Here is a 63,358-nt window from a genome sequence, read left to right as displayed (position 1 = left end):
GTATCATAGTCGAGAAGGCCCTCTCACCAGCTACCATCCTGGCTCAAATTAGACTAGCCTTCCCCAACCTGGAACCCTCAAGACATTTTTGCTTCAATGCCCATCAACTCCAGCCAGCATAGCCAATCAGGGAACCCGGGAGTTGTAGTCCAAAATATCTGAAGGGCTCTAAGGTTGGGAAAGGCTGATTTAGGGTGCAATCCTATGGGGATAGCTGTAAGCCTCTGAACTCTGAAATCTTCACCTCTGTGCTCCTCCTGCTCTGCATTTCAGCTAGACAGGCTTTTTCGCCCGTCTAGCTGAGGCATCGAAGAGGCGGCTGGAGGATTCCCCATAAGTTGACCTCCCCAGTCCCCTCCCCTCCCTGCCCATGGGAATGCCCCCAGTTACCTTCCCTCCGAGGTCACGTTTGCAACCTTGGAGAGGCAGCTGGTACAGATAGGCAGCTAGGAAGGGGAGGGAAGTTCAGACTCCGGGGTGCAAGTCTGGAGCACTGACTCTGATCTCGGATCCAGGAATCCAAACTATCCTATGCCCCCCAGACTCTGTCTAGGGTTCATAGGATTGCTCTTCCCATCACTCTGTGAAGGGCCTCTGAATGTCATCTTAGCGAATGGGTAGAAGAGTATGGAAGCATAGCAAATTGTTCTGTTCATTTTAAAAAACATTTGTAATGATTAAATTCATTTTTATTTATTCCTCATAGTTGGATCCCACTCTTCCTTCATAGAGTTCAGGACGCAGGGTTAATGTTGCCCCTCACCCCAACGGCAACCCCGTGGCATAGACTAGGCAAGTGATTTTGCTCCCAGCCACCTAATGGCCTGCTTGGATCAAGAGGGATTGGCACTCAGGTCTCCATAGTTCTAGTGTAACACTCTGCCCACACTGAAGAAAGCTGGTAGGAGCTGGGGGCAGTGATGCCTCCCTTCCCTCAGTGAGTCCACCTTCTCACCACCATTGTCCCCAGCTGCTATTGCTCCTCGTCCTCTTTCTCATCATGGCTCCCACTTGCTTGCTTGAGAGGCAGAGAAGCAAGGAGGCATGTCATCTCTCTGTTCAGGATTAATTGTTTAAGAACATAAGAACATAAGAAGAGCCCTGCTGGATCAGACCAAGGGTCCATTTTGTCCAGCACTCTGTTCACACAGTGGCCAACCAGCCATCGGCCAGGGATGAACAAGCAGGACATGGCGCAACAGCACCCTCCGACCCATGTTCCCCAGCAACACAGGCTTATTGCCTCAAATACTGGAGATAGCACACAACCATCAGGGCTAGTATCCATGGATAGCCTTTGCCTCCAGGAACTTATCCAACCCCCTTTTAAAGCCATCCAGATTGGTGACCACAACCACATCCTGTGGTAGTGAGTTCCAAAACTTAACTATGCACTATGTTTCAGTTTGGTTATCCTAAATACTCTTTAAGGTCTGTGTCGTGTTTCTTGGGAAACTCCTGCTTTTGATGGGAGACAAATCACGAGGCCTGCTAAGTAATCCACAAAGCTTTTATTAAATAATAAACGTCTCGTCCCACCTGAAGAGAGTCTAGCCTCTTGGAAACTTCCCCCTAGGCAAAACTATGCAAACCAAGCAACACAATTGTCCTATCAAGGAGAACAGGAAGCTTTTTCCCAAAGCACGTTACTTCAGAGAGGCTGTTTCTGGCACAATACGAGCCCGGCCGACTTCCTCACGCTTTCCTTTCGCTCCGTGCGTTTTAGCCTGCGCCAGACCCGAAGATCAGTTAGCCTGTCGGTGGGCTTTCCTTCAGAGAATGTTGGCTTCCCACTGCCTCTGTGTGATTTGCCCTTGACGAGATAAGCTCTGGAGAGAGATCAGGACCAGCTGGTGGAGAAAGCGTGAGACCTCTGTCCCCCACTGGTACAGGCTGGCCTGTGTCTGGGGCCGACTCCTCTACCTCAGAGTCTGATTCTGATTGAATACCTGAAAGACCTTCTTTCAGGGAAGTAGGGCTAGACATGACAGTCTGGTTCAGAATGAGGGCAGGAAAATTCTGAGATAGTAAAACAGATTGTACCGCTTCGCCTTGCAGGTGATGGATCATATTTATGGAAGCTCCTGTACATAAGTGGAACAGGAAGCAGGTTGGGCTAAAGCCGTATTCCCTGAGGTGCTAGGTTTTTAGATTCTTCTTGCATAGGGGTGGTGGGGTTGTTTTTTGGTTGGGGCCCGCCCAAGAATGTTCTTCCTCACCTAGAGTCTGTAGTGTGGAATGGGCCCAGAGAAGGGTTAGGGTTAGATGATACAGATAGGGGCAGGCTCACTTCTGAATGGTTCCAAATGAATTTGTGGTCGGTGTTGGTTTCTGGGGGCCCTTAGCAAAGTGCTCCAGATTGGCCCCTTGCTATGTGGTTGGGCCACCCTAAGGCTGAGCACTTGGCTTTTCTCCTTCTTTTTGAATTGCAAGGAGTAGTAGAGCTTCTCTGGGTGGCAGCCTCCTCACATCCACCATTTTGTTTTCCTCATAATGCCCCCGACGTTGCATTTGTCTGGGGTGTTGCGAGAAATCAAAATGACGGCCGGGGCTCAAACTTCCTGGAAGATGGCGAGAGCTGGCAGGAATCAGTGTGGTGGGTGCTACTGGAGTGTTGCGGTCCCAGTAGCTGACCGGTGATGCTGCGTGCTGTCTATGGGACAATATTAAGAGCCTGGGATCCACAGGACAGTTGGGCGGAGCATCAAAGTATGCCAGTACCCTTGCTCTGTGGTGTCATCTACACATCAGGCATGAACAGTGAATAGATACAGAGGTAAATGCAGTTGCACTTATTGCTACTTCTCAAATAGGATGGGTGACAAGGATGGGTTGCATGACCAAATCCTACGAAAAATCGTAGCGAGCTACATAAAAATGTAACCCACCAATTCATGGGATTCTTGGAGATAATGGGTGTGGTGTAGTACAGTGGACTCCCCCTCCAGCAAAGACTACTCTACTCCCTTCAGTGGATGGGTCAGCTCCCATCCACAATTGCAGAGGGGAATACATTATCTGTAAGTACGTGCTAGGATCCATTCATTCTCAGCGCTCTAGTGCAGGAGCTGTTCTTGGTGAATTACGCCCACTGTTTCTCAATGTACAATCAAGCGAGATGTGAGATACTTGCTACTTTTGAATAGTTTATTTCGACTTTACATGCGGTGTTAAAAACCCAAAGGACGTATTATTTACACATCCACAATACAAGTTTACAAGATATCTATACATGTTAAAGTACTCTATAGATCATATAGAGCAGCTTTCCTTTTTAGGGTTACTTTTTTTTTTTAAGCCGTACCATTAAAAAAGATACAATCTGCATTTACCTTTGCACAAATGGATAAAGCATTTTTTTAAAAAAACAAAAAACAAAAAAATAACCCAAACCCAACAAAAATAATAATATATAAATTAACAGAATAAAGACTATGTTGAATGTTAGAGATTTCAACATAAATACTGAGAGGACTCACATTACCATCTAACAAGGCAGCACAATGTTACAGAAAGTTATTTGGGTTCACATAACATTTATGTTTCGGTTTCACACAAGTATGTAGTATTCATTAATATTTGTAAAGTGAATTCAATTCAGTTTTGTCATTTGATTCTTTTTTTTTTTAATTTTTAAAATCGTTAGTTGCGAGGCTGAAATGTTTTAGGAAGAAAGAAAGGTACTTGGTATTTGGGATAGGATGGCGGGGGATTAAAGGTCAACATACAGAATAGAAAAGGAGAATAATTCTATATATTAAGGAACAGGAATCTCCTTTTTGAGAGTAAGAGAGAGAGGTTCCCCTCCCCTTGACATTTGATCAAAACTACTGTTTGGGGGCAGAAGGTACTTGCTCTATCATGAACATTCCCCTCTGTGGTCTATGGCATTGGTAATGTTCCATGAACAAATGGTGGGGCAACATTTGCAGGCGAAGATCACCATCTGTGATGAACATCAGCTGCAAGCGCATAGCGTAGCAATCCACTAAGAACCATGCGCGGCTTTGGCAGGTGTTCCATTACCTTAGAAACCTCCTATGATTTCACATTATAACTGTTTGATCCTTAAGCGAGTTAGGAGTGGAATGTTTAGCACGGCAAGGTTGATTTAATGCTGCTGTCTCCTTGGCTTATAGGCTGCCTTTTCATTGTTAATTAATTGTTCTTGTGAGGATATTCCCCCACCCACCCCCAGCTCCTTGCTTCTTTCATCTTTTCAGATGCTGTTGAGAGAACTTACAGCTTGTACTCAGGGAATTGTGATGTGCTATTACTGAGAACACTTGACAGGGTTTTAGGAGTGTTTTTTTTTTTTTTAAAAAAAAAATCATTCTCATGAATAAGGCACAAAATGCACAGATCCAGGTAAACTCACACAGATTATTTACAGAATATTGTCATTACCGGCATGACTTCGGAGAAATCGCAAGCTAAACAAGCTGACTGTCAATTTTTTCAGGGAAGGGTCCTACCAAGCCCATTGGTGCTTCTTCCTTTCTGTTGTAAATGGCAAATAGCTGTATTATGGGGTAACATTATTCCATATTTATCCCCACCCTCTCTCTCTCTTATACACACAGAGCTTACAGATCTTCTTAATTTAAAGTTCTCTAAGGTGAAGAGGTCTCCCTGTGATGGCCTGAGCAGTTGCTGGAGATACAGAGACAAAAATGTTCCTTCTTTCCCCCACCGCGATCTCAGCTTTGATGCCAAGATATTTCCCATTATCTGAAGTCAGGTGGGTGGGTGAACAGTGCCAGGAGAGTGGGCAATTGAGCAATCCTTTGCTTTTGTGACATCCTGTTTCACTTGGTGTCTTTCTTGTTTGAGAAAGTCAAATGATCTTTTTGCTACTCCTCTTAACTTCCTCCTTTTATTTTTTTCCATTTTGGGGCGAGGGGGATAAAGCAATTTGAGTGAGGGAGAGGCTCCCCATGATAGAAATTAGGAACCTCCATTCTGGGTGAAGAACTGTGAGAACTTCAACAGTTCACACTGATACTGGGCAGTAAGCTGATCCGGACTGGATGAGAACCCATGGAAATCCATTAATGCTACATTTGGAATTTAGATTTCTGACTCTGCAGCAGCATAATTTCGGTGTACCTTTGTGCTGTTGACATATAGTACCTAATTCCGACAACACACAGCTTCCCACATGAGATCTCACACACACCTCATACAGTCCAGGACTATCTAAATCAGAACCACTGGTTTGTTCAGTCATGCTCAATGTAAACATTTCTATAGCTTTAAAAATGCAATGAGATTGAATTCCTCCTAGTTTTTTATCTCTCTCTCTCTCTCTCTCTCTCTCACACACACACACACACACAAACGCACGCACACACACACACACACCAGTTTGATCAGTGTCATAAACAAAATGTCATCCTTCGCAGGAAAAGAAAAATTGCTACAATTGGACTAGAGACCAAAGTTCATCAAGTTGCTTATTAACCAACATACTTGTTGAGACATTATCGTTTTCTGACATTTGTGCAAGAGGCAAGGTGAATGCATACATATTAAAATGTTCACATTTCATGGGAAGACTACGCATTATGGCAGTCTAAAAATGAACCCCATTTTATTATTATTATTAGTTTCAAGTATTTTTGCTCACAGATCATTTTCCTCCCTCTTTCCGCCCCAAGTACTTTGAACAACTTTTTAGAACAGTCGTGTCAGCCCCCTCCCCTTGTGCTACATGTCTCCTCAGCTCCAAACAAAAGAAACGTAATGGCCAGCACCTTCCTTTGTTTTCATCTGGTTAGCAAGTGGAGTCTTGCTGCAGGCCAGGCGTGCGGCAAAACAAGATGTCGCTGGAGTGAAAACAGCGTCTTTGGCTGCTTGTTCTCTCTTGCTCTCTCTTCGTTTTTTTTTTCTCTTCGTGACAAGCGAGTCTCTGACTTAATGTCCGTCCCGCAACACCGCCCTCACGCTCTTGATCGAATATGCAAGTCTTAGTAGCTGTATTTGTTCAGTTGTCTGACTGAAGGCGTCTGAGGAACGAACGAGGGCTTGGGCGGCACATCCGGTTTTAGGGAAGGTGTCCTCTTTATGCCTGTCCGAGGAAGCGTTCCGTTGCTCGTGTAACTGCTTTGCCGAGACAAGGAAGGCTGTAGGTGAACGCTCACTGGCGTCCCTTGCATGTAGTCCATCTTTGACCCTGCCGCAGAAGGCATATAGCCTCCCCGGTTGATACTGGGCTGCCGGGATAACAGCACACCATTGGGTGAGTTTAAGTTTTTAGGAAGGGCTGATATAGAATGCCGCTGTGAAGAATTTTTGTGATAGCCCCTTTGTCTTTCTAAAGAGGTCATTGGTACCGCGGGTGTGGTAGGAACGTCCACCCGTTTGGTTGGACTGTTTCGCGGAAGGGTGGACGGAGGCGAATACAACGACGCTTCCCTGTTAGGAACTTTGGGCGGAATCTCCACCATATTTCCCATTGGATCCAGCATTAAAGTCTGGTGGGCCACTTGGAGGTCTCCCATAATGGCTTTGGGGTTGTTGGGCGTTTCGTTTAAATGTTTCAGGAAATCGTTCAAGGTGTTCCTGGAATCCACAGACCTCCTGTGGTCTCTTTTGCTTGACGACTTTGTTAGCGGGTGGTCCATATTCTGCATCTTTTTGTCTGCTTTGTGCGCATTCGAATTTGAGAAGGACATGTTGTAGTCGTGGGTGGCATTTGGAAGGACGATAGCACTGGGGATGTGTCCATGACTTAAAGGAGAATGGGGCGGGGGGCTGGATGGAAAAAACTGGGGGCTCTTCAGAGGGGTTTCTTTTCGAGAAGCACTGAGGTTGTTCTGTGCTTTGTCCATCTGGCTTTTCATGGACTGTAAAGTCTTTTGCTGCAGCACCGGTGTGGATTCTGGAGTTGGAAGAGCCGCCAGCTCTGGTGGCTGGCCTCTGTGGTCCACCATCATCATTGACTTTGTGTCGGCCGTTGGTGGCAGCTCTTTTCTGCTTGTTAGCAAATTGGAATACAGCTTGGGGGAATCGATATTCTGTTGATACTCCTTGACTGGGCTGTCAAAGAGACCGTTCAGTTTGGCAAAACTTCCGCTGGAGTCAGTACAGGACTGAGCCGATTCTGCATCTTTGTGGATCTTCCTGGACTTTCTCACAAATATATCCCGGTAACAGTAAACGGCCACTCCTGCAATGAAGGCTCCCAGTAGAAAAGCAGCAAAGACACAAGTAATCAGGACATTCATGTGAACCATTTGGTTGGAATCTCCCGACTGGACTTCCCACCTGACACCTACAACAAACACACATTTTTGATAGATTAGAGCATGTTCTATGTTGTTCTACCACCAAAGTCTGCTTTATTTTAGCCTACCAGTCCTAAGCCTACTATTAACTATCTAGCAACTTGAACTCATTAATGGTTCCTGGTCAACAGCTGGTTGGCCACTGTGTGAACAGAGTGCTGGATTAAGCCAGCAGGAATGTTCTTGTGTTCTTATGTAATGGTTCACACAGCAGGGGCAGCAATCGTGACATGGGTGTGTTCCACAGTGGGTTTTTCCTGATGTCCAGCCGGAATCTGGCTTCCTGTAACTTGAGGCCATTATTCTGTGTCCTGCACTCTGGGAGGATCGAGAAGAGATCCTGGCCCTCCTCTGTGTGATGACCTTACTAAGTTTCACCCCTTCCTCCATGCCTGGTTTATGCTCTGGGTGTTTCAGCCATTACAAGCACCTGCAGCTGGAGAGACTTGATGCAGCTCTTCACCTAGCTCTATACCTCTGGCAGGGGAGAGCTACTGCGGCCTACACCTCCTTGCAGCAGTGCCATGCTTTTCTTTGCTCAAGAAACCAAGGAAATGATAATGTCAGTGCCTCTTTTCTGCCCTTGTTCTCTCCGGTAGCTGCTTTTCTCTTCTCTTCTTCCCCAACTGCAATCAAGAGCAGCCACCATCAGAGGGAACAAGGAACAGTGGCAGCGCAGAGATGTCATCATGTTCTTTTGCAAAGAAATGCAAAAGTGGTTCCAGTTCTCTCCTTGCCAGAAGGGCAGGGCAAGATGACAGCTGGAGGCTCTCCTTCCACAGCTGCCTGTGATGGCTGTCAGAACCAGAGGCTCTTACAGTCATACGGAGGCCTCAGTACGCCTCTCGATAAAAGAGGACAATGTGTAACCTGTACCTCTGTGTTGATTAGTTTGGAGAACTCAGCTATAAGTCCAATAATACTATATTCTGCCAGCCTACTCTCTCTGTCCCCAAATATCATTTTAAGATTCACAAATAGTAGCTTGTATGTTATTAACTTTAACGATTTCTGCTGGAAAATTGAGGTTAGGAGGTGCTACTCTGTCAGACTGCAATTAATAACTCATGGATGGAATTCTCTCTCAATTCCCTGCTCAACTCATAAATCAGAATCAAAAGTGAGATAGGATTATGCAAATATTGTGTAAAACTGTATAATGCGCACACTGCATTGATAGAACTGTGTGGTTCCCCCCCCCTCCACCTCCAAACTGAATGCTTTCTAACTTTGCTATTTTAGGAGTGGTATTCTCTGCAGATTTTTTTATTTTTTATTTTAAAAAAGACCAAGATTATCTTCTTTTTAAGGTCTACGCTTCAATGAGTAATGGACATTTGGAACCGAGCAGAGTTTAAAAAACATATGACAGGTATTAGTGCTTTTATAATATAGAATACATTTAATTTAGACCTAGGAGAAAAAGAAACATAGAATTAATTTTGCAATTCACATGTTAATATCAGAACTTGCAGGTTTTTCTGAAAGTGTTTTTTTTTTATTTTTAAAGCAACCACAGACGTACTGTTAAGATAATGTTAGTTTGGCAGAATGCATCTAATTGTGTTATTTCACACAGGGGGGAAGTTAAGATAAAGAAGAGTGTCATGGTTGGGTTTTTGTGTGTGTTAGAGGCAAGGCCTTTGAAGAGAGTTAATGTTCAGGGTTATTGGTTTTAATGGCATTGTGCAGAAGGGTGGGGAGGAAGGAGAAAAGTGCCAGGAAAGCTTACTACAGGAAATGTTACTGAGCATGACTGAGAGCACATGAGCAAATCCTGACAAAAGTGAACTGGTTTTAAAGGACAATCGAGCAATAAAACATCTGAAGCAAAGTTATGAATGCACTGCCAAAATGGCCGAAAGGAAACCTGATACGTTTCAGTGAACAGTAAAATGCAAAAGCTTTGTGGATAACTTAAGAGTCTTTAAAAAGAAAAAAGAAAAGAAAAAAGGGACACATTCATGCAAATATGTGCCATCTATCAAAATGTATGCAAAAACAAGGCAGTGTGGATAGATGACAGAGGCTAGGGTGACCATATGAAAAGGAGGACAGGGCTCCTGTATCTTTAACAGTTGTATTGAAAAGGGAATTTCAGCAGGTGTCATTTGTATATATATGGAGAACCTGGTGAAATTTCCTCTTCATCACAACAGTTAAAGCTGCAGGTGCCCTGCCTTCTTTTAAATCTGGTCACTCTCGTATAGCTCCTGCAGCTTTAACTGTTGTGATGAAGAGGGAATTACACTAGGTTCTCCATATATACAAATGACACCTGCTGAAATTCCCTTTTCAATTCAACTGTTAAAGATACAGGAGCCCTTGTCCTCCTTTTCATATGGTCACCCTAACAAAGGCTTGGGTTCAAATCCAAGTTCACTGGGTGGCCTTGGGCCAGTCTCTCTCTCTCTTTCTCACTCTCTCAGCCCTATTTTATCTCTTTGCAGATGAAGGGGCTTATGCCATTCTTTATCTTCACAACAATTCTGTAACTGTTAGGCTGAGCAAGCGAGGGGTTTAAAGTCACCCTTATGGACTCCGTGGTTGAGAAGGATTTGAACCAAATCTTGTCCTGTCCAGGCCCAACTGCCAGGAATCCACACTGGCTGTCTTTACTTCTCAACACAACAAGACTTCAACTGGCAACGCTCTGATCAGCATGCAAGACACCTCCCCATGCAGAAGCCGCTGCTGCAATGTGGGAAGAACTACACTGTCGTTTTTCACCGCAGGCACACAGATCAGATATGCCTGATCTGTCTCATACATGCACCTATATGGCCAGCTCTCCCCCCGCCTCCACCACACAGCCCTTCAAGTATTATGATGTATATGTCTCTTCCTAGATGGAGAATAACCCTCTAATAATAATAATAATAATAATAATAATAATAATATGCACACACAAAGTTATTCTTAGTGGAAGAGATTTAGGATATTCAAATTCCAAGTCCGATCAGGTATTGCGTTACAGAAACAACCTAGAGTCCCATGGCATCTTAAAAGACTAATTAACATTTTGCAGCAGATGAAGGATTTATTAATGTGTGGGCACTTACACGGTAATACTTTAGTAACTTGCCTGAGGACGCCATCATTTTTGTTGCAACAGCCTAACATGACTACTCTTCGGCTGTTTGTTGCAAAGCCATGCAGCAGGGGGCCTCCATTTGTGAGCGAACATTTTATCACACTGGCGAATGTATTAATGAGGGGTCACAATTGATCGGCCAAGGGAAAGAGCCGGCTGGTTGCACTTCCACAAAAAAGTACTTGAAAGGCAGTGTGGTGCTGGAAGTCCTCGGGCTGCAACCCTAAACCCGCTTACGTGGGAGTAAGGCCCATTGAGGGCAATCGGACTTACTTCCAAGTAGAGGTACATAAGATTGCACTGTAAGGCATGCACTGACTGTGTAAGCAAAATAACAAACCCAGCCCTATGGATGTTGACTTGGGAGACAGGAAGAGCAACAGCTAGTTGAAACTAGCCCTGTGAGATGCATCTCTCCTTCCGCACACACATATTGGCCAACCAAAGAAAGCGATACTCAGTTGTACCTTTCGTTCTATAAATAGGCAATATTGCATGCAGCTAATACCAAGCATTTCCATTTAATCTTTGAAACTGCTGAAGCTATCAGGTTTCCTTTCAACCGCCATATATTCCCTGATGAGGCCTTACCCTTTGGGAACCCTGATAATGGATCAGAGTAATCAGAAGTGTTTGGGTCATCTTGAGCTACAAATTTCCGAGAGCCAGTCACTTTAGGTTTCCAGGAACCAATCACTTTGGGTGAGAGAACTGGGACACTTCCAGCTGTGGTAATAGAAGCTGAGGAGAACTCCATGTCTGTGGTGGCAAACAGATTTTTTTTTAATTAATGTGCATTACAGTCACTTTCTTTCTTCTTGCGTTTTTGTTTTTAACCCTCTTCAGTTGGTTCAGTGACTGCTAAATTATATCTGGAGATGATGCCTAATGGGGCCGGGTAGTTTTTGTATGAGGAAAACAACAGCATAATACTGGGCCTGTTCAGACCATACGCTAAGACATGGTTAGGCTGCTAAGCCTTTTGCAGCAAGTGGTTAGTGAGTGCATTTAAACAGTGGTTATGTAGGCCACCAGTGTTAGGAGTGGTTCACACGACACGCTAAACCACTGTGGCTTAGTGTGTTGTCCGAACAGGGTCACTGTGTTGAACTTTATAAATGAGAGTGGCCAGCTCAGTGGGTAGAGCCCATCATTTGCAAGCAGAAGATCCCTGGTTCAATTCCTGTCTCCTTCAGGTAAGTCTGGAAAAACACCTTCCTGAAACCATGGAAAGCCATTGCTGCGCATCCGTGTTGACAATACTGGGCTAGATGGGCCAATGGTCTGACGCAGTGTCTGGCAGCTTCCTGGGTTCCTCTATCCAAATGTACCCAACCAGATTTTAAACGAGGGAGCAAAAGTGGATTAAATACAATGTGTTCTAAGATTGCAATGTTTAATTGGGGATCTAAGGATGTAGGAAGATGCCTTATTCCAGAGCAGACTATTTGAACATTTTGTCCAGCGTTATCCATTTTGACTGGCAGCTGCTCTCCATGACCTCTGGCAGAGGGCTTCCCCGTCTTATCCTTTTCACCGGAGGTGCTAGGATTGAACCTGTGCCCTTCTTCATGCCAAGTATGTGCTCCACCACAGAGCGATGGTCCCTTCCTTAATCTGAGGCTCATGGGCAGGTTGTACAAGGAGTCCCAGACCTGAAAGTATATAGAAGCCATGGACAAACTGAAACTTGTGGTGTTGTTGGACTGTGCAAGTGGGTCAAAAATGGCACATAAACTCCATGTCCTTACAGATCTATTTGTTGTGGTCCTGTGTAAAACAAGTATCCCTGATTAGATGTGATATCTGGAGAGCCATAAAGAACAATGCTTGCAAGCTGTCCCCTTTATACTTACGCTAGGGTTGCACATGTCAAGTTAGAAAGCCCTCTTGCTGCAACAACCAAATTGAAATGGTTGGTATTTACAGTCAGATCATGTGTATATTTACTAGGCTGTAAGTCTCTCTGGCTTTGATGGAATTGATTCCCAAGGAAGTGCAGCCTCCAACATCTAACTGTGCATTTCAGCTCCTGTTTTCTCAGTTAGACTTAGTTGCAACCACTATCATGAATGACACAGAGGAAAGTTGCTTCCAAGGCTCCAAGATATGTGGTGAATGTACAAATAGGAACTTAGGAACTACTTCTTCACACAGCGCATAGTGAAACTATGGAGTTTGCTACCGCAAGATGTAATGATGGCCATGAATTTGGATGGCTTTTCAAAGGGGGTTGGATAAATTCCTGGAAGGAGAAGGCTATCAATGGCTACTAATCCTGATGGCAATGTGCTACCTCCAGTATCAAAGGCAGTAAGCCTGTGCACACCAGTTGTTGGGGAACATGGATGGGAGGGTACTGTTGCACTTGTGTCCTGCTTGCAGGTCCCTGGTCGACAGCTGGTTGGCCACTGTGTGAACAGAACGCTGAGCTAGATGACCCTTGGTCTGATCCAAGGGTTGGGCACTGCTAGTGGCCCAAGGGGGCGGGGTAAAATCAAAAGGAGGTGGGGTCAAAATACTCAAAGATACCAGCACATTTTAGCTTTAAGCTCTTACTTCCAGTAATAAAACTGTAGGAGAGGCATTTCAACCCAAATGCACAAAACCTGGCAAACTGCCCAATGATCAGCGGTTGTGGGGAAAGGCAGTGGAGCCAGGGGAAGCGTGCATGGCCTTCTGGGGAACTCCGGGGGATTTGCATTAGGAGCTCAAGAGGGCCAAATTTGGCCCTTGGGCCTGAGGTTTTGTACCCCGGCTCTGTAGCTAAAATGGATTTATAGGATTGGGTGATCACCTGTGTCAGAAACTCTAAAGGCATTTTCAGGCCATTGACCTGTAATCCTAAAGACCAGGACTTTGATTTTTTGAAAACATATATTTTTAAAACAAAACTTGGGATTTCCAGTGTCCCATGTTAAACCTCTCATGCCACAATTCACGTTGATGTTAGGGTAGTGCCAGATGCTAAACTTTCTGTACATATCCAGCCATGTATGTCCTATTTAGCTGTGTAAACAGAGGAAGATTTGGGCTGAACGTGACTTTAGCCACAAATCCCTATCAACTGAAAGTCTGGCATTAAGCGCCAATGTTTAAAAAGGAGCCTGACATTCTTCATTCGTCCGTGCATGGGCAGAAAAGGCAAAGGTTGTCACGCAATGCAGCTTCCCTCCCCTCCCTGACAGAATTAGATGTTGGGCAAATAAATCTATGAAATGTTTGTTGATCAAACACCATACTTGTTCAGTTATGGAAGTGCAAATATCATCAGACATGAAACCAAAGACTGATGCGTTGTTGCGCTCCCAGAAGCATTACAAAAAAGCCGATGAAAAGTGTCACTGGCGGAGAGTATTAATGAAATATCAGAGGGAGAGTTTCCGTCAGGATCAAACTCTGCGCTTGATGGTGCTCTCATTGAAGTCCAATATGGGATTTTTGCCTTTTGAGTTCAAAAGAGCAGCCGCCAAGTCATTTAAGAGGGATTTGGAATGGAAATGCTGCAAAATATAGGACGAGGAGGGTAGCTGGTGTCCTTGTTGCAAGCAGGGCTTCAAAGCTTCCATTTTGATGTCGGCCTGCTTGATCATTTTCCTCCAGTCCCTTCGGCCATGCTAATAATATACTGCTTTCTAAAGGGCTAACTTCTGTCAGTGAGCGTGTGCAAGGTGTTGAGCTACACAAAATTTTCTTCAGTGAGAATTAGGATCTAGTTAACATAAGAATTGCCTAAGTGGGTGAAAAAACCAAGGCCTGTCTAGGGCACTGTTCTTCTATGCAAGGCCCCAAGGCCGCTGGAAGCTCCTAGTCACCTCAGCTGTAGCCCTTTGCACCTCTCTTTCACTCCCTTTGCAGTAGGTGCTTGCTCTCAGCAGGGCCTCTCTAGCTTTGCCTTGTTGTTTGCTTTAGAGCTGGGCTGTTTACTGTGATCTGGGCTACTGGAGGAGGCTTCGGGAGGTGGGGAGTCAGGAGACCTGACACTCCTCAGCTGTATGATGGTTGGGTGAGGAGAGGAGAATGCAGGAGCAATCAGCCACTTTGCTTTTATTGGGGGAGGAGCTCGAGAGGCAAAGAGCGACATGATTGGCTGGTTGCAGTGATGTGCTGTGGAGGAGGAAACGGAATGTGCGGGTGAGGAAGAGAAGAATTTGGACCTGTGCTGTGAGTGTTCTTGGCTGCAGTACCTGTAGTCAAGGTGGCTCTTACTAGCTAGGGCAAGGTTGGGGAACCTCTCTAGATGTTGTTGTACTCCAACTCGCTTCAGCCCCAGCCAACATGGCCATTGGTCATGGATAATGGCAATTGTAGTCCAACAACATTTGGAGGGCCTCAGTTTCCCTGACCCAGATCTAGGCCAAGAGCAGCCACAAGGTTTCATCAGGGCACAATCATGTTGGACCCGATTGTCCGGGGCTCAGAGCTGTACTGCTTCTTTCATGGATACTGATAGTCAATCATGATTCTATTGGCCACAATATAAGAGGTATATATTAGTGACAATGGCCAGTAATAATGAATGGAACCTTCTGTGTACAAGGGCAATACTTATTTACCACATTTATATGGCCAGCCATAGACATACGCGGCTTAAAAGCCCCAACATAAAATACTGTATTAAAATTAACACGGTGCCAAATATTTCAGTTCTTTTATTTGCAGTGTGTGTGTGTGTGTGTGAAATGAAAACTCCAGCAAAAGTAGTTGAGCAGGGAGAATATTTTGAAGTATTTTCTCACTGGAAAGGGGCTCCATTTACCTTTCTAAGTGTAGGAGGTGGCTGAAGGGATCTCCTGAACACCCATGAGGTCATGTGATGTCACATGGCATTCATGGGCATTCTGGGAAGAGCTGCCAGGCCAAAATCCAAGGAGTGAAGTGTTCTGTGATGCTGCGATAGCACAAAGGTGTTTGTTTTTTAAAGTGGGAAATAGAAAGATGGCCACTCCCCTCAACTACGCCTTACAACCCCCCCCCCAATGAGATTATTCAAAATTCTCCCCTACCCTGCAAAAGAGGCAGAAAAAACAATGCCCCTTTTGCAGGAAGAGAAGAATTTCATGGAAATAGTGGGCACGGTTCAGCATTGCACTAATTAAAATACAATGTAATGATTAAAATACAATGAATAGAGTAAAATGCAGCCTGAAAACGCTCCTTTGAGCAGCAGAGAAATGAGACCAATTATCAGCTCAGTTAATTTAAAGCTTTTTTTTTAAAATAGAAGATAGTTTGAAGGACCTTATTGAATAACTAGGTCTTCACCTAATGTCAAGATGATAAAGAAGGCACTAAGTAGTAGATCTCTGGATGCCAGAATTGGGGGGTGACTTTGTCACCATCACCGCTGAGGCATCTGGGAATGGCCTTTGTGGGAAGCCAAATGCAGGACTAGATTGAACTTGGGGTCTGATCCAGCCAGAGAAAACTTCTGTTAACCAGTTGTTAATTCTGGAGTTTACATATCCAACCAAATGCCAACTATGACTCTCACTTTAGGCACTGTTGTTAACTGCAGTCTACCAAGCAGAGATTCTCAGATTTCAGTGACAACCCCCAAAATTAGAAGTCACTGCATTTTGGAACTGAACTCAAGGCATATATATTTCAGGACCTAAACCAGATACATCTTGGAAAGCTGTTGTATAATTTTCTCCGCTCAAATAAGGGCTAAGAGATCAGGGCTGGAATAATGAGCTTAGAAGAGAGGGAGACGTTCACATATAGGTAATTGAAAAGACATGAAAAGCCTTTTGTGTGCTTGTCCGTCATTCTGAGAATGGCTAGGGTTTCTTCTATAGAGGAAGAGTTCTGTGATCCCAGTGGGGCCGGGAGTGAGGATGGAGGGACTTACACCCTTATCAACGCTTGTAAGAGGTAATGCCTTACTTCCATTTGTTCTCTTTCTCTGTGTGTGTGTGTGTTTGAACACACTCAACCTCCAGAGATATGATGCTAAATGCGATCTATTAGCACAAATGCATTTCCCAACCTTGAGGAAATCAACACATTTACAACACTTGAGAAACACACATTTTGGGAAAATGTGTATTTGCTTTATAAATAACTGGAAGACACAGGACAGGAAGGGAGGGAAGGGAGAGAGAGAGAGAGAGAGAGAGAGAGAGAGAGAGAGAGAGAGAGAGATATGAAGCGGGTCAGGCATCCATTTACTAAATAATGATGGAAGGGCGGGTTGCATTCATGAATGCATGGTTGGGCAGAGAGGGAAAAACGAGAGTCGAAGCTTGGGTTCGTGCAGTGAGGATGTCATCTATGCTAATCAGGTTCTTCCGTTAATAAAAGATGCATCTCAGTTAATAATGAGCTGTTAAGCATGCCGCTACAGAAAGTGAGAAGTGCTGAGTGAGTGATAAAGTCCTGGCTGGATCTTGACCATCAGTGGAAATATGAGTAAAAGCAGAAAAGCAAAAAATATGAAGGCTTGCCAACTGCACCAAAGGAAGAGGGGTAGAAAAGAAAAAGGAGGGAGGTTTTTTTTTTCTTTCTGAAAATGCTGAACTGAAGGAAAGAAAAGCTTCATTAAATCGGGAAAAAAATGATTGAAAAAAACTAACCAGATGTTGGATCGCCAAATATTTTGTAATCTGGTGTAGTTGTAGTAGGCAAAATTTCTAAAAGAATTAAAGGAACACGTAATCAGTGTAAAGTAACCGAAAGGAAAAATAAAAATAAAAAAAGCAAAAGATTGTCAAGGCCTGAGCAACTGAAAATCAGAAAATAAAATACAATTGGTTACCCAAAAGGAAAAGGAAAAAGGGAAGGAAAAAGTATTGGTTTAATAACGTGGCTGTAGACCTTCACGAACAAGCGTGATGGTTGGGAGGAAAATGGTCAATGGGCTCCACCACCCAAGATCAAGCAGCTTAGGTTTGTGCCAATTGGAGGAGTAGGGGAGTGCTCAGTGCCATTAATGTGGCGTCCACGCCAAGAGGGTGGCCCACAAACAAAACCATGCCACATTCTCAAGTTGGCATCTGGGGATGTAGCTTACCATGGCAGTCCCCAAGTTGTACGGTGTTGCCGTATTCCACATCTTGCTCATATCCTCCAACGCTATGGTTGTATGAAACAAACAAAGACAACCTGCAATTAACAGCATTAGTTGGGAAAACCAATGGCCATCGTCATGATCATCAGCACCATCCAAAGAAACACAAAAAGCACAACACACACACACAGATTTATTGTGTCTTAGCAAATTGCCATTAGACACAAATACAGAAAAATGCACAATGCAATTTAAAACTCTACTAATAAGCCGTAAAGAGTTGCATAGATTTCCATACAGCCTTTAGACTTCGTGGCACGTATCTGTAGAGCATTGACAAGGAATTTAGAAGTTCTAAAACCAAAACACATGTTCATTCAGCCTTTGTTAGGGGAGGTGGACGCCGGAGGACACAGGAGCTAGTACATTCGGAACAAAGTGGGAGTGACCAGCTTTCATTTGAGCAACCTCTCATGGCTCGTTCAGCAGGTACTGGGCTTCAGAATGACCCATGCAACTTTCTATAGGTTAAATCGGATGCTTGCTGCCTTAATCTAATGGTTCTTGATGCACAGTCCATGCTGAAGGTTTTCTACGCCCATGGACATGAATGGCAGGCATAGACAAATGCTAGCAAGCACTATTGTGTTCTCCCATGGCTCCCATTCATCCCATGGGGTCGAGCTCAAGGGGAGCTTCCCACAACACTGTGCCCCACATCATCTTATTTATTTACTGCCCAATAGCTGAAACTCTCTTAAGAATGGTCCTGTCCGGCACAATCTGGCCCACAGTTTAGCCCTATTCAGTCATTCTGAATCCATGTAGAATAAACTCATGAGGAGATGGAACCCTTTAGCCTCGCCATCCTCCTCATATGTTTCCATCATCCTGTACTAGTGGAGGGCGATGGTCTCCAGAGCAGAGCCTTCTACATCCGTGGAGGTTCTCTAGGTGATCAAGAACCCTTATTTTCCAGGAGGTCCTCTTGAGATGGTCGCCCTCCATGAGTACAGGGTGACGAAAGCAAGCAAGGAGGGGTATAGGGCTGGACCGCACCCTCTCCTCATGTGTTTAGCCTTCATGGATTCAGAATGACTGACTAGGGCTACCGTTTCCTGCCGATGAGGTGTGAGGAAGTGCCTCCCTGGATACTTTTGCTGGGGTATAACAGTGAATTATGTCCATTGCCTTCCTGTCTTGCTTGTGGGCTTCTCATTGGGGTATTTGGTTGGCCACTGTAAGAGACAGGTTGCTGGACTAGATGGTCCTTTTGTCTGGTCCAGCAGGGCTCTTCTTCTGTTTTCACAAGACTTACCCAACCTAGCACAGTGGTGGCATCACCTGTGCCTTTTCCCAAACAGCTTACATTAAAGAAAAAACCTCTTTCCTTAGGGAGAGAATTCCAAAACCATGGTGGCACCACAGATAAAGCTCTGTTCCTGGTCCCCACTGATTGCATCTTACCTAAGGATGGGCCAGAAAGCAGGGCCTCTGATGATGATTTGAAGGCTCCGGCAGAACCTGCTCTGAGGCCAGAGGTGGGCAGAAGACAGATCACCAGGTGTTTTTGGACCAACTCCCAGAAGTCCCTGCCAGCATGGAATGCTGGGAGTTGAAGTCCAAAATACTTGGAGATCTATTTTCTGTCTTTTCCCTCCCCTGGTTTATAGCTTTAAAGTTTGCGACACTTTAAATTGAGCCTTGGAATGAGTAGGTAATTAGATGATTGTATGAGGGTTGCCCTGGACACCTCAGCTGATGACCTTCTGTTTCAAGCATGCCTGCTCCTACATGCATATAAAATATATCTAAAGCTGCAGCACTGAATTGTGCATGGATTACAAACAACAACACCCTGGTACTTACAACATGCTTGATTTCACTCTTCCACAGGTTCCATGGTTCAGCCAGCCACAGTATGGATCTCGAGAAGCAATGCAAGTCCTGCAGCAAGACCAGAGGAGAAGAAATTAGCCTTTGGTCCTCTCCAAAAGTTGGCAGGGTCCCTTGTGTAGATATGTTTGGAAGGAGGGGACTTACTTTTTGCACGACCCATGACGCTCGCAACGACTGAGGGGGATTCGAATGACGCAGCTAGAGAAGGCGACGAATAAAGCATGGTGCTCCTTGTCCAGCTGCAAGGAGATGACCTTCTTATCGTCCTCACCGTCCCCATTACACCTGTTTGGCATAAGAAAATTTGAAATGGTTATTTTCTTGGGCCCCTTTTGATGCAGGGCGATGCGTACCACTTCCGGTTTTACATTGTATCTGAGCTAGGTTATGTTTTCTTTAAGATAACCTCTTAAGAGCAGGAAAAACAAAAAATCCCCAGAGGTTTTGTAGAACATAATGCTTGTCTACAGTAGAATTGGGGGTGGGGTGAGGGTAAACAGGGCAAATTATAAACCCCTGATTTCCACAGGTCAAGGAACCCTTGGCAAAATCCCGTCTGGTGGGTCCTTTCCCACGTGAGTGCCCCTTGCCCAGGACTGGCCCAAGCTATTTTGCTACCTGAGGCAAAGTACAAGATGGCGCTCCCTCCCATTCCACGGACAAAAACTGACTGGAGGGATAGTTTAATCTTTCTTCAACAAGGTGACTGCATCTTCCAACACACCTGAAAGCCACTAGACTGGGTAGTTGTAGGGCAGGCTGTGTGGTCCATAGCTCCTCCACCATTGTGTTGCCACCTCCCAGCACTTGGCACCTGAAGCAACTGTTTCACTTTGCCTTGGGCTTGCCTGGTGGCAGCAGTGGGTAGTTGGGAAGCCACCATTTAGCATTTCCCACAATGCTCCATATAAAATTATCTACAGTATCCCAGAGTGCCCCAATGGAATGTTGGGGGAAATTAACATGGTGGCCACCAATTTCAGCTGTGTTGACCTGGAGGGCTGTTGACTTATTGACTGAGTTGTGTAGGGAAAGTACCAAATGTGAACAAATCCACAGTGGGCAAGCACACATACTGACACACACATACTGGCACACACTTCTATGTATGTGCCTGCCCTTCAAAGAACAGCACTCTGTATAAACAACATGTAAGGTCCTCCTCTGGGTGTCTACTCCGAGGGAAGCTTGGAGGACGGCAACAAGAGAGGGGGCCTCCTCTGTGGTAGCCCTCCAATTATGGAACAATCTCCCTGGCACCAACATTGTTATCTTTTTGGCACCAGCTCAAGACTTTTCTTTTCTCCCAGCCTATGTTGCATTTTAACTTACTCCAGAACTATCCTTGGCCTGGCTGAGAGTTTTAAAAAGTTGTTTAAAATGTTAGCTGTTTTTATGATTTAAAATTTTGCATATTGATTTTTAATGTCCAGTCTTTTAATCTTTGTAAACCACCCAGAGAGCTTCGGCTATGGGGTAGTATATAAATGTAATAAATAAATAAAAAAAACTGTAAGGCAGGTTAGGAAGAAGGATAAAATAAGTGTGATGTAGTGGCTTAGAGTGTTGCTCATTCATAATAAATGGAGTGATGGGAGTTCATGGCAGAAGGTGATGGGGACCGGGGGGGGGAGGAAGCCAGAGCACCCCAGGGGTGCAGAACCTCATATTTGGAGGCCAAATATTTATTTATTTACAATATTTATATACTGCTCCCCACTGAAAATTTTGGAGTGGTGTACAAGATAAAATGAAAATAAAAACAGAATAAAACACTTAAAACAGATTTTAAAAGAAGCAAATACAGAGACTCAAGGCTGCATATTAAGGAAAGGCTTCCTGGAATAAAGATGTTTTCAGGAGGTGCCAAAAGGAGTACAAGGTTGGAGCCTGCCTGACCTCCAGAGGCAGGGAATTCCATAGGAGGGGAGCCACCATGCTGATGGCTCTTTCCCTGGTGAATTCCAATTGGAGGATGGATCTATGTGGAACCACCAGGAGCAGACCCTCGGATGACCTCAGTGACCGGGCAGGTTGGTAGGGGAGAAGGCGCTCTCTCAGGTATCCTGGTCCCAAGTTGTTTAGGGCTTTGTACACAAGTACAAGAACCTTCAACCTGGCCCGGTAGCAAATAGGCAGCCAGTGCAGTTCCCTCAGCAGAGGAGTTCCATGCTGGAAAGGGGCAGCTCCAGACAACAGCCGAGCTGCAGTATTCTGCACTAGCTCCAGCTTCCAAAGCAGCTTCAAGGGCAGCCCCACATAGAGCGCATTGCAGTAATCCAATCTTGAGGTTACCAATGCCTGTACCACCGTGGTCAAGCTATCCCTATCCAGGAAAGGCCAGCTAGTTGGCGGACTAGCTGAAGCTGGTAAAAGGTACTCTGAGCTGCAGTGGCCACTTGAGCCTCCAGCGACAGAGATGGGTCTAAGAGTGCCCCAAACTACGAACCTGATCTTTCAGAGGGAGTGCGACCCCATCCAGAACAGGCAATGAGCCTGTCTCCCGGACTCGGGAACCACTCACCCACAGGGCTTCCGTCTTGCCAGGATTCAGTCTGAGTTTATTGGCCCTCATCCAGCCCATTACTGAGTCTAGGCACTGGTCCAGGACCTGCACAGCCTCACCTGATTCAGTTGTCACAGGGAGATAGGGCTGTGTGTCATCAGCGTATCGATGGCATTTAGCTCCAAATCCCCTAATGACCGCTCCCAACGGCTTCATATAGATGTTAAATAACATTGGGGACAAGATGGTGCCCTGCGGCACTCCATAGCTCAATTGCCAAGGGGCCGAGGAGTGGCCTGCTTGGGTTCCCCAAATGGCCACGCCCCTTTTGGTAGCCCCACCCACTTTCCTCTCACCACCAATCATGTGTGGCTCTTCGTCTTTTCTGCAGTCCCCCCCACTTCTTGCAGGTTGAAATGCCTCACCCAAGCCTTAAGCTACCTCCATCCTCCACCACCTCTGCAAGCTTAGCAAGACAGCCTGGCAGATAATTATTATTATTATTTATTTATTTATTTATTTATTTATTTATTTATTTATTTAGCACCATCACTGGTAGCACAGAAGGCCTGGGCTGAATGAAGCTATACAGCGTTTCATTGGTACTCATGATCTTGCTCATTATTAATGCCTTTCTCCGTTTCTTTTTCAGTGTTGCCATTTCTATGCAGCGGCAGAGAATGAGGAAGAGGACGGGAGGGAAGCACTTTTAAATCAAGGGACTCAAACAAGACAGACGTTGTAAAATGTCTCTGAGCAGGTTCTCGTAAAATAATACCTACTTTGCATGATTGTAAGCATCTATCTCTTCCAGTAATACGCTGTCATTCAGAGAAAAAGGTTTGGTCTTCGTCAAGATTTTAAGCACCATTCCAGCTTCGGAGCCAACAAAGATGACGGTGTAGTTTTGATACGGGCCGGCAGAACGGTCCACAGCGACCGCAGTCAGCCGATACCTGTCAAGACCGAGAGAGCTTACATAATAATTGCTCTGCGTAGCTGCCAGTGTTCCTCCACCTTCTCATCCTGAGCCACTTCTCCAGTGTGGGTGGGATTGTCAGAAAGCCGAGAGAGAGAGAGAGTGGAGAAAGTAATAGAGTCTATTAAATACACTCTGTTTGGGGAACCAGCAAGTGGTCTCTTAGGAAAGAGTCCCTTGAACGCCTGTTTCCCCTACGCATGGAAAAGGGAAGTCTCGCTTCCCTTGATATCAACAGCTGTTAGCACCAATCAACACCCTCATCTCAAGCCTATTTGCATCACTAGCAATCAACACGGTTCACACTAAGGAAAAAAAGGGAAAGAATGCCCATGCATAAAGAGCAAAGACTCAAGAATTAATGGGGGCCCGCATAGATGAGCAACAACCAGAATAGGTATTGTTTGGAAAGGCAAGTGAACAGCAATGAAAGACTCAGGGAACCCAGGAATGGTTTGGAGTCCTAAAAGCAAATTCTATTCATTGTGAGCTGACCTGTCTCTACGGCACATTGCCGTACACCTCATTTTGCTAGTTTGTGAATGATGTGGCCAGTACTACCTTTAAGGATGCAATTCTATCCTCATGCCAGAGCAGGTTCATAAAGGTGAAAGTGTGCTTAATTGCTTGAGATAACCTGATCTTGGGGTGTGTGCATTCATTTAAAAGCCTGACAGTGCAATCCTAACCATGTCTACTCAGGAATGAGTCCCATTGAGTTCAATGGGTATTCCTCCCAGACAGGGCTGGATTAAGACATGTTGAGGCCCTAAGCCATATCAAGATTCAGAGGCCCCATGCCATAAAAATAAAGAGAAAAAGAAGTGTTTTAGATTATAATAGGAAGGGTAAGGAAAGGATACCACCCAGCGTTAGGAGGTGCATGTAATTAAACAGTGTTAGATAGGCTTGATTTGAACTTCTTTAAAACAAACACTAGTTTGTGCTTATTGCCTCCAACACAAATGCTGCGTTACCACGCTTTCTCTATATAAGGCAACTCCGCTGTAATTCACAGACTTCTCCATGTATTTCAGACACAGCAATTTCCTCTTAGTTATCTTACATCTTAGTTATCTCCAACATATTTAGAGGTCCCTTGTAATATGAGACCCTAAAACACGGCTTTCTTGGCTTGTTCCTAAATCCAGCACTGGCTCCCAGAAAAGTGTACATTTCAAAGTTGTGAGCACATTCATTTCCAAACCGGACAACCCATAAAGCCAACCACAGAAACAGCAGAGCAAAGCAGAGGACACGACGCTTCCTGCGGAGGACTCCAAATCAGGCGGGGCTTTGAGAGAGTCAATAGTACGGTTAGGTAATTTTAGGCTCCGGGGTTCGCACTGGAAGCTGGTGGCGCCTCTCTGGGTTTCAGCCAGAACTCTAAAGAAGCTATCCAAAGTGCTGAACTTATTTGGAGATAGGGTTCAGCACTGTGGATAGGTCCTTTTGCATTCCATCTGGTTCTGATTAAAAATCACAGCGGACTCCGCTGACCATCCTCCACTGGTAATGTGCATTATTGCACTTCAAATTATGAGCTAGCCCTGCTGTTTTTGAGGTCCCTCCTTGGCAGCGCCACATTGATAGGTCTTAAGTTGCAGTGTGTGCGTGCGTGCGTGTGTATGTGTGCATTTGTAGGGGTAAGCTACGTGTTTTTTTAATCCACCAAACAGCACCTATTTCCCCATCAGGCAGCTGTCCCCTCCTCCAGTGGCCATTAACCAGCCTCTAGCAGGAGAATCTGCCCTTGCCAACTTCCCCTGGCCCCGTGATGGTGCACGAAGGCCCAGAGTTCCCTCCCGCTGTGGCCGGAGTTGTATTCTCTTTCAGATGTGCTGCACCCAGGCCGGGTGTCACCGCAACGCCTCCTCCTTACCTGACCCTCGTCTTTGTGAACCAAGGCTCCTCGATGACAGACGGGACGGCGGAATCCATCAAAGGGTGGGACTTGATGAAAGCGAGGGTTTCATCTGGGAAATCAATGGAGGTTTTGTAAGCCTCTGCTAGGCCGTGTTTTGCACAGCAGCCAGGTCTGAAAGGAAAGCGACATTTTTTTCCCGATTTTTTTTAACGTTAATGCAAAGGGTAGGAATTCTGAACGGGCAGGGGGAAATGGCCGAGGGAAAACATAGCTCGGGTCCAAAGGGAAACGGCTGCTTTGGGTCCATTTCAGACAGACATTCCGGAAGCGGCTGGCCGATTGCTTGGCCTTAGCGTGGGTTAGCCCATACACATGGCCAGGGAGTCACCTGAACTGTGGTCTACATGCAGGCATTTTGATTTGGTGCTTGGCCACTATTAGTAAAGGCTGCTTGTGGTTTGCAAACTCCTAGAGGGGAGGGAGAAGGTTATAGCTCAGTGGGACAGGACATACTTTCTATGCAGAAGGCCTCAGTTTCAATCCCTAACCTGTCAGGTTAAGGGCTGCCAGGTAGCTAGGCTAAGAAGTATGGCCGTGCAAAGCCCTGGTGGGTCTGCAGCCAGGAAAAGATGGCTATGCCAGATGGATCAGTGGACTAGATCACTGGAAGGCAGCTTATTTCTGGGCAGCATTTCAGACTAGTGAAGACTTTTATTACTTGCCAAGAGTAAGCAATATTACTTGCCAAGAGTAAGTTACCTCAATAGTAGCCTAAGTACTCTAAGTACAAGTCAAGCCAAAGGCCATGAGTAATATAACCACATCAAAATACAGGTTCAGGCAGAACATGCACTTTGTTCTGACACAAACCTGGTCAAAAAATGTATCAAGGGCCATCACTCTGACTTAAGAAGCAGTCGGAATAAAATGTGCCACTTTGGGGTCACAAATGGGTTCAAATCGTGTAATAAAAACACAATTGTAGCTGCAACTGGTGGTTCAGCAATTTTTCCAAAAATCCCAAAGGGGCATTTCCCGCTGACATCTTTATGGAAAGTGCAATGTAATAATGCTAAAGTGCAATATAATGCCATTTGGTAAATCCTCCCCGGCTCTTGCCCCGCAAATGCATAGATAACACGGTTAAGGACGTCTGAGAAATCTGGAACAGATTCCAATGAGTTTGGATTTCTATGAAGCGGACTCAGGGAAGCCAACCGGCTTTCTCTGAGTCGCGCAGATCCCATGGGCCTGAAGACTGTTTTTTACTCTCCGGAACTGTACACAAATTTAGTTGTACAAAGATATGAAGGGGGGGGGGGGGGAAACACTGACCAAAAATGTTCCTAAAGCCCTGAATTGAACCCTTTTCCTAAGGAGTGGTCAATGATTTTTAGCCTATGGAGTTTGGTCAGTGATGGAGGATTCAAGGGCTTCAGCTATCCACCATTGTTTGCTCTCAGCAACTTAGAAGCATACCTGGCTTCGAATCTGTATTCCTGACAAAGTATTCTGTTGACCCAATTGCCATGTGCAAGGAGCAGTGAAAAACAACAACCTTAATACAAATATTGCCGGTCAGAAGCCATTGACCAGCCTACAAGTCATTATAGTGATTCCAAAGCAGCTATACAGATGAGGCCAAAGCGACCGAGTGTTGACTACGAATCATTTCTTTTCTTTACCTTGGCCTTGGCACTTTTTCTTCAGGTACAGCTGTCCAAACGGAGTCTGCCGTTTTCTGTTCTTTGTATCTTCCTTTGAAGACTTTCTCAATGTCATCCATGCTAAAGGCGCACACCGCTGAGCCGGGGATGCTGTAAAAGACACAGAGAAAGAGGAGAAGTCGCAAGGCGCCAGGTGATAAAGCGGTGCCAGATGGAGGATGGCAGCAAACCAGAGAACGGCTTTTGTGATGCCGGGTCGCGCGGCTCTCACCTGTTAAGCTGTGTAGTGAAGACGCCGACCACGGTCGGGACTCCACTGATTTCTATTATGTCCGTGATCGACTGCAGCACGTCGAAGTAGAAAAACGAATCCCCCGGAACAGAACAGTTGAGACGCGCCTTCAGGAAGGAGGTCCAATGCTTTTCCAGCACCCTCTGGGAGCCGCCCATGTCGTTTTTGCATATGCGGGCCACACGGGAATAAACAGCCTGTACGGGGAAGGAAAGAAGAAACGAGATGAGTGGCTGATTTGCTAGGAAAACGGCAGCAGCTTGAAAATAAATAAATACGTTGTCACTCGGCCAATGTTGAAAGCAGCTGGTTCACCAAGTCCATAGAGCAGGAAGGTAGTGGTGGTGGTGGGGTTTCCAACCTTTTTTAGACCTGTGGGCACATTTGGGAATTTGAGACCATAAGAACATAAGAGGAGCCCTGCTGGATCAGATCGAGAGTCCATCTAGTCCAGCACTCTGTTCACACAGTGGCCAACCAAGCTGTCGGCCACGCTGTGGGCACCACTACAAAATGTCTAATTGGTGGATCACCATTTTGGCATCTACCTAGAAATAGAAATACAAGTTTAGCTTCCGAATCATGTGAGGTACTGGTTCCTCTCTATTCAGCCCTGCTTAGGCCTCATTTTGAGTATTGCGTCCAGTTCTGGGCACCACACTTCAAGAAGGATGCAGACAAGCTGGAGCGTGTTCAGAGGAGGGCAACCTGGATGACCAGGTCTGGAAACAAAGCCGTATGAGGAGAGACTGAAACAACTGGGCATGTTTAGCCTGGAGAAAAGAAGACTGAAGGGAGACATGATAGCACCCTTCCAATACTTAAAAGGTTGTCACACAGAGGAGGGCCAGGATCTCTTCTCGATCCCCCCAGAGTGCAGGACACGGAATAACGGGCTCAAGTTACAGGAAGCCAGATTCCGGCTGGATATCAGGAAAAACTTCCTGACTGTTAGAGTAGTACGACAATGGAACCAGTTACCTAGGGAGGTTGTGGGCTCTCCCACACTAGAGGCATTCAAGAGGCAGCTGGACAACCATCTGTCAGGGATGCTTTAGGGTGGATTCCTGCATTGAGCAGGGGGTTGGACTCAATGGCCTTGTAGGCCCCTTCCAACTCTACTATTCTATGATTCTATGATACCTGTTGCATCTGTGGATCTTAGGCTGCATCTTATTGAGCAAAAGCTTTTGTTCTGTGTCTATTGGACAACATGACATCAGTATAATAATTCAGCTAACAGCTGGTGGTGCAATACGACTAATGCTTCCTTTAAACATATATTTTGGCAATGTCCAGTAGTTGCATTTTTTTTGTTTTTTTTTAAGGAGGGGAGGATACACAGAGAAATGTTGTACTGCAACAATGTTTAATATTCGTTGACGCACCAGCTCTTTTAAATTATTTACCTGCTTTGTGGAAATTAACAAAGGGTCAGCATAAATGGATTCTTCGCGCCCTTTTGACAGCTAAAAGGCTGATATTACAACGTTGGAAAGACGAACACCCACCACTTATAACGAAGGCCTTACAATTATTATTATTATTATTATTATTATTATTATTATTATTATTATTTATTGCATTTTTATACCGCCCAATAGCCGAAGCTCCCTGGGAGGTTCACAAAAACTTAAACAATTCAAAGTGTAAAACAAACAGTATAAAAACATGAGATAAAATACACATTAAAACGAATTAAAACATACCATACATGATTAAAACATCCTGAAAACATTCTAAAATTTCACTGGATAGGCCTGCCGGAATAGATCAGTCTTAATTGCTTTTTTAAATTCTAAAAGACTGTCAAGTTGACGAATCTCCTCCAATGCTTTCAGTATTTGAATAGGCGGCATAGAGACACCATCTTCAAATGGGTACTTATTTGGATATTTTTTCCAATTTTGTTGGAGCCCATGCAAAATTGCTAGGAAGTTGCACACATTTCAGACAAATCCATGTATGTATATATTAAAAATGGAATAAATAAATAAGGTGTCCGCAGGCACAGCGTTGGGAGACCCTGTCGCAGAGAAACCCTTTAAGGGGTGGAGCTTGGAGCCTGGATTCAACACCGCTTACCCTATTCTCAGAACTTTCCTTTAAGGAAAAAAAAAGTGTTTCTGAGCAGGGTAAATATTCATATATACAGATCTCAGGACTTCACTTGACACGCGATGTTTATTCGAATACAAATACCAATCCTCAAGCCGTTTGACAGCTGTTAGGACTGCGCCCCAGTTTTACACCCTGAAGTCCAGGGAAGTCAGGGAGACTCAGGGCTATAGAAAGAAAGGAAATCTCCATCGGTACCAGTTTGAGCTTTCTTTTTTTCTTTAGCCCCTACTTGGTGGCGGGGGAGGGGGGGGAAGATTTAGCAAGGGAAGTGGCCCCCACCCCCACCTGCATGCAGTGGTCCACTTACAGAAAATTAAAAATCAGCTACGCGCTGTGATTGAATGTAGCAGCTAGTTTAGCAGAGGGGTAGGCAGACCTTTTGGGCCCTTGGGAACATCTGTCAACTTGAGAGCCGTTCCTGGGCACCACCGCAAAAATGGGTCCGCTGCCGGTGGAAGTGTCAGCTTGAAGCTGCCTTATTTCCCACGGATGCCTCTGAGCCCCACGTGCGGTCCAGAGGCAATCATGCAAAAAGGGGAGGGGAGCGGCTGCAGGCCCTCGCTTTGCTTTGAAGCGGTCCCAATTCCCATTAAGAAACGTGATTTCATTTCATTCCTTAACATTTCTACAGCCGTAGGTCTCTGGGCGGTTTACAAAGATTACACAGCATTAAACGTGGGCTGTGGCACCTGCACTGGCTAACTGTGTGTTTCTGAGCCCAATTCGAAGTGGTGGTTTTGACCTTTAAAGTAGGGTGACCCTATGAAAAGGAGGACAGGGCTCCTGTATCTTTAACAGTTGTATTGAAAAGGAAAGTTCAGCAGGAGTCATTTGTATATATAGGGAACCTGGGAAAATTTCCTCTTCATCACAACAGTTAAAAGCCGCAGGTGACCTGCCCTCTTTTAAATCTCGTCACTCTAGTATAGCTCCTGCAGCTTTAACTGTTGTGATAAAGAGGGAATTTCACCAGGTGCTGCATGTATACAAATGACACCTGCTGACATTTCCTTTTCAATACAACTGTTAAAGATACAGGAGCCCTGTGGTCCTTTTCAGATGGTCACCCTATTTAAAGCCCTAAACAGTTTGGGAACAAGTTACTTGAAGGACCGCCTTCACCTATATCAGGCTGCCTGCCCTTTTAGATCAGAAAGAGAGGCCCTTCTCATCTGCCCACCAGTGAGAGAAATTTGGCGGGTCTCCACACAGGACAGGGCCTTTTCAGCAGTGGCCCCACACTTTTGGAACAAACTCCCATCAGAGGTCTGCCATGCCCCATCCTTGCAGGCTTTTAAGAAGGCCTTAAAATGCTTTATTTTACTGTGGCCTTCTCATAAATGAGTACTGTTTTGTTGCTATTGCCCTTGTTGTTCTGGATGAATTTACTGTTAGTTTTTACTGTTAGCTTTTATTGTTTTTAACTGATATTTTACAGTGTAGGTTTTTATTGCTTTTCATGTTTATGCTATTTTTATTTATTGTGGTAAGCTGCCTTGGGAGGGCTTCTGCCCTGAAAGGCGGCCAAGAAATGTTTCAAATAAATAAATAAAATCAGAAATACATTATACAAAGTAGAAAACAATTTACAGATAGCAAACACAGAGACACCATATAATTAAAAACAAATTTAAACAATCAAACAGTCTGACAAATCCAGGACCTGATTAAATAACTTATCAGATGCGGTGCTGAAGCTATTTTGGTGGTACGGTTAGGTACCTTGGAGAGCTCCTTTAAAGTTCTGGCTGATACTGACTGAAACCTAACGGGGACTGGCCGACGAGACCATATCACGCCAGTCATTTTCCAGCTTCATTGGCTGCCAGTCCAGGTCCGGGCCCGACTCAAAGTGCTGGTATTAACATTCAAAGCCCTAAACGGCTTGGGGTCAGACTATCTGAAGGAATGCCTCCTCCCATATGTACCTGCCCGGACCCTAAGGTCATCCTCAGGGGTCCTTCTCCGTGAGCCCCTGCCAAAGGAATTGAGGCAGGTGGCTACCAGAAGGAGGGCCTTTTCTGCTGTGGCACCCTGGCTGTGGAATGAGCTCCCTAAGGAGGTTTGCTTGGCACCTACATTATATTCTTTTAGACACCTTTTTATTTTCCCAGTATTTTAACAGTCTATAAATTAATTTTAACTTTGCTGTTTTAAATTTGTATTTTAAATTTGTATTTTTGCATTGATGCTGTTTTTATCTTGGTTGTGCTTTTATATTGTATTTTATATTATGGTTCTATACTATGGTTTTGTTTTGAATTGTCTTAAATGTGTAAACCGCCCAGAGAGCTTCGGCTATTGGGCGGTCTAGAAATGCAATAAATAAATAAATAAATAAATAAATGGGTTCACAGCCCCATTGAAATCAGAGCCACCAACCTCCACTGAATCTGGCTGATGGGCTATCGCTGTTCTCAAGGTAAATGCAAGACCGAAGGAGGCAGCCACCTCTGGAGAGCGATTCTGGATGCCCTTAAGTGCTGCACAGGATGACTCAGAGAGATCTGACCCCTGAGACACAAGTCTCCTGTGCAGGCCCCATTAAAATAAACAGCAGATTCACTTTAAAGAGGATTTCAAAGGTGAAATATCGAAGGGATTGAGCTTCCTGTTAAGCCATGCGTGCGTGTTTGTGTAGGGATTTGCCTTTGGAGTTTCAGCTTTAGGCTCTGTTATGTTTGGGGTTGAACCTCTTGACAGGTGGAAGGCCTCCTGCTCTTGACAACAAGTTAGTGAAACTGGGGGAAGGAACCTTACAGCCACCCCGCATTCCATAACCTCCTTTAGCAATTAGAAATGCGAAAATATCAGTGTATTTTTTTTACTCCAGCTCTTGTAGAAAGGAGACGAGGTAAAGCCACTCCAAAGAAAGCTTATTTTTAGCCCACTACAAATCATCCCAAGACTTTGTAGCTTATCATAACAAACAGCTGTATTTACTCTTACCTTGCCTAAATTATTATGCTCCACGGCAATCTCTCGAAAGAAGAAATAAACAAAGTTCCCGTACTCGATGGCGTGTAGGAAGTGGGGCTCTGGAAGACGCAAGGAAAAGGAGTTGAAATATGTCGCTCACAGAGGATAAAATAAATAAATAAATGTTGCCCTGCTACATCAGAGTTAAGAGCCCATGGCACCATGATAGAGAATGGTCTCAGAGCATCCGGGGATGTAGCGTTAACGAAGCTAAGCAAGCGTAGAGCTGGTCATACTCCTGAATGAGAGACCACTTGGAGCCCCATGTGTGAATGGGGTGTCAGTAACAACCATTTCAAAAACGGACCGCACCCAAAACACTACTATTGAGATCTGTTGATTTCTGCTGGTGTTGCCTGCTCATTTAGGACAGCACAGAGACACCAGTATAGCACCACAATGGACAATGGACATATCAAGTGACCTTGTACACAGTTTTAAGGGCAGGGACCATAGCTCAGTGGTAGATGCTCTGCACGCACAGGGTCCCAGGTTCAATCCTGAGCATCCCCAGGTAGGGCTGGAAAAGACCCATGTCTTAAACCCAGGACACTGCCGCCAGTCAATGTAGGCAATACTGAGCTAGACTCAGCAGCTTTTGATGTTTGAGCCAGACCAATGCCCTGATTGACAGCATCTCTCCTGGGTTTCTGAAGGCAGGGACTTCTCTTGGATACCTGGAATCCTTTTTAACTGGAGATGCCAGTTACTGAACCATGATGTTCAATTTGGATGCGGAGTGTGTACTTCGAGTAAGTTCCCAAATGGGCCGGCTCTTCTATCAGGCAGAGTGAGGCAAATGCCTCCGGTAGCAAATTCTTGGGGGCAACAGTGACAACAATTCGGTGGTTCCTCAAACAATGCACAGTGGAGGGGGAGGAGGAGGTCTGCCAACCTTCACGCTACCATGGAGTAATGAAGGGTTAGGGAAATACTGCATTCGCATGAATGAAATACAAGCTACATCAGCCATGGATGTTCTCTTGAGAGTCTCCTGCAGGGTAAAAACATGGCCAAACATGTTTAATACCATGACAAATCTGTCTACCCGAATTTTGCTAGTCAAGGTTTGTATCTAATGTTAGTGCTAATTAGACTTATTAAAATTAATGGGTAGTGCCGGCCCTACCATTAGGCAGAGTGAGGCGACTGCCTCAGGTAGCAAATTCTTGGGGGCAACAATAGAAAGTCTCAGTGGTTTCTCCTGGATTCCCAGGTTTCCTGCTTTTTCAGGGCAGAGCTGTTTATACCACACTACCTGTCCTGGGCTCCCTAAACCAGCTTGCCGCCTCAGGTGTGTTGGTGAATACTCTCACACTGCCAGTGTTGAAGTAAGACTCAGCAGTCAGTCTAGTCAGCGTCTGTACATAGACTGGGGAGTGTGGAGAGGGTACCATCTTGTCATTTGCTGCCTGCATTTGCTGTCTTAGTCTGGCCTTGTTAATGGGACAAGTTAGACTAACACTGGATACCATGTCTTAAGGTCTTTGGGAGAGGCCCTTCTTCTGAGATGGCCACCTTCAGATGTGTGTTTGGAGGTGATGTGGGAGAAGGCCTTCTTGGTGACCGCTCCCAGGCTGTGGAACTGGAATTTGTCCAGTTCTCCTTTTAAAGCCATCCAAATTGGTGGCCATCACTACATCTTGTCATAGTGAATTCCATAGTTTAACTATGTGAAGAAGTCCTTCCTTTTATCTGTCCTGAATCTTCCACCAATCAACTTCATGGGATGACTCTGGGTTCTGGTATTATGGGAGAGGGAGAAAAATCCACATTCTCCCCACCATGCATGATTTGGTACACCTCTTTCATGTCTCCCCTTCATCTCCTTTTCTCCAGGCTAAACAATCCCAGCTGTTGTAACTTTCCTTCATAGGGAAGATGCTCCAGCCCCTTGATCGTTTTTGCAGCTACTATGCTGATATGGATGCCAAAGGCTTTGCTGTAGTTACATGCAGATTAAAAGTGAAGTCCCAGTATTCAAGGCACTTTGGGACATCCAACTACAGATGACGTTGAGCTTCAGTGAATGTGTAGACTTTTAATGTCAGCTAATGGACTGTAAAATGGCCTCAGAGGAATTGTATTACAGCTTGGGTCTTTGTTACTACAGCTTCATTCATTAACCTCTTTGATTGGGCGGAGGTGGAGAACAGTTTCGTTCTTGGGCCAAACCTTTTGCTGAATGAAGACAAAGAAGGGAGTTCTGGGATACACTGAGAGAAGAATACGTGCTCACAACCAGGAAGCTTACACTGAAATATTGTAGCTGATATATACTGGATCCTCAATGCCAGTGAATCAGGACATCAGAAGGAGGGGAGGCGAAGGTGTGCAGTGAAACTCTTTCACTACACATGATGGATTGATAAACATAGAACCATTTTTAAACATTGTTTTTGGCAGGAGAAAGACATTAAATTAGTGTCCTTACCGATACAACAACCCTATGCATGTCTACTCTGAAGTAAGTCCCACTGAATTCCACGGGACTTTCTTCCAGGTAAGCACATATAGGATCTCAGCCAAACTCACGGAGAAGGGCTTCTCTGTAGCGGCACCCACCCTCTGGAAAACCCTCCCTAGTGCAGTTCAGGAGGCAGAAAATGTATTATCTTCTGAACGCCTCCTAAAAACATATCTTTTTAGATACGCCTTCCCTGAAGGAAAGGGAAAGGAACCTCTTGTGCAAGCACTGAGTCATTGCTGACTCTTGGAGGGACGCAAACTTTCGCTGACGTTTTCTTGGCAGGCCTTATAGCGGGGTGGTTTGCCGTTGCCTTCCCCGGCCGTTATTACCTTTCCCCCAGCTAACTGCGTACTCATTTTACCGACCTCGGGAGGATGGAAGGCTGAGTCGACCCGAGCCGGCTGCCTGAAACCAGCTTCCGCTGGGATCGAACTCAGGCCGTGGGGAGAGTTTCAGCTGCAGAAACTGCTGCTTTACCGCTCTGCGCCACACGAGGCTCATCTCTTCCCTGAACTATAACTTATACGCCTTCCCTGAACTATAACTTATTCTGGTTATGGTTTTAGTTGTAAACTGCTCAGAGAGCCTAGGTTATTGGGCAGTATAAATATGTAAATAAATAAATAAATGGCTACTATTCCTGATGGCTGTGTTCTAACTCCAGAAAGCCTATGTACACAAGTTGCTGTGGAACATGAGTGGGAGGATGTTGTTGCACCCATGTCCTGCTTGAGGATTGCTGATCAACAGCTGGTTGGCTATTGTGTGAACAGAGTGCTGGACTAGATGGACTCTTGGTCTGATCCAGCAGGGCTGTTCTTATACATATTCAATAAAGTAAACTTTCACCAAGGATGGGGTCCGGACCTACAGTAAGAAAGCCTATGTACACCAGTTGCTGGGGAACATGGGTGGGAAGGTGCTGCATCAAGCAGTGGGAAACAATTGCTAAAGATTGAAACATTTAGATGTTCTACTCATCAGTGAGAAAGACCGTGGCCAGGAAACTGAATTGCAATGATCTAATTTGTAACGATGGGATTATGGGAAAGGGACAATACCTCCTAGCCTAAACCATGCCCATATTCACACAAGTTCCAGTTAGGGGCCTCCAATAACGCTCTAAGTATTTGTTATGCATATTTTACTAAAAGTACCTTTTATCCACTTGGAATCATACTTTATCGTTCTTAGAGCTGACCCATCCCCCATGCTCCGGTAAATAACAGCGTCGCTTGCCAGGAAATCAGCGACCGTCGCAGAATACAGCTTGCCATCTACAACAGTAGCGCATATGGGGACATTGAGAATCGATAATATGTGGAATTCCGAGTGAGCTCTCATCATTGCCTTACAGTCATATCCTCTCTCCCAAACATTCCTCCACAACAAAGAATGCCCAGCTTCTGCATTCTTGGGGCCATGAGGAGATGCAGGCCAACAGTCCAGGGGCCAGAACAATCCAGCAGTCTAGCTCCTTCACAGATGGTCAGGTTCTGTGCAAAAGTTGGCATCACCCAGCAGTAAAAGCTTCACAGGGAGGAAACACATGTGCTTGGATGGTATGAGGTCATCAGTTGGGTGTGTGTGTGTGTGTGTACTGAGGAAGAAGTGTCCTTCTCAGAAGATCTCCGATGATGTGAATCAGCAGAGACCTTTTGCCTTTCCAAGGCATGAAAAGTAACAGTTGTACAAAATACATATGGAACGGATGTTCAGTCAATTAATTGGTTAGATTAATCCATTAAGGGAGTAATCCTACAGTCCCGGGGTGAGCATCCCAGGGACCATAGGATTGTTTGAGGTCAGAGAGCATTCCAACCTAGAAGGAGACCAGAAGGTCCAGAATATGAGTTATCCTAAGCCTCTTCCAGCCTCCTTTTCTCCCCCTCTGAAGTGACCTCGCTAGACGGCCCGTCTCATAAAAAAGCCCATCTAGCAAAATCTGCAGGGTGTGAGGATGGAGAGGTGTCTCTTCTCCCACCCTGCACTGGATGATCAGCTGCCTCTGAGTTCAAGGGCTTCCCATCACCGAGGGCACAATCAATAGGATTGCGGCCCGAAAGTAGTAGTAGTGGTAACACTGTTATTGTTTAGCATTCAGGGCTCTGGGAAAAAATGTTTTGGGGTCCAGAACTGTTCTAGCGGAGGAGAGGAGCGTTGCTATGCGGCCATCCCTGCTCCGACATAAACAGTTTCTAATTCCAAAAAAGGTGCATTGGATATTTATTTATTTATTAAAATTTCACTCTGCAGTAGCATTGCTGTGATGCAGTTCCCAGCTTCCTTGAAAATCTCCCTTCCCGCTGCACTTTCCATGTCGTTTATCATCAAGATTCATTAGGAAAGAAACGTTCTTACCGGCAAAGAGGGCAACGTTGGTCTGCCTGGCATCGAATGGGCATCGTGCCAAGCCACTAATTTCTTCGCCGTCATACTCCAAGGTATTCAACTGGAGGAGGAAAATAAACAGTTTGGTGGTGTCACTCCAAGCTCTGCAGGCGAGCGAGGCGGAGGCGCGGTGCTGCTTTGCATACCCCATCATTCAGGCTGTCAGGCTTGATCTAATCGTCCATGTCATGCTCCGAGAGCCGTTCCTACAGGAGCTGTGCGAAGGAAGCCGGCTTTTGCTTCCAGAAGGCTACAAGACATGATGGCTACATACTACCTCCTGATTCAAAGGCCTCTGAACTGCCAATACTGGGGGACAAGCGGGAGAAGGCAATTGTGTCCAGGCTGCACTGGTGGGATTCGCATGGCCACCTGGTTGGCCACTGTGGACAACAGGCTGCTGGACTAGGTAGGCCTTTGTTCTGACCCAGCAGGACTGTTCTTATAGGAGTTTCTCTAAAGCTGTGATAACTATCGATGGATGGGCACATCTAGGGGGTCCTGATTTAGTTGCTCACTAGACATGGGGAACAAATAACAGATTAAGGAGCTGGAGCATCTCCCCTGTGATGGAAGGTTACATCAGCTGGGATTGTTTAGCTTGGAGAAGAGGAGGCTAAGGGGAGACATGATAGAGGTGTACAAAATGTTGCATGGTGTGGCGAATGTGGATAGGGAGATATTTTTCTCCTCTCTCAAAATACTAGAACCAGGGGCCTTCTCATGGAGCTGATTAGTGGGAGATTCAGGACAGATAAAAGGAAGGACTTCTTCACACAGCGCATAGTTAAACTATGGAATTCACTACCTGAAGGTGTGGTGATGGCCACCAATTTGGATGGCTTTAAAAGGGGGTTGGATAAATTCCTGGAGGAGAAGGCTATCAATGGCTACTAGCCCTGATGGTCATGTGCTACCTCCAGAATCTGAGGCAGTAAGCTTGTGTGTCCCAGTTGCTGGGGAACATGGGCGGGAGGGTGCTGTTGCACCATGTCCTGCTTTGTTGGTCCCTGGTCAACAGCTGGTTGGGCACTGTGGAAATGGAATGCTGGACTAGATAGACCATCGGTCTGATCCAGCATGGCACTTCTTACGTTCTTAACAGTTCTCAATAGGCCTCGGAAGACAATTGCTTTATACTGCACTGCAGTATAGTGGTTAGAAGATTGGACTAGGACCTGGGAGCTCTAGGTTCAAATCCCTGCTCAGCCATGAAGCTCGCTGGGTGGCTTTGGCACAGTTAATACCTCTCAGCCTAGCCTACCTCACAGGATTGTGTTGAGGGTAAAGAGGGAGAGTAGAGAACCACATACTCCTTCCTGATCTCTTTAAAGGAAGGGCGGATGCAGACGATAATAATTGCTATGTGATGCTCATCCACAGAAGACAGCTGACACACAAGGATTTCTCTTATTGGATTGGGGCCAGTGGTCCTTACCCGATAGTAACGGCACATGGGGTTAAACGCATTAGTTCCACAGACAAAGACCATTTCGTCATTCCTGGGGACGAAGACTTTAATAAAATTGTGGCATTCGTCCTTAAAAAAAAGAAAAGAAAGATAAGAGAGAGACAATGGGTTCTATTAGCATTCACTCATAAATATAATGTAGAAAATCAAGATGACAAAATATCAACAACATGAAGGAGGAAGAAAGAGGATGAACTATGTCCCGACACTGTTCCGGTATATTACAAATAACGCCACTCTTCCTATAAATCTGCCTCCCCCTGAGCTTTTAGGACCACAGCGCCCAGTATTCCTGGCCGTTTGCCATGTTGGCTTTGGCTGATGGGACTTGATATTCAACACATCTGGAGGGCACCAGGTTGGGGAAGGTTGCTGTAAACCTATCCACCTGTGATGCATTAGGATTTCTTATAAAATAGTTTAATTTGGCCCTTTTTGGGGTGGTGGCTATGGTCCACCATCTAAAAAACTATTCTGAAATGGATGGTACAGCATCAACTCCCCTCACCCCTGGTTACCTGAAATATACATTCTTGGATAAGTAAATCAAGCAATTCATGATCAGTTCCAAACTGGTGTCAAGCACAACATTTGTACAATAACAATGGTTTATTTATTTATTTTCTGTTTCTTTCTTCTTTTTTAAACGACAAACCTACTTTGTGTTTCCCCTTCATGGCACAGTTCTCTCTGTCCTGTTGCTTTGACCGCCATGTTAATTTCTGTTCCAATAAAAACAACGGAACAAGAATATTCAATCTTTAACCAAGAATTATTATTTTTGTTTTAATATATAAAAACAAACAAACTGATTTTTAAATATCTGCTGACCTTGTTTGGAGCAACTTCTCCCTTTGGAACTTCATTCAAATTTACAGTGTAAACTTGATCTCTGTAAGAGAAGTGGGGGGGGGGATATGACACATCAAGAAGCTTTACTCGCTACCTGGATATGGATAATCAGATATTGGCTGAAGAAAAGTGTGTGAAACCTTTTGGCCATGCACACGGCCCCTTCACGCCACTGAGCAAACAAACCAGGAAATTTCCCATTTACTATAGTTTCCTGTTTCACTTGAAGCAGAAAACTATAGTTAATGGCTTTGGAATAAACCAGGATAGGAAACCATGGTTTGAATTTGGCTTAATATCCTGGTTTGTTGAGAAGCCATTAACCATAGTTTTCTGGTTTAGACAAAATGGGAAACTATGATTAATTAAAGAGTTCATGGCTTGGTCGCTCCCACTATGAAGGGAAAAAAAGAAGCGGTTGTGCCCACAGCCATTTCGGCTTCTTAACTGGAGATATGATTGGCTACACCAGCCCAGCGAAATGGAAAATCCAAATGGCACCATCCTCCTCCCGCTAAATTAGCATGTGATCCTTGCTCATTTCAATGAGGCAGAGGCAGGAGAACTTCCCAATGGTTTGGGCCTCGTAGTTTGGAATAGTCCGTTTCCCAATTTGCTGCCCTTAATGGCACTGAAAGTTTGCTGATGGAGGTGACCGTGTCATGGTAGAGTTCTCTGTGCTGCCACCCTAACCTTGGCCTCACTCCGGAAAGAGCAGGCCCGTAGCCAGAGGCCGTTTCTACACCTAAGGATTATCCCAGGCAAATGGAGGGATCATCCTTGCCTGCTCCTGGGATCCCCTGTGTGTCATTTGGATGCACAAGGACGATCCCGGGATGATCCCAGGAAAGAAGGCAGGTGTAGAAATGACCAGTTATGCCATGGAGGATAAATGCAGAACAGCCAAAACAGCCGAATTTTATTTGTCATTTATTTGTATCACAATATTAATAGAATCAAAACTTAACATTTACATCATTACAAAAATAAGGGCCTGGTGCTTGTCAGTTATCCCTTGTCAGCCTTTGCACTCATTGGCTAGAATGCTGGAAGGCAGGAACAAGTTTATTTCTGATAGAATCCTGCCTGCATGGGACTTCCTTAGAGCTCCATGGATTAAAGGACTGGAACCTTTTTAAAACAACAACAACTGGCGATGGATGAAAAGGCCAGGAATACACGTGAGAGGGTCAAGTCCCTCTCGCTCCCCCAAAACAGAACTATCAAACCTCCTTACATAGTAGAGATGTAACACAGTATCCTGGGAGGGGAGATGTATTAGTACCACCAACGGTACCTAGTCATGAGAGTAAGGTTGCAGGGCTTCTGAGGCTTCAGCTAGACCTACGGGTCTAGCACAATGGAGGGGTGAGGATCTCGCGAGATTATTATCACGAGATCTCCCCTCTGTTTACATGCGGCACGTGATGGCCTTGGAAGAACAGGACGTCAGGCCTGCCATTTTGTTTTTGTTAAAGGAGAAGAGCACACGAGCGCTCGTGTGCAAAAGGCCAGTTTTTTAATTTTAAATAATCCCCCCCTTCCCCCACCCCCACGCGCGGTTCCCGGCTCCTCGCAAGTAACCGAGAGGAGCCGGGACAAATCGCAATGCCCGCCCACACGTTCTGCAGTCTCAGGATCATCCCAAGATTGTGGAAAAAGCAGGCTGAAAGGGTAGGGCGATATCCCGGTGAAAGGGAGGGATCATCCGTCCCTGCTCCTGGGATCCCCTGTGCATCACGTGGACGCACAGGGACGATCCCGGGGATTGCCCCAGGATTTCGCCCCGTCTACCTATGGCCTAATAGGCATTTACATTGGCAATTGCCCTTTCATTCAATTTGAGAAGCCACTGTCTGCTACAAGTGCCTTTGCATCCTTTTCACGCGCTTCCTGGAGGAAAGAGGAGGCTAATCAAGAAGGAGCTTTGTTCTGATCCAGCAGGGCTTGTCTTACGTAAGATACTTTGCCCCTCCCCTCCTCTTCCATGCCCTGATCCCTCCCTTCCAATTCTATTTCCCCAATCCCATTCGATGGATTATTTTTAAAACAAGGTGCACAGATTAAATGCAAAAGCAAAGGGATGGAGCGGGCGAGAGGGAGGAAGAAGAGAATTTTAATTTAATCAACTGACTGCAGGAAAATTACCTGCCAGCAATATAGAGTGTGTCTCGAATTTTCAACATCAGTTGAAAGTCCAGCCTGTGTTGGGATTCATTGCCTGAAGGGCGTCCTCTAAATACTGGATATTGCCTTGAATCTGCAAGTAAAAATGGGTTACGCCATCACTCAGGATTATAGGGCTAAAGAATCAATAGGCAGCATTGATTAGCTGTATATACCAGGAGTAGAAGGGTTTAAACTAAATTCCTTGTGTAATGTCTTGAATGTAAATGAGTAAAAGATGGCCAGCATCAGCTAACACACATAAAACGAAACCCCAAATAACCTGAACTTACTGAAGCCTTTTTGATTGCTTTCTTTATTAATTTTTTAAAAATAACAATGACGATTAACTTGTCTATTTAAGGTCAAAAGGCAAGAAACGTTGTGAATTTCAGAAGGAACTCTGCCTTTCTCTCGACAAGAAAAATAAACGGCAATTAAACAGCATGTTTGATTCGCCAGTTACTCACAGTGGTAGTCGACAACGTTAATCGGGTCGTCATCTTCAGGGAAGCTGACAGCGCGGCACCGGCAGACTGTCAACAGCACCACGCAAGCAAAATGCAGCCAAAGCCTCATGGCTGCCATGCGTGGGGTGTGTGTAGGTGGATGGCTGACAAACCACGTCCTGGCAATACGATTTACCTGCAGGAGAGATAAAAACAATCCCACACACAGGTTGATTCTACTGCGACACCTCAGGCCGGTGAGTGACTCCTGAATGCACATTTTATGTCAGCAAAGACGGAGTAAATTATGTTTGCATGAAAGGTCCCTTTGTGTTTGTCGACAGAAAAACTGCTAGGTGACAGCCCTGATTAAAACTTTTCTACAACATATTGATGCCCGCTAATTTTTGTGCTAAATTTACAAGTGGGTTTCTTTTCTGGAGGTAGCTGACGAATGTCACCCTGGCTGAATCGCAAGGATTGCAAACAGAACAAGCAGCCTTGCTGACTTGGCAGGAAGATTGTTAACGTTGGGATTAGAATATTAATTAAACTGCAATCTCTTTTCCTTTTCCAACTAATTGCCACATGGCCCCCAATAAAGCCTTTGCCTGTAAATTAACCAAAAGCTCCTCTACAAAATTAAAGGCATATCCATCCGATGCATCAACTCCAAGCCAACCTTTTCCTCTTACCTTGAGGGCCGACTCGTGCGAAGTGTAAGCACTGTGATTTTTTGAGTGTCATCTGAATATTTAATACCCCAATTCTCTCACCACTAGGCCAGATGTTTTGGACCACAATTCCCAGACACTACGGCCAATGATCTGGGATTATGAGGGGCTCATCTACTGTATGGTCTTCCACTGGAGGAGTTAAGATCCAGAACTGGATAGCATCCCAACTTAAGTGTGGGTTGCATCAACGACGTCACCATAGTTTTTTTTTTAAAAAAATGCTTTTAGGAAGAGAAAGTGGCAGAGAGAGAATGTGTGTGTGCATATGAGAGAGAGAGAGAGAGAGAGAGAGAGAGAGAGAGAGAGAGAGAGAGGACTATATAGGGGCTGTTTTCTCATAATACAACGTAATAAAAGTAGTCTAAAAAATTTAACATAGAAAATTAAAAACAATGCAGACAGCTAAAAACAAATAAAGTTTTTTCTAATTGACCTAAATAAACAGCACACATAGGTGACTCATAATATGCTAATATACTGTTAAATGCCTGGGAGTAGAGGGTGGCGTTTACCTGGCACTGAAAAGATTTCAGGGTTGATGCCAGGCGGGCCTTAGTGGGGAGCTCATTCCATTGTCGGGGGGCCACCACTGAGATGCCTGCATACTGCACGTCTGTATACCCTGTTCACCCACCGCCCTGCCTATCACCTCCCTTTAAAACTGCTCTGGTATTTTGCAATGCATTTTTCCAGAAACCCCCCAAGGGAGCCTCTTCAAAGTTCAACCCGACCAACTGTGACCATGTTATCTGTGAGCAGCATCCAGAAAGATGAATTCAGATATCCAGTTGCTGGTTTTGCAAATATATATATATGTTCCAAAGAAGCCAGACAAATTGCCCAATTCCAGGAAAAAACCAGAAGACGATTATCAGCACACTGCAGAGGAAAGGTCAGCACTACCGAGGATGCCAAATAGTGGGATGTCTTATATGTAATTATTTGCATCATCACAAAATAGTAGAACTAGCATAGCAGATACCTTTGGACTAAGAACTACTCAGCAGCATCACTGAACACCACCATCTTCACTCTCCTCAGTGATAAGGTACTTGATCTTTTACAAAGGCAACATTTAGACTTCCAGGACATTCACTACAAAAAGAAATGCAAGCTCTACAACAAAACCCATCCATTGTATGTATTTTTTTAAATATCTATCCATCCATCTATCCTGTTCACATATTAACACCTAAACAGGGCTACAGCTTAGGTATTACTTTGGACTTTTATGGATTGCTTTCTGAAACACTTTTGATTATTAGATGCTTTCCTTCTGGCTGGAGATATTAAAAATGGTTGTGAGCCAGGTTGTGCTCACAACTCTATTGTTTCAGAAAGGCTGACTGATTGGTATTTGCCGTGGGTAGAAAGTGTAGGCCAGCTGGTTAGCTGCAAAGGAGATATTTGGAACAGAGTTGCTGACATCTTTTTCCAGGGCATAAGAACTGAATTGTGCATTCTGAACTAACAAGCAGTGAGTGCATCTCATGTTTTGATACATGGCAAGTGTTTCAGTTTAAGAATAAAGTTGTGAACTGTAGCTGCCTTGAGTGCCTTTTTGGGGTGAGTGTGTAGAAAGTTGGGGTATAAGATAGATAGGTAAAGCTTTATTGTTTCAACCTGTGGTTACAACAAGCATAGTAAAAGCAATGGTAAAACGAATCACACATTCTACAAGGTCAGAAATTTTGCTCTATACATTTGGCCAGCGCCAATAGGACGGTCTTGCTGTCGCATGTAAACAAAAAGTGTATTCTTTCTGAATCGGACCAGCAGGACTTTTTCTCATGAAAACAATCTAAATATTTAGGATGAATTTGGGAATAGACAGGGCAGTAGAACAAGTAAGGAGTCAGATCCTCCACTCTGCCGCTACGGCAAGGGCAAAGCCTCGAGGCAGGGTATAAATCAAATAGACAATTAAACGTATGGACTACACCTCCAATTGTTTGTTCTCTTGGAAGCGCTTGGATTGGTTAGCTGCTGCACAATTTCACGTCCCGCTTAACCTTTTGCTTATTTAAAATAATTATATCCTGCTTTTTTTTGGTGAAGTCCAAAGCATCTTACAAATATATCATTAAATTCTATTCTACAAATACATAATTAAGGGTGCAATCCTATACATGTTCAGACAGAAAAAACGTCCTACAATCTGCTACATGGCTGGAGCATGTTGGAAATTGTAGGCCTTTTTTTCTGACTAAACGTGCATAGGATTGTTTACTAAATTACAGAATATAGCAGAAGCAAAATAAGGGCTGCAAATACTTAGGACACTCTAGTATTGATATTAGATATTTGCATAGGAACACACACACACAAACCTGCCTTCTACATCATGGAATGGTAGAGTCCAGGAAGAACTGTTCTGCATGGTAGTTCTGAATGCACAGTTCAGCACTTATACCCTGGAAAAATATGGCAGCAGCTCTGTTCCAAATGTCCCCTTCACAGCTAACCAGATGGCCCTACACTTTGTACCCATGGCAAATAAAATAAAAGTGAGCAATTTGAAGGCAACCTTGCAAATAAATCCTACCAATGTGACTGTTCCACTTACTTGTACGTTAAAAAGCAGTATTGACGTTATTCAGAAGTCCAGCTTCCTGACCTCTTCCCTAATTTGAGCCAGGTCATGTACCACCCCACCCCATCCCACCTCCAGTAGACAGTAGCTAAGGAGGTTTGGTCTCCTAGAATGTGAGCACTGCCTAAAAGAGGAAAGAAAAAGAGCAAACTTTTGTAAAGCTTACTGTTGGAAAACATTTGCAGTTCTGACTCGCTTTGGATGAGTGCGGATTTACAAGACTGTTCTAGGGTAGGCAGGATAGGATTCTAGAGCTGGCTACCACTGAAAGCTTGAGCTCATCTCTGTCCCTAATTGATTTTTGTGGCAGCTTGCTCGAGTGAGGTCATGCTGGAATCCACCGAGATGGGGCTACTACTTGGCAAAGAAAAGTGCGAGGGAGTTCTTAGCCATTAGGAACTGACCCGAAAAAGATGCATTCCTAACTGTTAATGATGTTTCTGCATCTCAGGTCCACCAGTCCAGAACTGATGGGCTGCCCTCTTTGGCAAGATTGATGAGCACCAGCAGCTAATAGACACTAACGATTCCTGGCATTTTCCCTCTGCTCTCCCTCGTCCTGACAGCCTCCCGTGATGAAGCATCTCACATTAAATTGCTAATGAATAAATGTAAACAAACCAGAATGACTAAACCTGAGCAATGTGACCCAACGGCTAAGGATATTCTGCAAGGGAAGACTTCGGAGGTAGAAGGAAGTGGTTCAAAAATGACTTTACATCCAGGTCTCCAGAGTTACTCATGTTACTGATATCAAATCTGCAAGAGGGCAGACATAGCAAGAATTGGTCAGCATGGTGCCAAAAAGATGGAACTGTGTCCCAAGAAGTACAGATGTATGGATTTTGTTGAATCCATTCCGTATGTGCTTTGTGCAATGTCAAGTGTCTTTGGTTCTGTTGCCCGCTCATTGATGGAATCTGGGTTTATTTTTTACCTCCTTCACAAAAGTCTGCCAAAAAAAAGAAAAGAAAAAAGTGTGCCACAATTTAAATATCTTTCATTGGCCCTGTTCAGACAACACACTAAACTATGATGGTTAAGTGTTTTGAGTTAAACATTATGGCTTAGCGTGTGGTGTGAACCATGAATTAGCATGTCGTAGGAACCATTCCTAACCATGGTTACTACATAACTGCAGTTTAAACACGCTCACCTATCATTTGCTGCAAAAAGTTTTTTGTTGTTTATTCGTTCAGTTGCTTCCGACTCTTCGTGACTTCATGGACCAGTCCATGCCAGAGCTTTCTGTCGGCCGTTGCCACCCCTAGCTCCCCCAAGGTCAAGTCTGTCACCTCCAGAATATCATCCCTCCATCTTGCCCTTGGTCGGCCCCTCTTCCTTTTGCCTTCCACTTTCCCTAGCATCAGCCTCTTCTCCAGGGTATCCTGTCTTCTCATTATGTGGCCCAAGTACTTCAGTTTTGCCTTTAATACCATTCCCTCAAGTGAGCAGTCTGGCTTTATTTCCTGGAGTATGGACTGGTTTGATCTTCTTGCATTCCAAGGCACTCTCAGAATTTTCCTCCAACACCACAGTTCAAAAGCATCTATCTTCCTTCGCTCAGCTTTCCTTATGGTCCAGCTCTCACAGCCATAGGTTACTACGGGGAATACCATTGCTTTAACTATGCGGACCTTTGTTGTCAGTGTGGTGTCTCTGCTCTTAACTATTTTATCAAGATTTGTCATTGCTCTCCTCCCAAGAAGTAAACGTCTTCTGATTTCCTGGCTGCAGTCAGCGTCTGCAGTAATCTTTGCGCCCAGAAATACAAAGTCTGTCACTGCCTCCACGTTTTCTCCCTCTATTTGCCAGTTATCAATCAAGCTGGTTGCCATAATCTTGGTTTTTTATGGCTTAGTGTGTTGTCTGAACAGGCCCATTGATATTCTGTGTGTTTTTCTTAGCTCAGTGTATCAATCAATGAGCAGAGCACACAAACAAAAAGGAGCGCTACATAGCAGAGGCTGAGGGCAGATGTATAAAATGTTGTGTGTGTGTTTAAAATTGCCGTATATATTAGCGTTTCCCCCCCAGTAATGTTTGTAGTTCTGTATGACTAAATTTGCGTACAATTCCAGAAGTTAAAAAACAACGCCAGTCCACGTGACTCAGAAGGGTCCATTGCGGAATCCATGAGTTGGATTCACAGACTCCGAAGTCATTTGAATCCATTTTGGATTTCTTCGACATGCTTACCAGGAAGTTCCCCACTTCAAATCTCATCTCAGCCAAACTAGTAGGTGGCCTTAGGCAAGCCACCCAGCCTCTACCGTTGTCACCAACATCAGGAAGGTTGGGCCAACGGCTTCACAAAGGCATGCCATATGCATGTGGTCCCACTTCATTCAAGTCCTGGTTGTAATGACTGAATGTTAAGAGGGAGGAAAAGATCCTGGAAAACTATTTTGGCAGATGCCAAACTAGTTCAAATGAGGCCACTTGCTAGATTTATTTATGACAATATTGGACATAACTACTTAATCCGTTGGTTTACAGCATGGTGGGGGAAAGTGTGGTCCTCCAGGTGTTGTTGGGACTGCGACTCCCATCATCCGTCACTATTGGCTGTGTTGGAAGTTAAGAGTCCAACATTTGGAGGTTCACACATTCCCTAACCCTGTTCTCCCCCCACACACAAAGAAAAATGAAAAACTGGGATCCAGGAGCAAATATTTTGAAAATCATGAATGCATTCAGTTTCCCACATGCGGAGGTGGACTGGATGGTTTCAATAGCAAGACTAGAACCAAGCTGCCATCACATGTAAAGCTCACTGGGTGACTCTGAGCCAGTCACAGACTCTCAGCCCAACCTACCTCACAGGGTTGTTGTTGTGAGGATAAAATGGAGAAGAGGAGGGTTATGTACGCCGCCTTGGGTTCCTTAAGGAGGAAAAAAGCCAGGATAGAAATGTAATAACTAAATAAAGAGGTTACCCTGCTCATCAAAGCCTGCATTGCCACATAATCCCAAACGAAACTATGGGCTTAAACATTTGCAAGATTTCAGCCATCAGAAGACTGAGGATGGTTATTTTAAAACCATTTCTTTAGTTATCTGGAATTGCAGCCAACTCAGGGCAAGGAGCTTGGGTGTGTGCAATTATTTCACTAGCTCGGCTTTCCCCAGCCTGGTGCTCTCCAAAATTCTGCCTGGGGTTGATGGGAGTTGTAGTCATTCACCAGGCTGGCAAAGGCTGAGCTATCATTCCTTTACAGCTCTGACCATTTCTGACAGATGCCTGGAGCAGGTTAAGATCATAAGAACATCAGAAGAGCCCTGCTGGATCAGACCAAGGGTCCATCTAGTCCAGCACTCTGTTCACACAGTGGCCAACCAGCCATTGGCCAGGGATGAACAAGCAGGACATGGTGCAACAACACCCTCCCACCCATGTTCCCCAGCAACTGGTGCACACAGGCTTACTGCCTCAGATACTGGGGATAGCACACAACCATCAGGGCTAGTAGCCATTGATAGCCTTCACCTCCAGGAATTTATCCAACCCCTTTTAAAGCCATCCAAATTGGTGGCCATCACTACATCTTCACCACCCCACTGACATCGGAGCCACCAGTCTCCACTGGGCAAGTCTCTGGGATGGAGAATGGGGACTTCTGCAACTATCCTGACATTGTACCCAACAGTCCTTTTAAGCAAATTGTCAAATTGTGCAGAAGCCCAGAGAGGTCCGCCTGGCGCCTACACTGTACTGCTTTCGTCGCCAGCTGAAGACCTTTTTATTCACTCAGTATTTTAACACTTAATTTTAACTTAAATTTAAATTTTACTGTTTTAACTCTGTATTTTAATCTTATATCAACTTTGCTGTGTGGTTTTATCCTGGTTGCGCTTTTTATATTGTATTTCATAATTGTGTTTTAACCTGTTGGGTGTTTTACAGTGGTTTTAATTTTTGTGAACCGCCCAGAGAGCTTCGGCTATTGGGCGGTATAAAAATGTAATAAATAAATAAATAAATAAAAATAAAGCCCTACATAAGGCAGCAGTTAGTTGCTATCCTTTCAAGAACCCCTTCACATTTATGGAACCACATGGTCCTCTTTGAAAAGCAATGCAGAGTCAGGGGTTAAAGCCATACGTGAATTACTCAGAGTACGCATTTGCCGCTGAGCTCACTTGCTGGCCCAGACCTGACCTCAAAGGACACATCCTGACAAACCCTCATTAGAGACCTCCTGGCTTGAAAAGGGGAAAAACTTGCAAGGAAGACTAAAAATTCATGGGAACATGAAGGTGAGCTCGTGGTTCCCCCCACCCCCATTATTATTCCCAGTAATCTCTTTTAAATAACGCTCACCTTTCGCCCTCTCATTCTGTCGAGGAAAAGTGCCTAGAACTGCAAAAAAGAAAGATCCTGCCCTATGCAGGAGATGAAAAGACTGATCTGAGCCCGATTAAGTCTGCAAACCCTGTAATTTAAGTTTCAGGGTAAAGAAAAATCTGTCCATTAACATTTTAGGCAGGAGAAATGCACAGGAATAAATCCGCTGAGATTGTATCCAGATTAGGTTACTTGACTGGTGAAGCGAAAGGCTCAGTCACCCTTGAATTGGATGCATATCATCAGTACTTGGGGCATGAGAGAGGGTCTAATTTTTACCTCAAAATGCTGACCAGTTGGATTTTCAAACTAGCAAGGCAGAGAAAAGGATTCCTTCTCCCCGAATCACAACCTGCTCCAACATAAAGTTCTTTGGAGCCTTGTGCTCTCTTCATCAGCCAGAACGTGCTAGCAAGTAGCCGACAATGTCCAGTGTTTTTACACATACCGGCCGTGATCCCGATAAAAGAGTTTGTGCCATGTGTGTTGCTCAAGGTAGTGCTTTTGACTGTGGATGGAAACACAGCTCTTGATTGTGTTGCTGGGCGGATGGAGTCACTCCTCCCTGAACACAATTTGTTTAGCCTGGAGAAGAGAAGACTGAGGAGAGACATGATAGCACTCTCCAAATACTTGAAAGGCTGTCACACAGAGGAGGGCCAGGATCTCTTCTCGATCACCCCAGAGTGCAGGACAGGGAATAATGGGCTCAAGTTACAGGAAGCCAGATTCCGGCTGGACATCAGGAAAAACTTCCTGACAGTTAGAGCAGTATGACAATAGAACCAGTTACCTAAGGAGGTGGTGGGCTCTCCCACCCTAGAGGCCTTCAAGAGGCAGCTGGACAACCATCTGTCAGGGACGCTTTAAGGGTGGATTCCTGCACTGAGCAGAGGGTTGGACTCGATGGCCTTGTAGGCCCCTTCCAACTCTACTATTCTATGATTCTATGGACACTTTGCGCTGAAATGTGCATTGACACAACAGTGAGCATGCCACACCCAGAGCTTAGAAAGCAGATGAGGGCAATGCAAGGCAGAGCTATGCAGAGGGAGTCTGTGGTCAGCAACAAGAAATCTCCTATCGTCACATACTTTTGCTGGGGAGAAAATTGAAGCACATTTTATTTTTGTGTGTTTTTTGTTTTGTTTTGTTTTTGTGTGTATCTTGTTTGCGTTTATGGATTATATTTTGCTCTCTAGTGTCTTTTATTTATTTGTGTTTTGAAATATATATAAAACGAAATCTCCTAGGCCGGATCTACACCTTGTGACAAATCATTATGAGTGTGAAATAAAAAGCAAGGTATTATTATTATTACTTATTGCATTTATATACCGCCCCATAGCTGAAGTTATAACACTATGAAAGCGGGATATGGAATGTGGATTGTGCCCCAACAGTTATCAGTGCACTTCAATACCACTACGAAGCAGTAGTGTAGATCTAGCCTCAGCTGCACAGACCAAACAGTAAGCCTGACCTGGAAGCTTCTGTAGTGGACAGGGAGGATCATCGGATCCATTCTGGACAGCAGGCTTCTTTGACTGCTGTCCTGTAGTTCTCCCCTTAAGCAGTAGCCCATAAGCTAAATCCCTACCTGACATCCTTCAAGTCACCAGTTCAAGACCCACTGCAAGCCTGAGTCCTGACACCTCCATACACAGATACCTCTTGCTGGATTGGGATGTTTATATTTTCTGCAAGAAGCATGAGCCACTTAGCCGACCTTCATTGATTTAGCAGTGGCAGCTACAGAGTCCAACGGACTCCCCTGCATCTGCCCCATCTCCCCAGACCCAGTCGGGAGAGCGTGGAGCTGCTCTCCGGCACCTGCCTTTGATGCAACCAGGGGAATTGCACAATTTCCGAATCTTCCATTGTGTGCTCAATGGAGGATCCAGAAATTGCACACTCCTGGCCCCACTGCATCAATGGTGGCTGTAAAGGACCCATTTACACAAGGGTAAAAGCACAAACAGAGCATTCTGAAATTACTGTATTTTTTATTAATTTGTTTATGTAACACTTTTATGAATGAGCATCGTGTATTCTCAGAAATCTGCATTCTACTATTCTACTATTCTACTATTCTATCATGTTTGTATCAAACAATTTGCCTTGGCGCATCTTTCACACATGTTCTGTATTCTCTCAGTGCTTTAACTGTCCTGCACGGAACCACCGCCATTTTTGTGGAATGTGCCTGTTTCTATTTAAGACAAAATCCTACAAATTGTCTTGAAGACAACAAAACCAATGCTGCTGCCCAACTGCGAGTGAGTGAAACATAAATGGGGCCAGGATCTTTCACTGAAGCAATGACACTGAAGGAACGGCAGTCTCACGGATCCAGCCAAAATCGGAACAAGCAGATGGCTTATCCTCAGAAATCAGCTGCTCGGAGCTAGGAAAATGGAACTGTGGTTTCCACACATGGTTAGCTCTATGAATCCCTTTGCATGCCATTGGAGTGAATAAACGTTAACTAGCAGTGGGTTATAAGTCATGATCTACTTATGTCAGAGCCTTTCTGCTGTACAGAGTAAAACAGTAAATAGCAAGACCCTGCCGCATAGGCTTACATTCTAATATGGGGAATCTGGTGAAATTCCCTCTTCATCATAACAGTTAAAGCCGCAGGTGCCCTGCCCTCTTTTAAATCTGGTCACTCTAGTATAGCTCCTGCAGCTTTAACTGTTGTGATGAAGAGGAAATTTCCCCAGATTCCCCATATATACAAATGACACCTGCTTCAATTCCCTTTTCAATACAACTATTAAAGACACAGGAGCCCTGTCCTCCTTTTCATATGGTCACCCTAGGTATGTGGAAACCCTGTCCTCCTCCCCAAGGAGAAAAAATCTCTGAAATTCTCCCCCTCCCTGCAAAAGAGGCAGAAACAAACAATGCCTCTTTCTCAGAGAGAGAGAAAAAGTTCCTGAAAAACGCGCAGGATTCGGCATAGCACTACAGCCACAGCATCCGATTTGATCATCACAACAACAACAACAACAACAACAACAAGAATAGCTTACAACAAGGAGGAAGAACTGGCACTTGTGACAAAGGAAGCAAAGCAAACGCTTCATTAAAAACTACACATTTCTCCCCCCCGCTTTTTTTTGCAACAGAGCATGGAGAATATTAAGCCAACCAACTGGGAAACCTATAAATAAGAGGGTGACTCATATAATCTGTTGCATGGCTGTTGTGATGAAGGCTGATCAATCTTGGTATACAACACTTTACTTGATTTATAAGTGCTGAGAATACAGAGTGCTACCCTTTGATCTTCGTTAGGCTGCCAGTGGACCGCATCCGATCAGATCTGCCAAACTTCTCTGACTGACCCTTAGAGACTCTACCTCTTCTTCCCTCATTCCTTGCCACTGCTACATCTTCCTCAGATGTTTGCGTTGGTGACTGGTACACCATGCTCAAGAATCAAATCTCCTCACCATAACGCACAGAGGCGCATTTGCACACACAGGCAGCATGAAATGTATGCCCCACAGTGGCTAGACTTAGGATAGCGGAAAGCACTGCAAATAAGCAGACACTGAGAAAGGTGACTTTCAGCTAGGAATGTAAGAGAAATAGAAACAGAATCAAAGGAGTTTGTGTTTCTATGAATCTGACCTGCTGATTCCGCGATGGATCATCACACAGCATACAAGTGACACAGATTCCGTGGATTTGTGGACCTGTATTTATTTATGGGGCTTTTTCAATGTGCTTCAAAGGGACACATCAGCCACGTGTAGGCCGATGGTACATGCAACACTTGATATGTATTACTGTTAGACGCAAAAAAATATGTATTACGTGCAAAACCGAGGAAGGGTAGAACTAGAGATGGATGAATTTGTCAGTTTTGGTTTTGCTCACTTTCTGATTTTTCTAGCCTTGAGTTTGTTTCATCCCCTTTCCTCCATCAGTTTGCAAATTTCATCAGTTTGCAAATTTCATCAGTTTGTGAACTGATTTCTTGTGAAAAATTCGTAGATTTTCATACACATTTTCCCTAATATCTACAATTTTTGTGCACAATTTTGTCTATTATTATTATTATTATTATTATTATTATTATTATTATTATTATCACCGTATTTCTTCGATTGTAAGACGCCATCAATTGTAAGACGCACACTAATTTCAGTACCACCAACAGAAAAAAAACACCCTAAGACACACCTACGATTCTAAGACGCACCCTGTTTTTAGAGATGTTTATATGGGGGGGGGGAAAGGGCATCTTAGAATTGAAGAAATATGGTATTATTATTACCTGCCTTTTTTCCTACAAGGAACCCAAGGTGGTGTACATAATCCTCCTCCTCTCCATTTTATCCTCACAACAACAACCCTGTGAAGTGGGTTTGGCTGAGAGTCTGTGACTGGCCCAAAGTCACCCAGTGGGTTTCCATGGCCGAGTGGGGACTAGAACCCATATCTCCCGACTCCCAGTCCAACACCTTAGCCACTACACCACACAGGCTCTATATGCACTTTCACCTCAAAATCCCCCAATAGGATGCGCTTTTGTATATTGTTTCCATTAATACATGCATTTGTATGGGCACTTTTCTCTCACATACCCATTATTGTAGTCATTTTTAGATCGGAGAATTGTACCGCAAAGTGTGAGTATCATGTTTCTCCCACATCCCTATGTAGAACTGAAGTCTATGCATGCAGGGCTTTGAGTATGAGCTATTGACCGAAACAGGTTGCCTCCGTGTGGTGCTCTGGAGATCAAAAGTCAACTTGAACAGTAGCTACAACACCCAAGGCCATTGTGAGATGGTCCTGAACTTGAAAATTTCAGTGTGGACTTTGGCTGATTGGGTTCAGGGGACAGTTGTTCCCTTGTTATTCTGCATGGACTTCAGGGCCAACCATCTGTTGACTGTCGGGGAATGCAAGATGAAGCACTTGGTAATTGCTAAGAGCTCCTCAATGACCCTATGCAAGGGATGGGGGAGAGCAGTCTACAAATATGCCCTGACTCTAGGTTTTTTTTGTTTTTGTTTTTAAAGAAAAATAGATCTTAGCATGATTTTTCTTAAGTGCTAATTGTTTCCAAAAAGAGGTCTCATGAGTGGGTGGAAAGCAGGAAAGGAACGTGAAGCACATGAGCCTTTGTTTAATTTGTGAACCAAGTCAAGCATACCTTCGGCACTAAATAAATATTAAATAGCTTAGCAGCAACAGGAGAAGGAATAGCAGCAACAGCAACGTTCATAGTTTAGTGGGTACATCCAAATTCTAGAAGTGGCTACCATTAAATTGATCTTGGATATGTAAGGAGGAATAGAAAGATCCTGTACGATAGGGGCATTGTATCAGAGGCAGTAAGCTTATATACACTAGCTGCTGGGGAGCATGGGTGGGAGGGTGTTGTTGCACCATGTCCTGCTTGTGGTTCCTTGGTCAACAGCCGGTTGGCCACTGTGTCAACAGAGTGGTGGACTAGATAGACCCTTGGTCTGATCCAGCAAGGCTCTTCTGATGTTCTTAACCCCTTTCAGACAGAATTCCATCTCAGAGAAGCTCTCAGGATGCCATATTCCAATGGTGGGTGGGGACGAAGTCAAAAGGGATAGGAGCAAAAATCCCTGCATATTTCAGTTTAAAGTTTTTACTGCCAATAACTTATGACTTAGGAGGGGCATTCTGACCTTTCAGAATAGGGGAAAAAGCGCACAAAAGCTGGAAAACTGCCAAATGTTCACTGCTTGAGGGAATAGGGTGGGGCTTGGCCATTTGAGGAATCCTAGACAGCTGAACTGGGACCCCTGGAGGGCTAGATTTGGTCCCTGGGCTGAGCTTATCCATGCCTGTTGCCTGGTTTTGGTTGTTGAAAAGCAACAATGGGAAAACCCTTGTCAATTGACCACTTGGGTAGCTAAACCTGTCTGGTCACTGAGGGCATGCTCTTGGTCATTCCACATGGACCTATGGACCAGTTGGAGTCCACCAGGAGAAGAGTCTTTAGTGTGGTGGCCCCCTTCCTATGAAATTCCCTGACTTTGGAGGTCAGGCAGGTGCCAACCTTGTATTCCTTTCAACACCTTCTGAAAACATTGTTGTTCCAGGAAGCTTTCCCAAAATGACCAGCCACAGTTTATTTGCCCTGTGTTTCTTTTAAAAATTGTATTTTTAATGTGTTTTTATTCTGTTTTTATTGTTTTATTCTATTTGTTCACCACTCTGAAATTCTTGAATCGGGACCGGTATATAAATATTGTAAATAAATAAAAATAAACAAACATGTGATGCTTCAGGAATGTTCTTTTTATCCTTTGCAAGTCTGCCCGGCACTTATTTATTTTGGGGCTGGCTCCCCCTCCCCCCCTTGCAAGCTGAATGCTGTTGCTTAGAAATTGAGATCATTCTCCTGCCCTGTTGGGAACCCACCCACCCCCGCAATCTAAAAGAGCGATTTTCACGTCCTGGGGCAGCTCGGACGAATCCTTGGAAGTTTATGAAAGGGTTGTTCCTCAATGAGAAAATCAGTGATGATAGACAAATGTCCCTAAAAAAACCCCATTGCCTACCACTACCAGCATCTCCCAGCAATGGGTTGATGGGAAAGTATTGGATGTGTTCCAAGGGACACTCTCACTTCATGCATATGGTGAGGATCAAAACGAACTGAGCATGCCTGCCAAGACTTGCCCCCAGAATCTTTTGCAAGGTGCAGAAGGTCTGTGACAAATGCTCAGACAGCAGAGCTGGCCCAAGACATTTTGTTGCCTGAGATGAAGGACAAGATGGAACCCCACCAGCAGCCCTATTCCAGGTATAGAAGTGCATTCGACCTGCAGTTCGTTGTTACTTGAATGTTGGTATTCTCCACTAGCTTAGGGGTTTCAGGCTGGCAGTGTCGGCTTGTGTGGGCACGACACCCTCAATGGACTCCCCTCCATCAGTGAGTCTATCTTCTCACTATGATTATCAACAGCTACTATTGCTCCTCACCTTCCTTCTCATCATTGCTCCCCCTTGCTTACTTGACAGGCAGAGAGCCAGTGAGCAAGGAGGCCATGTCATCTACTGCACCTCCTCACCACCATTGGTGATAGGCAGGTCAACAAAGCAACATTTCAGGTTGCAACATGGAAGAGCAGGAGCACATCCAGGCGACTCAGGTTAGTGGGCTCCTGCTGTGGTGAGGGCCCTTGACAAGTGCCCAACCATGCCTACGTTTGACACCATCCCTGCAGGGTGGGTCACGTGACACTCATAGCTCTGTTCCCCAACAACTCAACGCCCTTTCCCAGCATTCGCCACTGGAGGCAGATGTCTCACTCTGCTTAATGGTACGGCTAGCCAGGGTTTCCTTCATAGACAAGTGGAAGCATACGTGGAAAACATCCCCTGGAGGGAGGAGGTGTGAACACCATGAGCCTAAAAAAAAAATATGCATCAGTTTTTGCCCAGGCACAGTTGGCAATCCTGTAGCATCCAATGAATTAAAATATTGCCTCAATCATCAAATTGCCTCCAAATCACACGATGTACTGGTTCCCTCTATTCGGCCCTGGTTAGGCCTCATCTTGAGTATTGTGTCCAGTTATGGGCACTACACTTCAAGAAGGATGCAGACAAGCTGGAGCGTGTTCAGGGGAGGGCAAAGAGGATGATCATTGGGTCTGGTAACAAAGCCCTATGAGGAGAGACTGAAAGAACTGGGCATGTTTAGCCTGAATAAGAGAAGATTGAGGGGAGACATGATAGAACGCTTCAAATACTTGAAAGGTTGTCACACAGAGGAGGGCCAGGATCTCTTCTCGATCATTCCAGAGTGCAGAACACAGAATAATGGGCTCAAGTTACAGGAAGCCAGATTCCGGCTGGACATCAGGAAAAACTTCCTGACTGTTAGAGCAGTACGACAATAGAACCAGTTACCTAAGGAGGTGGTGGGCTCTCCCACCCTAGAGACCTTCAAGAGGTAGCTGGACAACCATCTGTCAGGGATGCTTTAAGGTGGATTCCTGCATCGAGCAGGGGGTTGGACTTGATGGCCTTATAGGCCCATTCCAACTCTACCATTCTATGATTCTAAGTTGATCTCTCTAACAACAACAACTGTACATTTTGCATATAAATGAACACTTTTAATTGGTTGGTCCCTAAATTACACAGAACAGAAACAAGGTTTCTTAACAATGACAGTTCCAAAGGGAGAGAGAGCACCCTCCCCCCCCGCCCCCAGTGCATGATAAAGAGCAAATAACCAATCTGTTGCCTTAACATTCTGCTCAGGGCTTAAACGGCAACCAAAGAAGGCCTATGCATTAACACTTCTTGATCTCTGTCGAAGTAGCTGGTGCTTCTTCTTTTTAAAGCTTTATAACGAAACTCTACTACCGAATATCACAGCTTTGATCTTAATTGGCTTCAGTTATTTGCAAGCTTTTAACTTTTCCGGGAGAGCGCCTCGTCCTCCCTTCCCCCCCTCCAAGCCGTCAGAACGCTTGTAAATGGATAGGGTGACTTTTAATGATGCAGATACTCGCCGCTTGATTAGACACACTTTGAGGACAAGAAGTCCCTTGTGATTCCCCCCCATCCCTTCCTCACCACCACCCCAAAATCACCCTGTTCCAGCTGGAGAGGAAAACGGGGCACCATCCTCAACGCAAGCGATGGCTTCAATTAAATTGATTTCAAATTCATTTTCCGACAGAGACGTTTTGCTCCATTTCCCCCCCCCCTTCCCCCATCCCTGCTGCCTTTCGCCGGGGTGAAGTGAAAATCCTCCAGCCAAAAAACGCCTTTTGTTTCCAACGCTAGCTCTACTGTCAAAAGTCTTCTCTGTTTTACATCACTCCTGTGGGACAAAGCTCCGCTTGACAGTTTGCCAGGGTCTGTGCTTTTGCTGTGTTTCTAGGACAAAGTGCAAGGTACTCTAGTTTATGCCGCCTCCTGATTAACTATCCTGACAGGTCTATATACTGTTAATTTAAACTGACTGGTTCACACTGAGCCCCTCAGATCATTACATCGAAGGTTTTGCATTAGAGACACCCCATGAGTCCCAGATGAACATAAAGGAAGTTTGAGCGCATACATGCTCTGCTTTCACAATGTCCGCCCACCCCCACCCTGCACACACATAGACACTCCAAAAAGCCTTATTTATTTTCTATAGAGAGACAGTGTGGTGTAGTGGTTAGTGCTGGATTAAGGCGATCCGGGTTCTAGTCCCTCCTTTGCTATGAAGCTTACTGGGGCCACATCTACACCAAGCAGGATATAACACTTTGAAAATGGTATATGGAATATGCCCTGGGCCACAACAGTTGTCAGTGGACTTCAATAACATTATAGAGCACTAGTGTAGATCCTGCCCAGGGTGACTTGGGGACAGTCACTACCTCTCAACTTTGTTGTTTATTCGTTCAGTCGCTTCCGACCCTTTGTGACTTCATGGACCAGCCCACACCAGAGCTTTCTGTCGGCCGTTGCCACCCATAGCTCCCCCAAGGTCCAGTCTGTCACCTCCAGAATATCATCCATCCATCTTGCCCTTGGTCGGCCCCTCTTCCTTTTGCCTTCCACTTTCCCTAGCATCAGCCTCTTCTCCAGGGTATCCTGTCTTCTCATTATGTGGCCAAAGTACTTCAGTTTTGCCTTTAATACCATTCCCTCAAGTGAGCAGTCTGGCTTTATTTCCTGGAGTATGGACTGGTTTGATCTTCTTGCAGTCCAAGGCACTCTCAGAATTTTCCTCCAACACCACAGTTCAAAAGCATCTATCTTCCTTCGCTCAGCTTTCCTTATGGTCCAGCTCTCTCCTCTCAACTTACCTACCTGAAATGGAGAGAGGGAGGACTACGTGAAAACCATTGGGTTTTCCTTGCAAGAGGAAAAAAGGGGGATAGAAATGAAATAAAAAATAAAATAAATAAATATACTGCCCTTCATTACCAACCCACAGGACGATGTACAGCATAGACAAAACTACAAATGCTCATTGTATTATTTCCCCCCTTTCAAATTATATCAGCCTTTTCTACAGCAAAATGGAGCTTATTCCCAAGTAAAAGTAGGCCGCAGAAGCAAACTCCATTTTATTCCCAGAGCTATGACGCTGCTGTGATGCACATGTTCAGTTAAAAAAGAAGTCAGTTGACAAAACTTGTTTTGTGTTCGTTTGCTTTGCTCTAACATATTAGGAATGTGAAAGCACTTGTAAAGCGTGGAATGGAAGTGGGTGGGGGAAGGAGAAGAAATATTAGCTGTGCATTTCACGGCTGAAGTAATACACATGCCCATCTAAAACGCCTCTCTCACTGTGAGACCTTTAAGTCTGGGGTCTAAAATTACTTAACTGCCTTACTGGCACCAGCAGGCTGCATTTGGCGCTATGGTACCTGTGTTCCTCACCGCCCCGACCCTCCGCCATCCCATGAGGCACACAATACGGCTGAGTCATGTCAGGACAAGACACTGCCCTAGCAGGAAGGGGGCATGTTGCCTCTTGCTCCCTTCCATGACACAGGAAGCAGCCCTCTGCTGAGTCACGCCATTGGTCCGTGTAGCTCAGTACTGTCGACACTGACTGGCAGCCGCTCACCAGGGTTTCAGGCAGGGATTTTTCCCAGTCCAACCTGGAGATGTCAGGGATTGAACCTGGGACCTTCTGCATGCAAAGTGGGTGTTCTACCTTTGAACTATAATGGCCCTTCAACTTATCTGTCTTTCTAGCCTTCAGAAATGGTAAAGGCTGGTGCAAAACTGCACCCACTAACACTGAGAGGCTAGGGCCTTTACTCAGGCAAATGATCGTTCTTCTGTTGCTGCTAGGGTTGGTTGAATCAATTTCAAGCTCGTTGCATTTTATTTATTTATTTTACTTTATTTTATTTATTACATTTTTATACCGCCCAATAGCCGAAGCTCTCTGGGTGGTTCACAAATATTAAAACCACAATAAAACAACCAACAGGTTAAAAACACAAATACAAAATACAGTATAAAAAGCACAACCAGGATAAAACCACGCAGCAAAATCGATGTAAGATTAAAATACAGAGTTAGAACAGTAAAATTTAAATTTAAGTTAAAATTAAGTGTTAAAATACTGAGAGAATAAAAAGGTCTTCAGCTGGCGACGAAAGCAGTACAGTGTAAGCGCCAGGCGGACCTCTCTGGGGAGCTCATTCCACAGCCGGGGTGCCACAGCGGAGAAAGCCCTCCTCCTAGTAGCCACCTGCCTCACTTCCTTTGGCAGGGGCTCACGGAAAAGGGCCCCTGTAGATGATCTTAAGGTCCGGGCAGGTACATATGGGAGCAGGCGTTCCTTCAAATAACCTGGCCCCAAGCCGTTTAGGGCTTTGAATGTTAATACCAGCACTTTCACATGTTTTTATCCATAATTCCACCACTACCACAAGATGTAGTGATGGCCACCAATTTGAATGGCTTTAAAAGGGGGTTGGATAAATTCCTGGAAGAGAAGGCTATCCATGGCTACTAGCCCTGATGGCTGTGTGCTATCTCTAGTATTCAAGGCAGCAAGTCTATATACACCAGTTGCTGGGGAACATGGGCAGGAGGGTGCTGCTGCATTGGTGCCTTGCTTGTGGGTTCTTGGTCGACAGCTGGTTGGCCACTGTGTAAACAAAGTGCTGGACTAGATGCACCTTTGGTCTGATCCAGCAGGGCTCTTCTGATGTTCATTCTGTTTTTGCATTCATCTCCTGGTGTGTGTGTGTGTGTGTGTGTTTGTTTAAAAAAACCTGCTCAAATTATTTTAACCACGATCTTAACCACAGTGAATTCTATCTGCCCTGAAAGGCAATCTAGAAATCATTTTAGATAGATAGAAGTCATCTCTTCAAATAAGTATTTTAATATGTATTTAACTGTGTCTTTCCTGTCAGAATAACTATTTGAAAGTGTTTTGATATATTCAAACTGTCAAGGATGACACTGCAACATTCAGAGAAGTGTGACATAATGAGCTTCATCACACCAGCATTATACTGTGCAATCACTGCAAATTGTGTGCAAAGGACTCCGAAGTTTTCCAGCGTATAATCTGCTTTTATTGTGAAGTACTCTGAAGTTTTCCAGTTTATAATCTGCTTTGTCTGTGAAGTACTCCCGTGCGTCCTGCTTTAATTGTGCTTCAAAGGCAAAAGACCCTCCCTATTTTGCTACTAGTTTTGGAGCGAATCATGTGTTGTTTTCCGAGCGGCCACTGGGGGCGCAGGAGCAGGATTTGATACTTATTAAGCTTCGAATTAAACAAATGCTTCCATCTGCATAAGTTTTAAAGATAAAGACATCAAAATTGCCACAGTAATGGATATTAAGGAGAGCTTTAAGCATACCAAATTTGAATCGGATTGAGTCATCCATTGATTTTTAATGATTTTTTTACATTCCCCCCTCCTTAAACCTTTTTCCTGGTATGCAAAGGATCTTAGGAGCGCTGCCGCCCGGGGTGTGATTTAGCTAACAACAACAATGGCAACAGCTTAGCGCTGTAGGGGATAATTTGAGGGAAACAGGTATGTGGGATGAAGCTGCCAGTGTATAGCTAAACTTCCAATCAGATTAGTCTGAGAGGTGCCAATTGGCCATTGATGTCCTTGCTTGGGCCACTGGGCTTGCATAGATGTAATGCTGGCTTCCTCAGCCTTGGGATGTTTAAAAGATCAGAAGTGGACCCAGCCTACACCCGCAGCATTGACTCTCCCCTCTCTTGGAAGCAAATCCTCCCTACGCTGCTGCTAAGTGATATGTAAGCAACAACCTTAATCACAGTGAATGCTAACCAGAGCTGCTGTTTCATCATCATTTGAAAAGCATGTTAAACTATGCTTTCAAATCCTGGTTACTTGAGATATCTGGTTAGTATTAATCATGGTTAAGGTTGGGACGAACACATCCCTTAACTACTGTAAAGATGGGAGGGCATAACGTGTCTATTCAGAAGACACCTTAAACCGTGCTAGTTTAGGCTTTTGGTTAAGCAGCAGGGTTTAAGGTTAAGCAGCAGGGTTTAGGGCCAGGAGGAGGGCCTTCTCTGCTGTGGCACCCCGGCTGTGGAATGTGTTCCTTAAGGAGGTTCACTTGGCACCTACATTATATGCCTTTAGACGCCAGGTGAAGTCCTTTTTATTCTCCCAGCATTTTAACAGTCTACAAAACTTGGTGTTTCAAATTTGTAATTTTGCATTGCTGCTGTTTTTATCTGGTTGAGCTTTTATATTGTATTTTATATTATGGTTTTATACCGTTGTTTTACACTTTGAATGGTTTTAATTTTTGTGAGCTGCCCAGAGAGCTCCGGCTATTGGGCGGTATAGAAATGCAATAAATAAATAAATAAATAGTGTGATGCGTTTTGCGAAACCCTGCTCACTCACTAACCGCAGTCAGACAGTCTGCAGCAGGGTTAGCGGCTCTAACAGTGGCTTAAAGCATTACGGCTCATGGTTAGTGCTAACCGCAGAGAACCACTGTTTCACTAACCAGAGATCCTGAATTGTTGTCTGAACAGGCCCAATTTGTTCAAGAAAGGGAAAGGATGGGGTGGGGGAAAGGTGCATGGAACCCCTCCTTCCTTCCTGACCTGAGATTCCCAATCCGTCTTCTTTTTAAAAAATATTATGGGCTGGTCATGCTTAGAGTAGATCCATTTAGATATATAGGACTTAAGTTGGTCATAATTAGCTGCAGTTCCATTGATGTCAATGGGTCTACTCTGAGCATGGTTAAATCTGGATTCAACACTATATTTCTGAGCTGTGGTTAAATGGGGCTTCCAATGAACTCCCACCCTGGCCGACCACATCTGCAGCCACTTGTTGTGGCGCTAGCCGATCCATCGATGGCTTTCATTGTCAAACGTTGGCTAATGTAGTGAAATAACAAATCCAGAAATGCTGCTCTCATGCACACGAGTGTCTCCCTCGCACAGAGAAGATTAAAACTTTTGAAGCATTTGTTTATGCCGTAGCTCTTATTTACTATATTACATCAAACGGCATTAATTTGCCATGTGGACGTCTCACATTTCTCATTTGAGACAAAGCCCAATAAAAACATGGAAGTCAGGGCGAGGCGAGCCAATTTAAGTACACTGACTGTGCAATTGTTTTGCGGCATTGCCCTCAAGTGTAAAGACTCTTACATTTTTTAAATT

The 63,358-nt window shown here is 44.8% G+C and overlaps 1 protein-coding gene across 8 annotated transcripts; it reads right to left on the bottom strand.

Moving 5' to 3' along the window:
• Positions 1 to 5,866: 5,866 nt before the first annotated feature.
• Positions 5,867 to 41,685, bottom strand: SEMA6D (semaphorin 6D). Of its 8 annotated transcripts, none has more exons than XM_063142224.1 (18): positions 41,526 to 41,685; positions 41,038 to 41,149; positions 38,869 to 38,929; positions 38,697 to 38,759; positions 38,005 to 38,106; positions 36,537 to 36,627; positions 35,333 to 35,452; positions 31,676 to 31,764; positions 26,585 to 26,802; positions 26,332 to 26,463; positions 24,662 to 24,817; positions 22,583 to 22,756; positions 19,439 to 19,579; positions 19,265 to 19,342; positions 17,399 to 17,490; positions 16,962 to 17,018; positions 10,975 to 11,142; positions 5,867 to 7,276 (listed from the first exon to the last, which is right to left on the bottom strand). In XM_063142224.1, the coding sequence occupies exons 1-18, from the start codon at positions 41,641 to 41,643 to the stop codon at positions 5,970 to 5,972; spliced, it is 3,279 nt and encodes a 1,092-aa protein (XP_062998294.1). In that variant the 5' UTR covers positions 41,644 to 41,685; the 3' UTR covers positions 5,867 to 5,969. The 8 variants fall into 8 exon arrangements, with proteins under 8 accessions (XP_062998294.1, XP_062998295.1, XP_062998298.1 ...); XM_063142225.1 differs by having other exon boundaries at positions 17,399 to 17,460; XM_063142228.1 differs by lacking the exon at positions 10,975 to 11,142.
• Positions 41,686 to 63,358: the final 21,673 nt, after the last annotated feature.

The sequence above is a fragment of the Elgaria multicarinata genome, chromosome 16, assembly GCF_023053635.1.
Source record: "Elgaria multicarinata webbii isolate HBS135686 ecotype San Diego chromosome 16, rElgMul1.1.pri, whole genome shotgun sequence".
NCBI classification, from domain to species: Eukaryota; Metazoa; Chordata; class Lepidosauria; order Squamata; family Anguidae; genus Elgaria; species Elgaria multicarinata.
This window is presented reverse-complemented; position numbering and strand designations above follow the sequence as displayed.

Coding starts and splice junctions, on each gene's coding strand:
- SEMA6D (XM_063142224.1), bottom strand. CDS start 41,643: ATGGCAGCCATGAGGCTTTGGCTGCATTTTGCTTGCGTGGTGCTGTTG. Junction 31,765..35,332: donor TGATTCCAAGTGGATAAAAG/GTACTTTTAGTA, acceptor TGCGTCTTCCAG/AGCCCCACTTCCTACACGCC. Junction 11,143..16,961: donor ATTTGGCGATCCAACATCTG/GTTAGTTTTTTT, acceptor TTGCCACCACAG/ACATGGAGTTCTCCTCAGCT.